We start from the raw sequence: 54,986 nt of genomic DNA, 5'->3' as shown, positions 1-54,986 counted from the left end.
CAGCCATTCTTCATGGGAGAGGTGTTCCAACCCTCTGAACATTTGATGGCCCTCCTCTGGACCTCCTCTAACAGATTCTACAGACTTTTCCCACAGTCAGTGAAGAGGCAGCAGCTCACACACAGGACTTATCCTGTCCCAAAGTAGATGTGCATGGGAAATGAGATGAATCATCTTTCTGGAGACACTGATCCTGCAATTGACCAGCCATGGCCTCTCAACTCCCCAGCAAGCACAAGCTCACAGCAGGGCCGGCATACCTGGTCACATGTGCAGGGCTTGCTTCATCATGCCAACAGAAGTGAAGCCACAGACTGAGCCACCAGAGCCTACAAGCACCTCCACCCCGTGGCTAAACCCCATATCCATGTCCATGGTACTGAGGGACAGACAGAGAGCGTGGAAAGGGCTTTTGTGTGGGTGAATGGGCTCAAGCCGGGCACGTTACAATCATCAGCTACACTTCCCAATCTGTCTGTGCACAGATATGTCTTCCCTCTGCAATCCTAAATCCCTGGACAATCACATGCAGACGATGACTCTGTCAAGTCCAACATCCGTGCAGTGGCCCTGGGCAACGTAGTCAGCCTCTGTTTGGCTGTCTTGAGTCTTCTCAATTAATTCTAGATGACTAGAGGTCTAGATTTTTGTGTGTGTTTTGTAAGCCAGCTCTTTAGTCTGTTTTGACTATCCTTCCCTGGACATCCTTTTCCAGCAGGTGAGATGAGTCCTCTGCCCATGCTGATGTGTTTTGCACCGGAAATGCTTGGGGCTGTCATCCTATAACACCAAAGATGCCTTCACTGGGGAATGTGCCTGGCATAAAGCGGGAAATGAAAAGGCAGCAATTCAGGAAGCCAAAACACAGCCCATGGCGTTAGCTGGGATGTTTTGCATTCAAGAGGAGCTTGTCAGAAAATCATCACCTCTCCAAGGGATGCCTCTGGCCGCCTGGGGCAGTAGAGGTCCATGATAAAAGCCAGCCCAGGTCCTCACTCTCTCATCCACTTCTCGTGCCTCCTTCTCCTTGGGAATCAGGTGTGTCTGAAGCCTCTTCTCCTTCTCTGCATTCTCTAAAAGGAGCTCTCACTTCAGTGGACCTCTCAGCTGACACTGGCTTTGTGCTCTGCCAGATCTTGGGGCTGCCTGTCACGGGAGAGGGAAGTGGGGAGAAGGTTTGTCATGGAGGGAAGCTGGGACTGTACTGAGGCGGCTTCTGGGTTTAAGGGCTCAGCAGCAGCCACATAGGAGCTGGTGGATCTTTCTGGGTCCTGACAGAATGAGGCCAAGAAGCCCACATAAATCTCTGCACATCCTTCACCTCCAGGCCCTGCATGTTCTTTGACTCCCTCCTGGTGTGGTGACAGGCTGCTCCTCATGCATCTCCATGTTTTGCTTCCTCCCTGCCCTCTCTCCCAGGTGCACCTCCAGACCCAGAGACATGTCCTGCTATGATCAGTGCCGTCCCTGCCAACCCTGTGGCCCCACCCCCCTGGCCAACAGCTGCAATGAGCCCTGCGTCAGGCAGTGCCAGAACTCCACCGTTGTCATCCAGCCCTCTCCTGTGGTGGTGACCCTGCCCGGCCCCATCCTCAGCTCCTTCCCACAGAACACCGCTGTGGGTTCCTCCACCTCTGCTGCTGTTGGCAGCATCCTCAGCAGTGATGGCGTTCCCATCAACTCTGGGTCGCTTGACCTCTCCTGCATCGCCAGCCGCTACTGTGGCAGCAGATGCCGACCCTGCTAAAGATGCTGACAACAGCTTTGAACAAGGACCCTCAGGAACTCCGAACATGGTGCTGGATAAAGGATCAAACCTCCTGCCAGTGTTTTAAGAGATGCTGATCATCTCTGGCTTGCCCTGCAAGGACAGACTGGAAGGGGTCAGCCTGTGCTCTCCGACAACATGGCCAATATCTGCCTTTCTTATATCCCACTCACCCTTTTTCTTGCTTTTCTTTGTGGTCTTGTTCTCCCCTCCAAGACTTCTGTGATGAGCCCAGAAACAATCCTGGAGTGACCTGCTCACCTGTCTGCTTTTGTGGGGAAGGTTGACTGGAAAAGGAGAAGAGATGTTCCTGCTCCTCTCCACACTGGGGACCTCCACCTCATTTCCTTCTTTAAACTCATTAAAAATTTTTTGCAACCCGGCCTGTGTCCCTTCGATGGTCTTTCCATCTGCATACTGACTGCTGATGAAGAAAGTCTTTGCTTTGGAGCGGAAATATGTTGGGGCACAGGGGCATTCTTCATCACTCCTGGAGGCATTGGTGGGTGGGACACACGGCAGTGAGTCCTCTTTCAGGCACTGCCTCTTGAAGCTGAGGAGGACAACCCTAGTTACTCCACAGCCAATGGTTTTCTGTCCTTACCTTGATTCCTTTCTGCTCACAAATTGCTGTTATGTCTCAGCAGAGCCCTACACCAGGGAAATATTTCTCGTCCCTTACCCCAGGGACTGGCTCCCTGTGGCCCATGTTTCCCCAAGACCAGTGAGTGTGGCGGTGAATACACAGCCTCATAACCAGCCTGGAGAACACCGGCTAGTGATTTTCTTAGCACATCAGAAATACGCAGAGTGTTTTGACTCATGTGGTTACCCTCCAAACTGTTCTCTCTTTCCTGAGAGCATCACAGCCTTTCTAAAACACAAGGCTATGGATATTGCTTTCCAGAGGAAGCAACTGCAGCACCCTCCCTCCGTGGCCTGTGGATACCAGTGCATTTTTTCCTACATCACCATAACAAGGGATTACCTTTTGAACAGATTTTTATACTGCATTTTAACAATCCAGTACAAAACGATCACCTGGTGATGTGTTTTGTAATAGGACTCCATGACCACAGCTCCTTAAAATATATTTCAGAAGATGCAGGCCAACATCTCTCTTAGCAATTTTCATAAATATAGTCTGTAAATAAAACTTGCAACTCAACTGCAAAACCAAGCGTATTTAAAAGTGTATTTAAAAGGCTAAGTATATTTAAAAAACTCAATCTTTTGTTTCAATAGACACGTACAGACAGCAAAGTTTAAAGATTGTACCAATTCCCCATGGTAGGGGAAGGATTGGACTAGATGACCTTTAAAGGTCTCTTTCCTACTAAAAACATGCTATGATTCCATGATACTATGAATGCTTTTGTTTCAACAGTAATCTTTACAAGGTGTGCCACTAAGTCTTAGGGAATCTTCCTCTTCCTTAGTGGTGTGTCTGATGCTTCTTGGCCATCCTCAGTCACTTCTTGCAGTTCCCAGAGACCACAGCTGTAGTATGACCCATGACAGAAGTCTGAACATTTGTTGCTGCCACAGCCTCTGTAAAACATTGAAACACTTCCTGAACAACAGGGCTGGAGTCCTCCAGAGTCTCCTGGGACTGTTCCACCTCTGCCTTCTTTTCTCCTGGAAAAGCAGGAATTATTTCCCCCTGTTCCTAATGGCTCTGCTCCTCGTATGCCAAGTACTTTTGAAGAGCAACAGTACCACCCTTAGCAATCTCATAGGCCTCCAAACGTGTTTTCTGGTGATTGTCCCTCGTTTCAGCAGCCAAAGAGAGAACTGTATGAGTCCTCACATCTTCCCCAGGTAATGGCAGCACCGGTAGCTGCTCCAGCTAACTTGCAAGTACTGGATATATTTTTTCCACATAGTCCATCTCTTACTTTACCAAAATCCCTGCCAATGAACAGAAAAGAAAATCTTAACTCCTCCACAAATTTGTTAAAAGGATATTTCCAGAGCACATCGTGATACAGCAGTTGCCAGCAAGAACTGGGTAGCCTAAGGTCTTTCAGCATTTGTAAAGACTTTAATAAAAAAAGCCTTGAATGCCTCTCCTATTTCTTCCTCCCTCTTAGTCATGTGACCACCTTTAACAATTATCCGTCTGAAGTTTTCCTTGGATTTCTTCGTGCCATTAACATACATGAAAAAGCCTTTCTTGTTGTCTGACACCACACTGGCCATGTTCCATTTGAACTGAGCTTTGGACTTTTGTATCTTCTCCCTGCTTATGCAAACCACAGCTCTATAATCTTCCTGCAAAGCCTGACCTTCCTTCCAGAGACTGTACAATTTCTTTTCTCTCGTGAGTTCCAAGAGGTCTTCTGCCTCACATGCCACCTCACAACAAACTGGAATTGCCTGCTCCTGTGCTTTTTAAAAGGTGGTACTTAAAAACTGACCACCACTTGTAGACTTCATGGCCGTACCAACCTCATGAAGTTTAACCAGGCCAAATGCAAGGTCCTACATCTGGGTCATGGCAATCCCAGCCACAAATACAGACTGGGTGGTGAATGGATCGAGAGCAGCCCTGGGGAGAAGGACTTGGGAGCACTGGTGGATGAGAAGCTCAATATGAGCCGGCAATGTACTCTTGCGGCCCAGAAGGCCAACTGTGTCCTGGGCTGCATCAAGAGGAGCGTGGCCAGCAGGTCGAAGGAGGTGATTCTCCCCCTCTACTCTGCCCTCGTGAGACCTCACTTGGAGTATTGTGTCCAGTTCTGGAGTCCCCAACATAAGAAGGACATGGACCAGTTGGAGAGGGTCCAGAGGAGGGCCACGAAGATGATGCGAGGGCTGGAGCACCTTTCCTATGAGGACAGGCTGAAAGAGTTGGGGCTGTTCAGCCTGGAGAAGAGGAGGCTCCGGGATGACCTTATAGCGGTCTTCCAGTACCTCAAGGGGGCCTACAAGAAAGATGGGGAGAGGCTGTTCAGGAGGGCCAGTTGGGATAGGAAAAGGAGTAATGATTTTAAAATAGAGGGAGGTAGATTCAGGTTGGATATTAGGAAAAAATTTTTTACCATAAGAGTTGTAGAACACTGGAACAGGTTGCCCAGAGAGGTGGTGGATGCTCCATCCCTGGAGACGTTCAAGGCCAGGTTGGACGAGGCCCTGAGCAATCTGATCTAGTTGGAGATATCCCTGTTCCTTGCAGGGGGGTTGGACTAGATGACCTTTGAAGGTCCCTTCCAGCCCTAACCATTCTATGATTCTATGAGTCTATGATTCTAAAAACGGAATACCAGGGCACAATCCCAGGGTGAAGACCACCTCCTCCAAGCTCAAGAGCAGTCCATGCCAATGAGCAGAAAGTCAGGCAAGCATACCAGGAGGCCTGCAGAGATGAACAAGGAGCTCCTGGCAAAACCAAACCACAAGAAGGAAGCATAGAGAAGGTGGAAGCAAGGACGGGTAACCTGGGAGGAATACACAGGCACTGTCCAAGCATGCAGGGGTGAAGTTCAGAAAGCCAAAGCCCAACTGGAACTGAATCTGGTCAGGCATGTCAAAGGCAAGAAGAAGGGCTTCTCTAAGGACACAGGGGACAAAAGGAAGCCTAGAGGAATTGTGGTACCACTGGTGAATGAGTGGGCCTTCTCTGGTGCTGCACAGCCTGGTTACACAGGACATGGAGAGGCTGAGGTGCTGAATGCCTTCCTTACCTCAGCCTTTACAAGCAAGATCAATCTTTAGGAATCCTACGTCCTTGAGACCAGCAGCAAGGGAGATGTATCCTTGGTGGAAGAGAATAAGTTCAGGGAATACTTAAGCAAACTGGAGGCTTCCCTTAGAACTCTTACATCTCGTAGGCAATGGTAATCCAGGTTTTCTGAAATACAAAAATCTTCTCCTCATCAGATGTGTGCCATGCCAAGAAGTGATTTTTTCCCTTCAAGCATTGTGCTGTCCACCCCATAATACTCCAATAGTAGAAGAGGGCCCACATAACTTTGATTTTCAGCAGCAATGCAAAAATGGGGAAATAACCTTTGCAGCCCTCCATACCCATAGCTTGGGGAAGGCTGCTCAGTTTCACGGGTAAAAGACTTAAAGAGTCAATGAAACCCCACAGTGCAGCCCACCTGCGCCCTGCAAATTGCCACTGGACTGAGGTGGGAGGGAGGGAAAGAGAAAGACATGGCAAGTCCTCACGCGAGGAAGCCCTTGAGCGACCAGCCAAGGATTGCAGGGCTGGGAGCAGCTGGGCCCCTTCCTGTCAATGCAGCCACTGGCAACCCCACCAGTGTGCCCCAGGACAGCATCCCTCACCTGCGCTGCAGCCATGCGGCACTTGAGCTGAGTCTCCTGCCAGAACTGTCACATTCCTGCCCCAGAAATCCTGAGGCCTGTTGTTCCCAACACTCAGAAGAAGCCTTCATGAGATAAGGGTATGGCATAAACCAGGAAATGAAAAGGCGGCATTAGGAAAACAAGCACTCAGCCCATGTCATTAGCTGGGATGTTTTCCGTTCATCATGAGCGCCTTAGACAATTGTCCCTTCTGTAGAAACTACCTCTGGGCCTGGGGCAGGTCAGGGCCACCATAAAAGCCAGTCGAACCCTTTGTTCTCTCATCCACTTCTCTCGCTTCCACTTCGGGAACCAGGTGAGTCTGTGTACATGCAGAGGCACACTCCTCCATCCTATGCTTGGTTGTAGTGCTACTTGCCAGGAGAGAGGAAAGAGGGTGAAGGTCTTCCTCAGAGATTGTGCTGGACTTGATTGAGGGAGCTTTTCTTTTAAGAGAGAGGCACCAGTCTCTTTGGCCCTAGTGACACTTTGCATTTCCTTGCAAAGAGGATCTGCAACTTGGTTGAGGTTGCCCTTCTCTGAAAAGTTTGGCAGCAGCCTCGCTGGGCCTGGGTGATCCTTGCAGTACTGTGTCTGTCTGGTAACTGTTTTGCCTCACTAAACAGTTTCTAACTCACGGCTCAGCAGATGCCTTTGACATGTTTGTGGTGGAGTGACAGACTCCTGGTAGACTGCTGCTCATGTGTTCCTGTGCTCTGCTTTCTCCCTGCCCTCTTTCCGAGGTGCTTCTGCAGCCCAGAGACATGTTCTGCTACGACCAGTGCCTGCCATGCCGACCCTGTGGCCCCACCCCCCTGGCCAACAGCTGCAACGAGCCCTGTGTCAGGCAGTGCCAGAACTCCACCGTTGTCATTGAGCCTCCTGCTGTAGTGGTGGCCCTTCCCGGCCCCATCCTCAGCTCTTTCCCACAGAACACCGTTGTGGGCTCCTCCACCTCTGCTGCTGTTGGCAGCATCCTCAGCTGTGATGGAGTGCCCATCAACTCTGGGTCGCTTGATCTCTCCTGCATTGCCAGCCTCTACTGTGGCAACAGATGTCAGCCCTGCTAAAGCTGCTGGCCACGTCCTTGGGCAAGAACCCAAGCCTGTCCGTCTTCCTTTTACAGGCAGGTCAACAGAAGCCCTATATTGCTTCTATTGCCACAGGAGAAGAGGAACAGCTACTTAGCTGCTCCTGCTGATCCCTCACTGGAGAACTCCACTGGAGTGACCACTTTTCCTTCTTTAAACTCATTAAAAAATTGTTGCAACCCTACCTGTGTTCCTTAGGTCGTCTTTTTATCTGCATACTTGGTTTTGATGAAGAAACCCATTGTTCTGGAGAGGAATTAGATGGGAGCACGGGGCATTCTTCATCACTGCTGGAGGCGTTGCAAGGTGGGACACACTGCAGTGAGTCCTCTTTCAGGCACTCCCTCTTGAAGCTGAGGAAGACAACCCTAGTTACTCCACAGTCAAAGGCCATCAATCCTTGCCTTATTGTGTCTCTGCTCAGAAATAGCCCCTTGGCCCTGAAGCATGTCATGTGAACAAGAATCTTGACAACTACTGTCCTCCAGAGAGGAACTGTGGGCCTCAGGAAGTCAGCAGTCCCACAGGCTCTTGGGGAAGTGTGCTGCTCTTGCTTTGGGTGGAGCTGTGCTGGGGAAGGAGACTCTGAAAACGATGTTCCCAAAGGATAGCAGGAATTGGGAATGGGTAAATAGCTTGGGGAACGGCTCACAGTCCCGACTCCACCTTCCCTTTCTCTCCATCAGCTGATCTAGAGCTATGGTCAGCACACCTGGGCACGGGCAGCAGGGACAGCTTCCCTGTGCAGCTCTATCACCCCTCAGCACAGCATCTGGCAATGCCCACCTGTTTCCAACACGTGTAGGGTTGGGATGTTTATGCGTTAGTGTTGGTGTCAGCTACAGCAGGCCACACACTGGAATCCCCTGTCCCTGGGAACCCAACACCCCCTTGGCTGAAGGCAAGGCCCAGGACACTGACTGGTGCCCGAACACACAGCACGACTCTGTGCTGCCTTGCCTTCCGCAAACACAGAGCAGCTTTCCTCAGGCACAGTAGCTCTACTGCCCCAGAAGTGCAACCCAACTCAGCTCTGGAAAGGCGCTGTGTGAGTAGATAACCACAGGTCCGCGGAGACATGACAGTGACAGTAGGACCTGATTCTGCACTTAGCTACATTGAGCTACCTGTTACTAGCAGATAGAGGGAGTTGATCCTTTCTCTCTGCTCAGCACTGGTGAGCTGACACCTGGAGTACTGGTTCCAGTTCTAAACTCCTTAACACAAGGGAGATATGGACATAGTGGAAAAAGTCCAATGAAGGATCACAAAGATAATTAAGGGACTGGAATATCTCTCCTATGAGCTAAGGCTGAGAGAACTGGAACTGGTTACCCTAGAGAGGAGAAGACTCAGAGAGGATCTCAGCAATGTGTGGTGGGTTGACCTTGGCTGACTGCAGGTGCCCACCAAGATGCTCTATTGCTTGTCCTCATCAGTTGGACAGTGGGAGAAAATATGATGAAAGGCTTATGGGTTAAGATGAGGACAGGGAATGCACTCATCACAGTCAGAACAGATTCGATTTGGGGAAATTAATTTATTTCCAAACAAAATCAGGATAATGAAAAATAAGAACAAATCTACAACCACATTCTCCCACCTCTCCCTTCCTCCCAGGCTCAAGTTCACTCCCGACTTATCTACCTCCTCTCCTCAAGTGGCAAAGGGGCACTGGGAATGGGAGTTGCAGCAGTTCATCATGTGTTGTCTCTGCTGTTCCTTCCTCCTCATGATCTTCACTTCTTCCATGTGGGGTTCCACCTGCAGGAGACAGTCCTTCACAAACTTACCCAATGTGAGTCCTACTCACAGGCTGCATTTCTTCACAAACTGCTCCAGCATGGGTCCTTTCCATGGAGTGCAGTCCTTCAGGAACAGAATGCTCCAACATGGGTCCCCCACAGGACCAGAGGTCCTACCACAAAATATGCTCCAGCATGAGCTCCTATCCATGGGACCACAGTGCCTACCAGAAACCTGTTCCAACTCTCCATGGAATTACAGCTTCTTCAGGGTACTTCTACCTGCTCCATTATGAAGTCCTTTATGGGCTGCAGTGCGCATATCTGCTCACTGTGGACCTCCATGGGCTGCAAGGAGGCAACCTGCATCACCATGGGCCTCAGGGGAATCTCTGCTCCAGTGCCTGGAGCTCCCACAACACTGTATCCTCCTTCTTCACTGATCAAACAAGACAGAATGTACAACGAAGACTCTTCTCAGGAGAGCCCAATGACAGGACTACAGGCAATGAACACAGACCGAAACACAGGAGGCTGTCCCCAAAATGTCAGGAAACACGTTTTTACTGTGAGGGTGACTAAGCACTGGAACAGGTTGCCCAGAGAGGTTGTGGAGTTTCTCTCCTTGGAGATATTCAAGAGCCACCAGGATATAGTTCTGGGAAATCTTCTCTAGGTGAGCCTGCTTCAGAAGGGTGGTTGGACAAGATCACTTCTAGTGGTCCCTTCCAACTTCAACCATTCTATGATTCTTCAAAAGACTTTTTACAAAATAACTTTTCCCACAGTTGCTATGCCCTTCTAGGATAGCAGAAAAGGTGTACTTCCAGTGCATGTCCATGATCAAAAACCATAAAGAAGGCTTTTAAATTTTCAGACAGTATTCTTGTCATAGATCACCTTCTGCATCTTCCAAAGGGGCCTTGATTTCTACTGCCCACTTCTGCTTGTTCCTGCTGGTGATACAGAACTGCTCTATCATGATCTTTTTAGGGTTGTCACTGTCTAGATTCACACTGTAATCCAACATGAGATCCCTCAGTGCCTCAAAATTGATCTTTCCTCTGTTTGTTGCATTTAGAGTGATGCCTTTAACCTCTGAATTACACTTTTCTCTAGACTGCAAGAAGCTGTAGGATTTAGGGCCTGATGACACAAACTCCATGATATGCACATCTGGCAGACACTTGCCCGTCAACTCAGTGAGCAGCTGGGTCCCAGCCTCCTGGATGACTCTGTGGTGGTGCAACACCCTACTCTGTTCCTGGGCTGTTCAGTGCTCGAGGCAATTCCCCCACTTCTTCTAGACCACACACTAATCTGATACCTGAAAAGGAAACTGAACTTTCCAAGACTTGTTTTAAAGTTTTAGAAAGCAGGTGTTCTTTATTGCAGTGCTGGGTGCACGGGGGATTTCTCCTCCTCGCGTGCACACCGGCTTCTGGACAGAAAATTAGTTATACACTACAATCATGCGTAATTCATAACATATTTACATATTCTTAAACAATTGGTTATTTTTCTCTCGCTTTTCATGTAAATTACTTCGCATGCTCAGTTTTCCTCCTCTGCCCCTTTCTTTTGGGTCTGGGGTGTAATTAGAGTAGGTGGTCCGTGAGTCGGTGGTCGTGATCTCCCCCTGCCAGAATTACCTTTTCCCCCAAGTCACTGCATGTTCACAGTTTAGAAAAACATGAGAACAAAGTTTATGCAGTTTCTGCAGTTTCTGGGATGTTCCCTCCAAGGGCAGACAGTTCTTGATAAAGAGTCTCTGTTTTAATCACTCCTGGCAGCTTCAAGGATGGACGTCTTGTTAGTTTCTTTAGGTATGTGTAAATCACCTACTGCCACTGAACCCTTCATGAAACTGTTACACAAAACTTTAACCCCTTTATTGTTGGGTAACATTTCCCCCCTTTTCTTTATCCTTGCGAATTCTTTCGCAAAAATTCTTATTGTTCATGTTTAAGAATTGTGAGTAGCACCCAAATTCTCCTAGTCAATTTGGTTAATTGGTGATAGGAGCTAAATAAGTAAAATCACATCCTGTGATAGTTACAAAATTACAGATACAAAGGTTAGAGCGATCATTCATATTTCTAGTAACATTATCTACCAAAATGGAATTACAGGAAGTTCTTACAGTTTTAGGTTTTTTGTCAGGATGTATCTCAAAATGACAAACATTCTGTTCAGTGTCAAGACAGATGTCTTGAGCTCTGATGGTATTGCTTTCACAAATGAATCCTTGTTGCCCTTGCACAACGCGTGTGCTAATGTCAATTGTTTGCCATTTATTCTCACTCTTTCGTGCCCACACTCTGTGTTCCAAGGGATATAGTGTCTTTTTTTTTTTTTCAAAATTATTTGCCTTATCCCATGTCACTTTATGAATCTCATTGGGTAAAGTGCCTTCTTCACCTTCGTTTATAATCATAGCTGTTGTGGATTGGATCCACAATTGAGCTTAGATGCAGCTAAAGATGGATGGATGAGATTGTTTTGGGCTGCACCAAGTGCATCTATAATAACGTGAAGGGCTAAACAATATCTGTTGACCCATATTCTGAAGGTCCAATTTCAAAAAACAGACTTATTGTCGTGTTAGGGCTGGGAGTGATTGTTGTCAACGGTTCAATAGTGTCCATTTTAAATTTAAATGTAAGTGCCATGTCACCTTTTGAGTATTCCAGAGACAGATTATAAAGACAGGCTGGGTTAATGTAAAATTGCTCCAGCATTCCAGTTTTTCATTTTTGAGGGCACAAAGATTCTTTGTGAGCACAGAATTATTGGTTCCTTCTACAGTAATTTGAGTTGCTTTCTCATGGATGGTTCCATTGATCATTCGGCAACCGATTGTTCCCATCGAGAAGGGTGCTTCATTGTCCCTGTCCCAGCCCCACTCATGTTCTGAACAAAACTTTAGTCACTTCTCGGGCTTTGTTAGTCTGACAGGGAAATGATTCAGGCCATCCAGAATAGGTATCTGTTAATACTAACAGATATCTATACCCCCCTTTTCTAGGCAATTCCAAGAAGTCTATTTGCCAATTTTGTCCTGGAACACATCCTTTGCCAATATTGCCAAACTTTACCTTGTTGTCTACCTCTGAGTTATTCTTTAAACAGGTTTCACATTTACTAACCACATTTTTTACAGTTTGAAATAAACTTTGTGCTATTATTTGCTTAGAGAGAGAATTCTGTAAAGCTTCTGTTCCCCAGTGAGTTTTGCCATGCTCAGTTTTTATCAACATCCACAGTATTCTAAAGGGAACTATTATTCGATTGTCCTCTACTGTTGCCCATCCTGATGGATTAACCTTAGCTTTTAGATCTTTGATAAGTTTTTTATCTTTTTCATCATATTCTACCTTTTCAGGTAGTGATAAGGATTTTTCCGGGATCAAACTTAATACCTCACCTTGTTCCGCTGCTTGCCTCACCTTGTGATCAGTCAATTCGTTACCCACCTCCTTGTCAGTGTTACCTTTTTGATGACCTTTACAATGCATGATGGCCACATTGGAAGTTGGAAGCTGGACTGCTTCTAAAAGTCGCAGTATCATATCGGCATGTTTAATACCTTTTCCTTGTGTGGTTAAAAGTCCTCGTTCTTTCCAGATCGCTCCATGAGCATCTACACCAAAGGCATACCTTGAATCTGTCCATATATTTACTCGCAGTCCTTCAGCGAGCTCCAGCGCTCTCACCAAGGCAATTGTCTTTGCCCTCTGTGCCCACGTACCTTTTGGGAGAGATCTTGCTTCTATTACCTGATCAGTTGTTGTCACCGCATACCCAGCCATTCAGACTCCATTTCTCACAAAGTTGCTCCTGTCTGTGTATCAGGTATGATCGGCCTCTTCCAGTGGTTCTTCTTTCAGGTCCGGTCTGCTCGCACAGGCAGGCTCAATTGTCTCTATGCAGTCATGTACGCTGGGGTCGGTTTCCTGTTTATCACTCAGGAAAGACGCAGGGTTAACTATTGTAGATGTAACGATTTCCACATCATCCTGCTCCATCAGGATTGCCTGATATTTTAAGAATCTTGACGGTGATAACCAATGTCCACCTTTCTGTTCTAAGACAGAAATTACTGCGTGGGAAGTATAAATGATCATTTTCTGCCCCAGGGTAAACTTGCGAGCCTCTTGAATGATTACGACGACAGCCGCCACTGCCCGGAGGCATCCTGGCCATCCTTTGCTGACTTCATCCAACTGTTTGGAAAAATATGCTACTGCTCGCTTGTAGGGTCCCAGCTTTTGGGCTAAAATTCCCAGGGCCCCTCCTCGTTTTTCATATGAGTCACATCTGGCAAGCCCAAAGCAGGGGCTCTCATCAGTTCTAATTTTAATTCTTTGAAGGCTCTTTTGGCCTCGTCAGTCCAGATTAATTGTTTCTGATTGTCTTTTAGTAGTTCATATAAAGATTTTACTAACAGTCCATAATTATGAATCCATAAACAACACCAACCTGTCATTCCCAGAAAAGTTCGAAGTTCCTTTACCGTAGTTGGTTCTGGAGTCTCGCAGATGGCCTCCTTTCTTTCATTTCTGAGTTGTCGTTGTCCCTTGGAAATCAGGTATCCCAAGAAGATCACTTCCCTCTGCAGGATTTGGGCTTTCTGTAATGACACTCGATAACCACTTAATCCAAGGAAGTTCAATAATTTCACAGTCCGTTCTTTACACTCTTCTCTCTTTTCTGTAGCTATCAAAATATCATCCACATATTGTAAAAGAATGCCATTGCCTGGAGGCCTTTCCCAAAGTTCCAATTCCCTTGCTAATTGGTTCCCAAAAATTGTAGGGCTGTTTTTAAATCCTTGAGGTAACACTGTCCAAGTGAGTTGAGTTTTACGTCCCGAATCGGGGTTTTCCCATTCAAAAGCAAATAAATTACGTCTTTCAGGGTCCAAGGTGAGGCACAAGAATGCATCCTTTAAATAGAACTGTGAACCATTCATATGTTTCTTTCAGGCTGATTAACAAAGTGTACGGGTTTGGTACTACTGGATACAGATCCTCCACAATTCTGTTTATTGCTCTTAAGTCTTGTACTATTCTGTATTTCCCATCTGTTTTCTTTACTGGTAAAATTGGGATATTATATTCTGATTCACATTCAATCAGTAACCTAAACTTCTGGAATTTTTCAATTGTTTCTTTTATGCCCTTTCAGTCTTCCAACTTTAAAGGATATTGTTTTATTCTAACTGCACCAGAACCAGGGTTTACTTCCACCTTTATCGGTACAGCGTTCTTTGCTTTATCTGGAATCTCAGAAGCCCATACCCCTGGATACACTTGATCTAAAATTTCTTCAATCTCTGAGGTACCTTCAGGTGGCTTTTCAATTTGGATCATAGCCAAACTTAAAACTTCAATTAATCGATCGTCTTTTACTTTCAATTCTACCTTACCCTTTTCAAAAATTATTTGTGCTTCCAATTGCTCTAATAGGTCCTCTCCAAGTAAAGGTTTTGGAGATACTGGTAAATAAAGGAATTGATGAATCCCTACTTGTTTTCCAATCTAAAATTTAATTGGCTGTAGAAAGAAAGCCTTTTCTGCTGGCCAGTGGCTCCTATTACAGTTACAAAATCATGATCTACAGGTGTTAGGTTTTGATTTAATACAGAATATGATGCACCCATATCTATTAAAAATTCTACTTCCTCATTCTGGTTCCCTAGCTTTAATTTAACCAGTGGATCTGCCAGGGTAGATTCCCCAGGTCCCTGTCATTTAGCTTCAGCAACCACCTCAGGCTTTAATTTAGGGCATTCCTTTTTCCAATGCCCTTGTTTTCCACAGTAAGCACACTGATCTGATCGTAATGTTGTTTGGAAACTCCCTCGAGATCCCCGGCGAGGCCCTCCTCTGCCTCTACCTCCACCTCCAGGGGATCCTTGGGGTCCTGCACTTTGTTGTTGTAATGCCGAGATTGTTGCTGTGGCTAATGCTCTACTTAATTTTCTCCTTTCATTGCTTTCTCTGTTCCTGTACACCCTCCATGCTTCTTCAATTAATTTTTTTAAATTCCGCACTTCAGGCTCTTTTAGTTTTTGGAGTTTTCTTCTAATATCGTCTGATGACTGGCCCAAAAACAACGATACCAATTGTTGCTGCCCTATTTCAGATGAGGGGTCTAAAGTAGTATATTTACTCATCGCGAATCGTAATCTAAGAATTCCGTGGGGGTTTCAGTTTGCCCTTGCTTTGCAGCATAAAGTGCTGACCAATTTACAGCCTTTGGGATCGCGTTTTCTAGTACAAATTTTATCCAATTTTGATATTGCCTTTAACCCCTTTATTGTTGGGTAACAAACCTAGGATGAGTCAGAGATGAATTGAAAAAGGCAGCAGATCAGAGCATTAAGGCACCCCCTTAACGTACCAGGCCACAACTTTCCCTATCACTTCACTTGGGTTCTGGCCCAGAAAGGGTGATGCCAGAAAACCCCAAACCAGCAAGTTTGGGGCCTGCGCATCTAGTGGAAAATACCAGAATATTTCACCATGCGAGCTGGGCTGAAATGGAAAAGTACCTGACGAAAGTCAATTAGCTCAGACTCTACAAAGCGTGATTCAAAGTGAAAATCTTTGAAGTATAGAATCATAGAACAGTTTGGAAGTATAGAATCATAGAACAGTTTGGGTGGGAAGAGACCTCTAGTTCTAAACCCTCTGCCATGGAAAGGGACAATTTCCACTAGATCAGGTTGCTTAAAACCTCATCCAATCTGGTCTTGAACACTTCCAGGGATGGAGCAGTCACAACTTCTCTGGGCAACCTGTTCCAGTGCCTCACCACCCTCAATGTAAAAAATTTTCTTCCTTATCTCTGATTTAAATCTCTCCTCTTTCAACTTAAAGCCATTGCCCCTTGTGCTGTCACTACATGTCTTGTAAAAAGCCCCTCTCCAGCTTTCTTGTAGGCTGCCTTTTGGTACTGGGAGGCTGCTGGAAGGTCTCACCGGAGCCTTCTCTTCTCCATGCTGAACAACGTCAACTCTCTCAGCCTGTCTTCATAGGAGAGGTGCTCCAGCCCATGGACCATCTCAAGTATTGCCCATTGATGAATGCCAATGCACATTATGAGTATTTTCTCTAAACTCAAGACGGAAATTTTACCTATAGGCTAATGTATCTATGTGTTTGAATATACGCATTTACCTTCACAAGTGTGAGTGAAGTCTATATTTTACTGGATCCAAATATTTCTATCTGTATGTGCACTTTATGTTTTATACGTATGCCCATATATGTATTTTGATTTAGGATACCTTACAGTAAGTTAGTGTGAATCTTGTCATTTTTGAATCTGCAATGAAGTTGCTGTTTTAATTATAACATATCCTACTGAATCATCTTGTTAATCTTTAAACTGGTTAATCATCAAGTGCTGTTAAAATTTAACCTTTGATCTACCTCATACCATTAAGAAACCTTGAATTGCTGCTAAATCATAACTGTGTTAAAACATTTAATCCACAACAGACTCACAGATATCACAGAGGCTGTGTCAGGACAAAGGCAATGTTCTGAGAGATGGCAAAGCTCTAGATGTGCATATGCTGTTATGAAACAAGCTACAGAAATGTTAGTATTGTACTCCAGAGTCATAGAATCATAGAATCATAGAATGGTTAGGGCTGGAAGGGACCTTCAAAGGTCATCTAGTCCAACCCCCCTGCAAGGAACAGGGATATCTCCAACTAGATCAGGTTGCTCAGGGCCTCGTCCAACCTGGCCTTGAACGTCTCCAGGGATGGAGCATCCACCACCTCTCTGGGCAACCTGTTCCAGTGTTCTACAACTCTTATGGTAAAAAATTTTTTCCTAATATCCAACCTGAATCTACCTCCCTCTATTTTAAAACCATTACCCCTTGTCCTATCCCAACTGGCCCTCCTGAACAGCCTCTCCCCATCTTTCTTGTAGGCCCCCTTGAGGTACTGGAAGACCGCTATCAGGTCACCCCGGAGCCTCCTCTTCATGTACCCTTTGGCATGGTTCCATGAGACAGTGGGCGCATCCTCATCAATAAAAGCACAAGAGGACATATCGTAAGCTGGAGAAAAGAGGCAACCATACAGCTCATCTGGTTGTCTTACAATGTTGATGTTGAATAGGTCAGATCTCTGTCTAGGTTTTCCCCATAGAGAATTTAAAACTATTTTTGTCATTTGGCATTTTTCAGGGTTTTCCTTACCGTGTTGGGGCTACAAAACAATATCTTCTTTCTGCCTGTCAAGTTTCAATGTTTCGTACAGTGAGTAATGCCTGATGTAAATTAATAACTCTGTATCCCTGTAGATATTGCCTAGCTCCAAACCTCTGGATCAGCCAGTGCCGCTTCCTGTTAAGCTCCATGGAAGCCATGAGGTGGAGTGCTGCTTCCTCTGCCCTTGCTATATTTAAAACAAGAGTTAAAAATGGGAATTGGGAGTGCAGATGACAGCTTCCAGAGGCAAAAATACTCATTGTGTTGGGAGGGAGGGAGGGAAAGAGAAAGACATAGATTATCCTAACTCAAGGAAAGCCCTCGGGTGACCAGTCAAAGATCGCAGGGCTGGGAGCAGCCGGGTCCCTTCCTGTCAACAAAGCCATAGGCAACTCCACCAGTGTGCCCCAGGACAACATCATTTGCCTACACTGCACTCACCTGGCACTTGAGCCAAGTCTTCTGCCAGCACTGTCACATTCCTGCCCCAGAAATCCTGAGGCCTGTTGTTCCCAACGCTCAGAAGAAGCCTTCATGAGGGAAGGGATATGGCATAAACCAGGAAATGAACAGGTAGTGTTGTGGAAAACAACTACCGAGCCCATGTCATTAACTGGGATGTTTTCCGTTCATCATGAACACCTTAGAATTTGCCACTTCCGTAGAAGCTACCTCTGGGCCTGGGGCAGGTCAGGGCCACCATAAAAGCCAGCCCAAGTCCTCACTTCCTCATCTACTTCTCTTGCCTTGTTTTCCTTGAAAACCAGGTGAGTCTGAAGCCCTTTCATCATGTCCTTTTTCTGATCATGCAAATGCATGCTCCTCCATTCTATACTGGGTTGTAGTGCTGCTTTTCACAGGAGAGAGAGGGAACACGAAGGTCTTCCTCAGAGAGTGTCTGAGAGTTGTTTGAGGGAGCTTTTTCTTTTAAGAGAGAGGCAGCAATCTCTTTGGCCCTAGTGACACTTTGCATTTCCTTGCAAAGAGGATCTGCAACTTGGTTGAGGTTGCCCTTCTCTGAAAAGTTTGGCAGCAGCCTCGCTGGGCCTGGGTGATCCTTGCAGTACTGTGTCTGTCTGGTAACTGTTTTGCCTCACTAAACAGTTTCTAACTCACGGCTCAGCAGATGCCTTTGACATGTTTGTGGTGGAGTGACAGACTCCTGGTAGACTGCTGCTCATGTGTTCCTGTGCTCTGCTTTCTCCCTGCCCTCTTTCCGAGGTGCTTCTGCAGCCCAGAGACATGTCCTGCTACGACCAGTGCCTGCCATGCCGACCCTGTGGCCCCACCCCCCTGGCCAACAGCTGCAACGAGCCCTGTGTCAGGCAGTGCCAGAACTCCACCGTTGTCATTGAGCCTCCTGCTGTAGTGGTGGCCCTTCCCGGCCCCATCCTCAGCTCCTTCCCACAGAACACCGTTGTGGGCTCCTCCACCTCTGCTGCTGTTGGCAGCATCCTCAGCTGTGATGGAGTGCCCATCGACTCTGGGTCGCTTGATCTCTCCTTCATTGCCAGCCGCTACTGCGGCAGAAGCATTTTCCCTTGCTAAAACCACTGGTGACAGCCCGGACAAGGACCCCCACGAACCTAGAAGGTGATGCTGGACTGAGGACAGAGCTCCTGGCCATCAGTTTCAGAGAGGCTGAGCATCCAGTTATGCCCTTCCAAAGAAGGGCAGCTGGGAGTCTCTGAAAACATGGCCAAAGTCTAACTCCCCAACCTTACACTCTCTCCCATCTCTTTCTTGTCTTTTGTTTTTCTGGGCAGGTAAGACACCCCAGCCAACCGAGGGGATCTGCTGACCCCGGTCCCTCCATGTGACAGCCAGACTTTGACAGCTCTTAGTGCTCTCCCTGCTCTGGCCCTCTCTTCTAGAACTGAACTTATTTCCCACTTCAGAGTCATTAAAGTTTACTGCTTTCCAGTCTCTTGCTTCCATGTAACCCTTTTTTGATGCCTTTGTCTCAAGTTGTCAAGGAAGAAAGGCATTGTCATGGGTGTTGGTGGGTAAAGTGGGGGCAGAAGCAGATTTTTCATCATTCTTAAAGGAAGGGGAGGGGCCAATGCAGGACAGTGGGTCCCTTCCGGTCACTGTACCTTGGAGTTAAAGAAGACATATACAGCTCCTCCTAAGTCAGTGGCTATTAGGCTCTGCATTCTGGCATAAGGTCTTCGACATGGTCCCCTACAACATCCTTCTCTCTAAATTCAAGAGATATGGATTTGGTGAGGTGACTGCTCAGTGGATGAGGAATTGTTTGTATGGTCACATCCAGACGGTAGCGGTCAACAGCAAAATGTCCAGATGGAGACTGGTGACAAGTGGTGTCAAGTATTGGCACTGGTATTGTTTAATGTCTTCATCAATGACATAGACAGTGGATCAAGTGCACCCTCAGCAACTGTGCAGAAGACACCAAGCTTAGTGGTGCAATTGACATGTCTGAGGGATGAGATGCCTTCCAGAGGGACCTTGACAAGCTCAAGACGTGGGCCCATGTGAAACTCATGAAGTTTCACAAGGTCAAGTGAAAAGCCCTGCACATGGGTCAGAGCAACCCTGGTATCTGGTATACAGGTTGGGGAATGAAGAGATTCAGAGTAGCCTTACAGAGAAGGACTTGGGTGTATTGATGAATGAAAAGCTGGACATGAGCTGGTAAGTATGAACTTGCAGCCCAGAAAGCCAACCATATCCTGGTCTGCATCCAAAGAAGTGTGGCCAGCAGTTCAAGGGAGGTAATTCTCCCCCTCTACTCTGCTCTTGTGAGACATCACCTGGAGTGCTGTGCTCAGCCCTGGAGCCCTCAACACAGGAAAGACATGGACCTGTTGAAGCAGGTCCACAGGAAGGCCACAAAAATGATCAGAAGGATGGACATCTGTGCTATGTGGAAAGGGGCAGAGAGTTTGGTGTCATTCAGCCTGGAGAAGAGAACGCTTCGGAGAAATCTTATTGCAGGCCTTCGGTATTCAAAGGATGCTTATAAGAAAGATGATGACAAACTTTTTGGCAGGATGTGTTACAATAGGACAAGGGTAATGGTTTTAAACTAAAAGAGGGTAGGTTCAGACTAATCTGTAGGGAAGAAAGTTTTTGCAATGAGGGTGGTGAGACACTTGAACAGGTTGCCCAGAGAGGTGATAGATGCTTCATCCCTGGAAACATTCAAGGTCAGGCTGGACAGAGTAACCTGATCTACTTGAAGATGTCCCTGCTCATTGGAGCAGGACTGAACTAGATTATCTTTAAAGGTCCTTTCCAACCCAAATTATTCCATGACTCAACGTTTCCACGATTCTATGATTGCTGTTCAGATGCAGCTCTGTGGCTTTACAGTACGTCCCACAGATGGGAAGTCCAACCACTGCTAACCCCTAGTGAGGAGCCTGGTGCTGCTGTAGGTTCTGAGTGGTCAGCAGCTTGCAAGCTTGTGCAGAAGGGAGCTCCTCATGTTCCAGATAGACCCGTGCCGGGAGAAAAAGCTCAGTCAGAAGATGGCCTCAAAGGATTCAGGAGTGGGGATGAAAACAGCTTCTACAACAGCCCCAAGCCTTCATCTCCTTATACTCCCACCTGTTCCCAGAAGGACAGGGGATGGTCTGCAACCCAAGGGCAAGGATAACAAAGGCAGTTCACCTATAAACCCTCCACTCCCCAAACAGTTCCCTGCATAGCCCAGTAGTTGCACAGATGTGCAGGGCTAAGGTGACTCACAGACTGAAGTAGAAATCAGCTTGGCCAGAACACACACTAGGGCCCTCAGTCCCCTTGAGTACTCTCAGCTTAATGACCACAAATTTGTGTTGATTGGCAGGAAATTAAATTGTATAAAATTCCTCAAGCTGAGACTGCTTTGCCCATGGAAGGTACTTGAGAATGTTTTTCCTGTTCCTCTGGGTAGTGAGAGGCTTTTATGCCTCCAGCTCTGACTCTGCAGCCACAGCTCCACTGGTCCACACCACCAAGACTTATGTGTGTTTATGGAGACAGAAGAGGAATGGTGTATCTTGAAAGAGTAAGTAAAATGGAGAAAGAGTTTTCTTGATCAGGGAGAGGTGACAGATGAGCGTGGTAGAGAACATGTTGGAGAAAGTGTGGGTGAACTTCAGTTCTGGCAGTCGAGTCATAGCTGATCCATACATCCATGCATCTTAGTCTGTGTATTTCTTGCATTTCTTTTTGACTCTGACTTTTGAATTCCCCCAGGCCTAAAGCACTATGTCAGGCCAGCAGATAACTGCCAATAACGATCTTGGACTGTTTTGTCTTTCACAGGGAGCACAGAAGTGTGCTCGACCTGCTTCACTCACAAACATTGGAAAGTGTCATGCTTAACTTTACATTTGCTGTGTCTTCCTTTATTTTATTGCTATACAGAAAAACACGAGACAGAGCAAGCATGACAGATTCCTCTTGGATTGGCTGCCCTGGGTGAAGTTACAGGAAATGGGAAGACAAGACACTGAAATTAATCCAATCTTGAAAGCACTTCCTCTCCAGACAAGAGCAACCCAGTTGGTACTGGTGAGACTTAATGTGCCAGCTATTATTAATTGCGATTATGATGAACACATTACAGACTAGTGCCCTGACCTCAGCATCAGCAGCTTGTGGGGAGCCTAGCTTGTCTCAGGTCCAGCAGTAGGAGCACGTCACTTCAACACTGCCACCTGCATAGGATCACAGCATTTCACTCCTAAGAAGATGACTAGATCACCAGGGAGTGGTAAGGTCTCATGTAGTTACTGCTCACCTTTCTGAGGACATCAGAGAAGACAACATAACTTCTCCTAAGGAGGACGGGTAGCCTCTGGCCGAGATTGGGCTGTTGGTACCAACCAGTGTGGCTGTAGACCTCATGCTATCCAGATCTTCTCCTTCTTATCATCAGTAGATTGCAGAAGCAGGAAAAGCTGGGGATACAGCAAGAGGAAGGGGAGACTGAAATGTCTCTAAGGGGGCTCAAGTCCAAGAAGCATCAGGACAAGTGCAAAAGGCAGTGCATGGGAAGCGTCTGGGGAAATGGGAAGGAGGGGCACAGAAGTAAAAAGCAGCCCCAGTAGACATGAGAGAAGGATCTTGCCCCTACACAGGCAGAACAGGGGAGGCAATTCCCTCCTGGTGATGTTCAAGGCTCCTGATCGTGACACTCCTCCACATATCTTCTGAACTGCCAACAAAATATCCCTGCCCAGCATATGCCCTGCTTGGCTGGCAGCTGTCTCTGTGTATAGAGGAGCTCCCCAAACAGTTCAGTGAAGCCTGATGCGTGCACACATGCATTCCTGATCATGCCAGGCTGAAAACATCAATGTCTGACAAACATTTGTCCTTTGCAGACCTGCAAGGATTCAGAAGGAGGATTGCAAGTTCAGCCAGAGCTCAGATCATCCCACGCTGCTGGATTCAGCCTCCACAATCACCTGAGCAAAAATATATCTGCTGCAAGCCAGATGTTGATGTGAATGCTCTCATGTGGTCAGCCTGAACTGAGCAGAGTGGGGGAAACTGACACAGGGGCTGTCAAATGTACTAGGAAGCCTCAGTTCATCGCTTGTGCTCCTCTCCATTCACGTATTTCCACTTTCTTGGTGTCATGGTTTAGGCCAATCCAGCAACTAAACTCCATACAGCTGTTCTCTCACTCCTTCCCCAGTGAAGCAGAGAAGAGAAATATATAATAAAAGGACTGAGGGTCGAGACAAGAACAGAGAAGGAGCACCCACCAGTCATGGCCCTGGGCAAAACAGACTCAGCTTTCTTAAAGCAAAACAATTTATTAACAGTTACTTGAAAGGATAAAAAAAAAAAAAAACCCAACACATTAACAGTTACTTGGAAAGAAACAAAAAAATAAAAACATAAAAATAAAAAAAACCCCAAAGCCAGATCTTAAAAACAACACCTTCCCTCCCCCCTTTTCCATTTCTTCCTGGCTTTACCTCCTCCCCCAGGAGCGCAGGGGGACAGGGAATGGGGGAGTGCAGGTCAGGTCATCCCATGTTGTTACTGACGCTCCTTTTCTTATAAGAGGAAGACTCTTTACACCCTTTTCCCTTGCTCCAGTGGATCCCCTACTCATGAGGCAATCCACAGACTTTTCCAGCATTAATCCTACCCTCAGGATGCAATCCTTCCCCATTGGATTGCTCCAGTGCGGGCTTTAACTACAACATAGGGAGTTGCCACTCACTCTGACACGGGTCGTCTCAGGGGCTTTAGATGTGTCTCTACTTTGTCACGCGTCCCATTCTTCACGACCTTCCTCAGGCACAGGCATCTCTGCTCCAGCATGGGCTTCTCCATGGGCTGCGAGTGGGTCTCTGCTCCACTGAGTCTGTCCCGGCTGCAGGGGAGCCACTGCCATCTCGCCACCAGTTGCAGGGGAAACTCAGCTCCAGCACACCTCGTCCTGTTCCATCTTCACTGACCTGGTGTCAGTGTGGCCGTTTCTCTCAGATCTCAGCCCTCTCTGGGTGAACTCGGCCCAGTGGGCACCCCGGGAGCGGGGCGCTCCCCGAGTTCCCCAGGCGGCTCCAACGTGGCCATCCTCAGTGGGTGGCGCTTGCACGGCATGGGCAGCTGCCCAGCCAGGAGCCGGGGAGAGGGGGAAGCACCCTCCTCCCTTCTCTCCTTACTCCTGGGCAAAACCACCTTTTCTGGTTCCTTTCTCCCAACTTAAATAGAGCAATTCGCAGAGGCGCTGATTGGCTCAGCCCTGAGGGGGATGGGAGTCCGATCTGGTGGCCAGAACTGGGTCTGACCTGGTTCCAAAACCAGGGAAGTCACAGGGAGCAAATCCCCTCTCCTGCCACCAGAACCCCTTTACATCAAACCCAGCACACTTGAGAACTGGGGGATCCAGTTCTTGCTGAAGCTATGTTATCCTGTCAAGAAATGCCTACACTGGTAAGGTCCGCTCTGATGGGGTTTTGAAGAAAACTCATTAAAAACAATGAAGTTTTTTTTTCTGATGAAAAAAAAAAAAGCTTTCTGCAAGGGACTGACTGCAAGGCTCATGTGAATCTCTGACTGTTTCCTTCCAGCCCTTGGTGCTGTGCAGAGCTCACAGATGAGAATGGAAAAGAGCTCTTTGCACAGCCCACAGCAAATATTCTCCTGTTCTAGGGTGTACAGGGAAACAAGTTCCAAGGTAGAGATACTTTCACTGCCTTCCCTGTCCTCTCAAGCTACAGAAGTTGTCCCCTCCTGGAAGAATATAATGGCTTGCAAGTCTCTGGGTGCACTGAGGAAATAGTGCTGCAAGAGAAAAATCTCCCTTCCCCAAGCTCAGCCTTGCACAGACACGTGCCCTCCCTCCCCTGCCTTGTTGCACAGCCAAGGAAGCTCCCTGCACCAGGGTGTCTTGCACAGCACAGAGGTACAGAGACCCCAACTTCCTCCAGCTGCAGGAAGCTCTATTTCCCTGTGGTGTTCAGCACTGCAGTGTGATGGTCACCATGCTTGGGGCCAGCCGATGCTTAATAAGAGACCAGCTGTGGGGCTTAATCTACAAGTAGCTACTGGTATCTACTGATACCAGAACAAGCCATAAAAGTTAGCAGTCTGGTAGGTGCAGGTGGACTGGAAGGTGCCTCTACTATGACTTGTCCTTCCTGCTGGTTGATGGTGGTCTGCCCCATGGTGCCTGGGAGAAAGCAACCATCAGTGGCTGTGCAGGGAAAAGTTCCGAGATGTAAACCAAGAGAGGATACAAAGTGTCAGAGAAGATTTCCTGTGCCTTTCTCTGCAGCAAGCGCCCCATGGATGGGAACAGCAAGGCGATGAGTGTCTTCGGGCAGGAGGTCAGAGACCTCAGGTCAGTGTGGATCCCACAGCACAATAATGCCAATTACCTCCCACAGGCATACCCCCAGAGAGAGAAAGGTCTTCCAGGACACTTCCAGCAGGGTAAGGGACAATGGGAACTCCTGCAAGATGTTTCATCCTGTTCCCTGTTCCCTGTCCTCTTGGAAGTATCTGAGGTCATGGGAGGGAAAAGGACTGCACTACGGACGTGCAGGAGGAATTAATAGCCATGACATGCTGCATGACATGTGCCAGTCACCTGAGACACCTTAAGAATATGGGTGGGATGAGGCAGCTTTCATGTCCCTTCATAAGCTTTCAAAATTCCTGTGCATTTGGGTTACCAGGTCAGAAAATTTGTACTGCTGTAATAGAAAAGGGCTTCTGCAATGATATGTCTATGAAACACTGGGCCCAGAAAGATCAGCTGAGAGAGGTGGGAAGAGATGGAGAATATGTTTCTTCTTGGTCTCATCTTTTCTTTCCTTTCCCATCAGTAAGAGCAGCTTGAGAAAACAGGTGCAAACCAACATGTGTTAACTGCTGTTTTCCATCATTTGCCCATAATTCAAGAGCAACTGTCTGCAGAGAACTGTTAAGCGAGAGGGAATCTCCTGGGGAGAAGAGGAATCATGCTTCCAATCAAAGCCCAATGGTTGCCTCAGGCAGACAGCAAGGATGAGATGCCTAAGGTGCATGCTGAGGATAGATCCTCCTGCATGAGAGCAGAGCTGCCAGAAGTGACTCCACAAGAGGAACAAAGAATGAAACAGAGAGGAGAAAATGCTTGTTCTTAGCATGACTGAAATACCTGTGCTGTGGTCCTCCCTCTTCCAGCAGTGACGTGTTACTCCTGCAGCCAAGACAGTGAGGCAACCTGATGGCTCTGGATTCCCCATGGTGGGAAGGGTCTCTTCCTGGTCCAATATCCCAGTAGAGTCCTGCCATCCACAGTGAGAAACACCTGCTTTTCTGCACATTCCTGATGGATGATTTAAGATTTTTGTTTTAGTCCCATTGAGTTTTTACACCATTTCCCTGGGGACGCTGCTATTTCTTCAGGAAATAGATGGGTCTTATGTTTCTACCACTTCTCTCTTTTCCTTTCTCTGCCACCTAGGAACAACATCTGTCCCCCGTATCTCCAGAAATACATGAGGAACCTGGTTGTGCAGCACTCCCGAGAATCTGGCTGTGTCCCCTATTCTGGCAGCATCACCTGCAACCCCAAAGAGGAACCAGGCTCCAATTACAACTTTAGACTCTGAAAAAGCCTTCACCAAATCTCTGCAATAATAATGTCATGCCTATAATCACATAAAAAACTCTCCCCTGAACTCCTTGCAGTAACAGAGTACTTTTGGCTCTTCAACCTTAATTGTGGCCAAAGAAACACAGAAATGGTGGGCATATAAACTAAAGAAGTTATTTGATGTCTTCTGCCTGCACTTCTCCATGACTACTCACAGGCCAGAACAGCAATGTTGAATATGTTAGAGGATAAGGAAGAAGAAAAGGAGGAAGTGCTTAGACTAATGGCTAGAAATGGTTATAAAATGTAGAGGCAAGAATGGATGATGGGACAGCACAGACCACACAGTCGTGGATCCTGGGCTCCCAGGAGTCATGAGCAGCATGTCTGCAGTCCTTCTACCATATTCTATATCTTTACGGGAAAGAGTACTCTGAACAGTAATGGAGTCTGACAACACGTAAACCAAATTTTATGGAGGCACTAAGACAGATAAGCAACAACATGCCCATATGGTGACTCACCGATCATTGATAACAAACACATAAGCAATGCCATGGCTCCGGCAGCCTGTCAAGGACACTGCATGTCCAGGTCATCTGACAGCACCAGCAAATCATGTATTTTTAGAATGTAGGTAAGAGTCCCACAGCCCCTTGGCTTCACCAATAGCAGTGTGACCATTGTGGTTTGCCCAACCAGTCACTAAACATCAAGCAGCTGCTCGCTCATGCTTCCAGACCGCTGGGGAATGGAGAAGAGAATTAAAGGAGAAAAGGGAAGGAGACTTGTGGGTTGAGATAAGCACAATACAATAGTAACAATAAAAGAAAACTAAAAGTAGTAATGACAATAATAATTAAAATTACAATATATAATGATAGTAATAAGTACAAACAAGTGATGCACAGTGTGATTACTCACCACCTCCTGACGAGTGTCCATTCCATCCCAGCTAGCGATCCTGAAACAGAGGAGTCCTGAAACCGCAATCCCAGTATAGCGAAAGCCCCAGAAAGTGGTTCAAAGAGAGAAAAAGAGAGAGAGAGAAACTTCTCGGTCAACCCTCATCTATATACTGGGCATGACGTTGCATGATATGGAATATTCCATTGGTCAGTTTGCACCTCAATCCTAAGTCTAAGATCAAATCATAAGCTAGGAGTTGTGGATCTTTTCTTCTGGCCACACCCCCCTAGCCTGCTGTGCACCTGCACACTGGCAAAACATGGGAAGCTGAAAAGTCCTTGATGTCTCAGCAACAACTATAAACATCAGTGTATTATCAACATTCTTCTCACAACAAATCTCATACTAAATCCAAAACATGGCACGATTCTAGCTACTAAAAAGAAAACTAACCCTGTCCCAGCCAAAACCAGGATAGTGACTTGAGAGAATCATACATGGATTCTGTGTGCTACATCCTGCCTATGCTGCCAATAGTGTTCGAGCACAGGGTGTCAGAAGGCACGATGGTAGTAAAATAGAATAGAACAGAACAGAACCGAATAGAACAGAACAGAAAAGAACGGAGTATTTTCAGCTGGAAGGGACCAACAACACATCTAGTCCAACTGTCTGACCACCTCAGGGCTGACCAGAAATTAAAGTATGTTATTAAGGACATTGTCCAAATGCCTCTTAAACACTGACAAGCATGGGGCATAGAACACCTCTCCAGGAAGCCTCTTGCAGTGTGTGACCGCTGTCTCCTTAAAGAAATGCTTCCTAATGTCCCGTCTAAACCTTCCCTGATGCAACTTTGAACCATTCCCACGAGCCTGTCACTGGATGCCAGGGAGAAAAGGTCAGCACCTCCCTTTCCACTTCCCCTCCTCAGGAAGCTGTAGAGAGCAATGAGGTCATCCCCCAGCCTCCTTTTCTCCAAACTAGATGACCCCAGAGTGCTTAGCTGATCCTCATAGGACATTCCTTCCAGCCCTTCACCAGCTTTGTTGACCTCCTCTGGATGTACTAAAGTACCTTAACTTCCTTCTTAAATTGTGAGGCCCAGCACTGCACACAGTGCCCAAGGTGAGGCCACAACAATGCTGAACGCAGCAGGATAGCCACCTCTTTCGACCGACCGGTTGTACTATGCTTGATGCATCCTGGGATGCAGTTTGCTCTCTTGGCTGCCAGGGCATGCTGCTGACTCCTGTTGAGCCTGCTGTCAACCAACACCTCCAAATCCCTTTGCACAAGGCTGCTCTCCAGCCACTCTCCTCCCAATTTATACTTGTGTCTGGTGTTACTTCATCCCAGGTGCAGAATCCAGAACTTAGACTTGTTAAATTTCATGCCATTAATTATTGCTCAATGCTCCAATGCTATCTTAGAGCATGGCATCCTGCACACAGAGAAGCATGAAGGAGTCCTCTGCAGACAGTGCAGAGAAGAACCTCCTTGAATCCACCCAAGTTCTGGCGTTGCCCACTAGCAGCAGCATCACAAAGGCTTGGGTACCTAGGGGACTGATAGCATATCAGAAGATGTAAGGATCAGAGCTGCTGGTGGAGAAATTGCATTGCAGCATTATGCTGTGTCACATCTAGATGGGTGTTTCTGATGGGAAATGCAGCTCAGAGACCTTCTGTGCATGACCTATGAAGCCAGAAATTCATTTTTACACTGTCAGACTACATATCCAGCTACCCATCACTTTAACAGCTTGCTCATTCTCCTCATTGTCAATGTCACTTTCTATCATCTAGAAAATGCTGATCCATGTATCTGTATAGTCTTATTTTGCAGGCTCACATCAATCCTAATGCTCAAGTCTGGCAGCTTGTACTGCTTTGAACAGTATCTCACAAGGGTTTGAGCCAATCAGGCTTTTTCTTTGTCACCTAATGACCTGTAGCAATAGTCACCTTCTCATTCAGAAGGAGGAGACATTAACTTTCTTGCTTCTCATTACGCTTGTGGTTCTTACCAAGTATTTTCTGCATAATTCACACCACATTGTCTGTCCATGCCTGGTACTTTAGCATTTCATCTCTTCTAGCATTGAACTATCTTTCCTTGCATGGCTTCAAGGACTTTGTTTGTTCCTACATAGGTAGGCCACATGTTCAGAGAATGACAAAATCATAGAATGTTTGGGTTGGAAGGAATCTTTAAAGATCACCTTGTCCAACCTCTCTGCAATGGGCAGGTCCTCAGATCAGTTGCTTAAAACCCCATCTGACTTGACTTTGTTTTATTAAACAATTATAGAAAAGAAGGTCTATATGCTCTCTTTTTCTTTCTTCTTCTAATCATCAATGTAGGAGCACTACATCACAAGGAACATGCAGACGTTAAAAAAAATGTGTGGAGTCTTAGTGCTCCTTTCATGTCCATTGATTCTTTCATGACAACGTCAAGTCTCAGCAGATCAAGTGAAGTTTGGAGGGCTGGGAGCATCGGAGGCCCTTCCTGTCAGCAGGATCATAAAATACTCACCAGGGTGCCCCAGGCCAGTATCACCTGGCTCCTTGGGATCCCTCTGGCTTTTAGTCCATCTCTTCTGCCCACACTGACACGTCCTTGCCCTGGAAATCCTGGGGCCACTCATCCCAGCATGCAAAAGAAGCATCCATGATGGAATGGCCATGACATAAAGCAGGAAAAGCAAAGACCATGTAGAGGGAAACAGCAACACATGCCATGTCATCACCTGGGATGTTTCTGTTCATCAGGAGCCTACAGGAAAATTGTTGCTGATGTGGTGCCTGCCTTTGGGCCTAAGGCTGTGTGAAGACAATATAAAAGCCAGTTCAACTGGTCGTTCTCTCAACCATTCCTGTCACCTCCTTCTCCTTGGGAACCAGGTGAGTTGGAACCCTCTTTTCTTCACCACCCTCTCCTATAGGACGAGGTCTTGCCTTCAAGGACAACTCAGCTGCTACCTGCTCTGAGATCGTGGTCATGGGAGAGGGCAGAGGAGAGACAGTCTGTCATGGAGAGAGGCTGAGGCTGGACTGAGTGGCTCTTTGCTACAGGCTAAGCAGGAGCATCCCTGGGCCTGGCTGCTGTCTGAAGGACTCCACTGGGCTCAGGCAATAAAGCCCTTGTTCCCCATCCTGTCCAGTTTCAACCTGCCCACACAGCATATGTCTTGACTTCCTTTTAGTGGTTTTGCAGACTCTTCCTGAGGTGTCCCTGTGCTCTGCTTCCTTCCTGCCCTCTCTCCCAGGTGCACCACCAGCCCTACGACGTGACCTGCTATGACAAGTGTCTGCCGTGTCAACCCTGCGGCCCGATCGCACTGGCCAACGGCTGCAACGAGCCCTGTCAGGCAGTGCCTGCTCTCCACCATTGTCCTTGAGCCTTCTTCCGTGGTGGTGATTCTTCCTGGACCCATCATCAGATCCTTCGTGCAGAACACCGTGGTGGGCTCTTCCACCTCCGCTGCCACTGGCAGTATCCTCAGCTCTCAGGGAGTGCCCATTAACTCTGGCTGCTGTGACCTCTCCTGTATCACCAGTCGCTACTGTGGCTTCTTCCCCCTTGCTGAAGCCACTGAGGACAACCTAGACAAGGAACCTCGGTTACACAGAAGATGATGCCCAACTGAACGACAGAGATCATGGACATTGTTTTGAGAGGGATTTGAGCACGCCGCGTTCCTTCTGCCAAGGGTGTCAGCCCTTTGGAAGGGGCCAGTCTGGGCTCTTTGAAGACACAGCCAATACCTCTCATTTCCTTCTGCCACTCTCTCCTTTCCTTCGTTTTCCGTTATTGTGTTCTGTTCCCTGGGCCATGAGGCTCACTAAATCCAGCTTGGGGGACCTGCTTGCCCCTCTCTCTCTGTGGGACACTGACTCGTGGCTACCTAGGGTGAACTTTTCACTGTGACTTCGTCTTGGAGACATCTTGTTTCCCTCTTTGCACTCATCAAACTCTGCTGCGTCCCAGCATCTGGCTCTGTGTGGTCCTTTCCTCTGCAGATGCTCCCTAAAGCTGTCCAGGGAGAAAGGAGAGATGCTGGGAGGGAAAAAAGGGGTGAAGAAGTGGACTCTTTCTCATTTCCAAAGGAATTGGAGGGCAGGACACACTGTCTGTGGGCCCTCTTCGGTCCTTGCCCCTTGAAATGAGGATAACATCTCTGGCTACTCCACAGTCAGTGATCATCAGCCCTTTCCTTGTGCATCTCTGCCTGGAAAGATTCTCCTTGGCCTCAGAGCATGACCTATGCATGGTCATCCCAACTTGTGCTGTATTCAAGAGAACCTTTGTGCTGCAGGAAGCCCTGGGAGGTCAGCAGCCCCACAAGCCCTCAAGGCAAGACATCAAGCTCTCTTGCTCTGGAGGAAGTTGTGCTGGGGAAGAAGGCTCAGGCAGAAGATGCCACGAGGATGAAAGGAGGGGAGAGTAAGAGAAAACATCTTGGCCAGAGCCCAGAGACTACTCTTCTTCACCTTCCCATCCATCTCCAGATGGAGGGGACATGGCATGTATCCAAGGTCAAGGGTAGGTAGAATCATAGAATGTGTTGGGTTGGAAGGGATCTTCAAGATCATTCTAGTTCTAACCCTCCTGCCATGGGCAGGAACACCTTCCACTACACCAGGTTGCTCAAAGCCTCATCCAATCTGGCCTTGAACACTTCCAAGGATGGGACAGCCACAACTTTTCTGGGCAACCTCTTCCAGTGCCTCACCAGACTGGAAGGGTAGAATTTCTTCCTTAGATCTAATCAAAATCTATCCTTTCTCATTTTAAAGTCATTACCCTTTGACTTATCACCATATACCCTTGTAAAAAGTTTCTCTCCAGCTTTCCTGTAGGCCCCGTTTAGGTACTGGAAGACTGCTATAAGATCACCCCACAGACTTCTACAGACTGAACAGCCCCAACTCTCTCAACCTGTCTACACAGAAAAGGTGCTCCAGCCCTCGGATAATCTTCATGGCCTCCTCTGGACTTACTCCAACAACTCCATGTCCTTCTTGTGTTGGGGACTCCAGAGCTGAACGTAGTACTGCAGATGAGGTCTTAATGAGAGCAGAGTAGAGGGGCAGAATCCCCTCCCTCAACCTGCTGGACACGCTTCTTTTGATGCAGCCCAGGATGTGGTTGGCTTTCTGGGCTGAAAGCGCATGCTGGCTCATGTTGAGCTTCTCATCCACCAGCACTCCCAAGTCCTTGTCCTCAGGGCTGCTCTCAATCCATTCTCTGCCCAGCCTCCACTTATGCTTGGAATTGCCCCGACCCATGTGCAGGACCTTGCACTTGGCCTTGTTGAACTTCATGAGGTTCTCACGGGCCCACCTCTCCAGCCTGTCAAGGTCCCTCTGGATGGCATCCCTTCCCTCCAGCGTGTTGACCACACCACACAGCTTGGTGTCATCTGCAAACTTGCTGAGGATGCACTCAATTCCATTGTCTGTGTTGCCAACAAAGATGTTAAACAGGATTGACCCCAGTACCAAGCCCTGAGGAACACTACTCGTCACTGGCCTCCACTTGGACATTGAGCCGTTGACCACAACTCTTTGAGTGCAACTATCCAGTCATTCCTTATCCACCTGGTGGTCCATTCCTCAAATCCATGTCTCTGCAACTTAGAGACAAGGATGTTGTGTGGGACAGTATCAAATGCTTTGAACAAGTCCTGGTAGATGATGTCGGTTGCTTGTCCCTTATCCACCAATGCTGTAACCCCATTGTAGAAGGCCACCAAATTTGTCAGGCACAATTTCCCCTTAGTGAAACCATGTTTGCTGTCATCAATCACTCCCTTATTTTTCATGTGTCTTAGCATAGTTGTCAGGATGATCCGCTCCATGATCTTGCTGGGCACAGAGGTGAGACTGACTGGTCTGTAATTCCCTGGGTCTTATTTTTTTCCCTTTTTCAAGATGAGGGCTATGTTTCCCCTTTTCCAGTCAGTGGGAACTATACCAGACTGCCACGACTTCTGAAATAAGATGAATAGCGGCTTAGCAACTTCATCTGTCAGTTCCCATGGATCTGTGGATGCACCTGATTGCCACAGGCAAGTCCTCTGTTCTTCCATCACACCCATAAAGTGCCCCATGCAGTACACAGATTTGCAGGGCTGAGGTGTCTCTCAGGCTGCACATCCCCAACTCCCATCAGACCAAACAGCTCCAGGACAAAAAGGTTATTTGCATGGGCCTGCAAGATGACACAGGTGAGTGACTGACAGTTCCTCTCCTGGTACTGCAGGGACAGCATCAATCAGAACAGCCCATGCTCTCTCTTGGCAGCTCATGGCAAGAGCAATCCTGTCCTGGGGTGCAAGCAAAGAACAGTTCCACAGCAGAAGCTGTCTCATCACCTTCTCCTTTTCTTTGAGGCTACTAACCCCAGACCGTACTAAGGAAGACGACCTCCACCTGCAGATCTCTGGGTGCACAGTGGAAATAAGGCTGCCAAGGGAGAACTGAGGGCCCTTTCCTCAGAGCTCAGGCTTGCACAAAAGGGCCTCTTGCCAGGATGCCAAGAGAGGAGAACTGTACTGTGCCTCTCCTCCTAGCTCCCAGCTCTCCTGAAGCCTACAGCTCCTGGGGAACAGCCTTTGGTGCTTGGTAACTCATAAATTTGGGACTAGAATACTGTAAACTTTGGGACTGTAAACCTGCCACTAATTGCTAGTTACACAAACACAAAGGCCAATTGATGCCATTGCCCACATCTGTCTGTGTCCATGTGTGCTGGCGATGGAGCCTACATTGCATAATGGAAGGGAGAAGGCAGAGATGAAGATGTGGGCTGTCCTCAGACATTATTGTCTCCCCATCCCCAATCCTGCCACCTTTTGGCACCATCCTCTTACTGATGGCCATTTGCTGTGGAATGGGCACGGATGTCTCCCACAGCTCCAAAAGGAACAACAAAAATATCCATTGCAGTCAGTCCCACCATCTTCTTCCTCCACCTTTTTCCCCCAGCAAACTGGAAGAGTTGACACAGAAGGAAGGAGGACTCAGAGACTCTGGCTTCAATGCAGCACAAGTTTAATGAGTCTAAAAGAAGAAAAGGAAGTGGCTCACAGGGAGGACCAGTGTCAGCCACTAAGATGTGCAGGAGCTCCTGCAGAGTGTCTCTCTGCCTGAGGGAGGAAGACCAACAGGTCCTCGCTAGGCTGGTGTTAAAAGTTGTTTACAGGGAAGGTAACGAAGAGTGAGAAGAGAGTAGAAGAAGACAACAGTGGCCTGAAACTCTTCTGTTCAACACAATGCTCTGAGGTCTTGGAGGTTCTTGCCCAAGGATGTGGCCATCATCTTTAGCAGGGCTGACATCTGCTACCACAATAGCGACTGGCAATGCAGGAGAGATCGAGTGACCCAGAGTTGATGGGCACTCCATCACAGCTGAGGATGCTACCAACAGCAGCAGAGGTGGAAGAGCCCACAACAGTGTTCTGTGGGAAGGAGCTGAGGATGGGGCCAGGCAGGGTCACCACCACAGGAGAGGGCTGGATGACAACGGTGGAGTTCTGGCACTGCCTGACACAGGGCTCATTGCAGCTGTTGGCCAGGGGGGTCGGGCCACAGGGCTGGCAGGGACAGCACTGATCGTAGCAGGACATGTCTCTGGGGCTGTGGTATACCTGGGAGAGAGAGCATTGGAAGCAGAAAATAAGGACACATGACGAGCAGCACTTCATCCAAACACAGTGGTACCAAGGCACCTCCACGCCCAGCATATACTGCCCATGAGCCATCTCAACTAAGTCTGAGACGTTCTCTCTGGAAGATCACCTCTCCCCTTCCCTCTCCCATGAGAAGCAGCTCCCAGCCCTGGGCTAGGACAGCCTGTACCAGCTGAGACATACAGCAAGGAAAGACCTGATCTTGAAGGAGGAGGAAGAGAAGAGGCTTCACACTCACCTGATTCCCAAAGAGGAGACGAGAAAAGTGGATGAGAGAGCAGAGAGTTGGGCCGCCTTTTATAGTAGTGCTGCACTGCCTCAGGCCCAGAGACACGCTTTGTGGAAGTCCTAATTTTCTGACAAGCTCCTGTCAAATGCAAACCATCCCAGCTAATGGTATGAGCTGTCCTCTGGTTTCCTGCACTGCTGCCTTTTCATTTCCTGGCTTATGCCACGTGCTTTCCCACCTGAGGGTTTCTGGAAGTGCTGGGATGAGAGGCTTGAGTATTTGTGGGGCAGAAACACATCAGTGCGGGTAGAAGGCTCAGCTCAAGTGCTGATGATTTCCCGTGCAGGCAGGTGATGTGCACCTGGGTCATTCCTGTGGGCTTGTTTGTGACAAAGTTGTCAGGAAATGGGCAACACTCTTGTGCTTTTTGTCCTGATGCCCAAGGACTCCCATGTGAGAGGAGATGCCACATCATTTTCTCTTGCTCCCCCTTCTCTCTCTGTTGGTTGCTCATTGTTGCACGCAGGTGGGCTTTTCTCCTGGGAGGGCTTGACAGTAAAGCAACTCGAACCGTGCTGGAAACAAAGGAAAATGTTGCTGGGGTCATTTGCCTCATTCCTTCTCCGTGCAGGCTCTGCTGGTCCTCAGGCAACACCAGGAGCATGTCTGGGGCCCGATCCTTGTCCAGAGTACTTGAGTCCTGTTCAGCTGGTGTAGTCCCCAGCGTCTTCTCTCCCACATTTGTTGCTGGGGCTTTATGTGAGCATATAGATTTTTGCATGTTTCCATTATCCTTGTTTTGGTTGGGACAGCGTTAGTTCTTCTTTTTAGCAGCTTGAAGTCATCTTTGCATTTGCTTTAGTCTGGGATTTGTTATGAGAAGAATGTTGAGAGTGCACTGATATTTAAAGTTGGCACTGAGACCTCAAGGCCTTTTCCTATTGCCCTGCTTTTGCCAGTGTGCAGGAGCACAACTGGCTGTAGAGGGAGTGTAGCTGGGTGAAAGGGTTCACAACTCCCCTTAGATTTAAATTAGATTTAGGATTGAGGGCTAAATTTGCCAGTTAAGTATTCCATGTCATGCAACGTCATGCCTAGTACATAGATGAGGACAGAAGGGCTCTGGTCTTCTGGGGGCTCTCATTCTCAGTCTCCCAGTGTTCTCTCTCTCCCCTTCCCCCCCCTGCCCCGGCTCTCTCTCTCGGCCTCTCAGTGCTCGCCATCTCCCCACCCCCCGGCTCTCTGGGCCACTAGCTCATCCAGGGTCAAGGTGTCAAGACTCATCTGTTTTGGGATCATTAGCCAGGATAGAATAGGTCTTGGTTTCTGGCTGGTGAGCAATTATACTGTGCATCTCTTGCTTTTATGCATTACTATTGTTATATATATTATTAGTATTAATAATGTTTGTTTCTTGCCTCAAAGCACAGGTGTCCTTCCCTTTTCCCCTTTAATTCTCTTCCTCATCCCCTGGGGGTGTGGAAGAGTGAGTGAGCAGCTGTGTGGGGTTTAATTGCCAGCTTAGTTAAACCACAACCATCCTTCATGGCCTCCAACACGAGGCTTGAAGCATTGAGATAACAACAGTTTTGACTGGAGTGTTTTAAAACAAACTTGATATAAATGTTTGTTGTGTTTCTTTGGATGTCCCTCACTGAATGTTGTTTTCTGTGCTCTCAGAGTTGCTTTTGGAGTTGTATTATTCAGCACATCATCTACCATATATGCTGTTTTTTCAGTGTTTATTTGCGGTTTACTGTCTCTAGGTGTTGGATTGGGATGAAAGGCATTTTTTCACTATTTAAGAGTATTGCTGTGCTGTGCTGTGTGGTATTGATAAAAATGTGGGTGTTGGGACCAGTTCTGTACCTGTATTCAGAGGGGCAGAGAGGGGTGATGTGGACTTCATTTATGAATTTTAAGCACCTCTTGGCCAGTATCATTGCCAGTTACATCAGTAGCTAGCTTTTCTTTTAGAGAGCTAATACATGAGGAACATGTCTCACTTCACTTTCTCCTACCCCTCCAGACCATTTACAAAAGTTTTTGAGAATTCTGAGAATATTGAATATCATTGGATAGTCTAAACAGGATAATCTTGTTACAAGGTCTCCTGATTACACTTCTAATTACATATTAGGGTTAATCGACCATTTTAAAATTTCTACCATGCATTATCAGTATTACTTTACTTGTAATCTCAGCCCCCACTACACACACTGTGACTACTCAAACCTCGGCTTCTGGTGCTTGGCACGAACGCAGGAGCTGTACTCAAGCCCCTGTGACAAGAACTGTGTCTACTCAGACCATGGCACCTGCTACACCTACTCAAACCTTGAGCATGAGTACTACAGCTACTCAGACCACAATGTTATCAGTTGTCCCCATACGAAAGAGGAAATGTACACGAATGTTGACATGTATAGTAAAGGATGAAGAAGAAAAAGAAGAGAAAGTAGGGTCTTCAAAACAACTGGAAGCAGAGGATGCAGGCATGCATGAGCACACGTGTGTAAGTCTTTCCTTGTGTAACCCTAATCACGATGGCATGGACAGGTCATAGCAGGGGGGACTCTCTCCTGGAGGGTCTGCGAGCACCGCAGAGTAGCAGGTTGTCCTTGCCAGAAGGAGCCCATCTACAGCTGAATGGTGGTGCCTTTGGCCTGGAGGAGAGGTGCTCAGAGAACTGAAACGCAGTCTTGTGTCTCCTGTGCCCTCTGTTTCTTGCTTTATGTACAGGGAGAATGTCCTGTGTTTGACTGGGATAGAGTTAACCTTTCACAGGAAAACTAGGAGGGTGCACAGCGTGGGCAGCTGACCCACATTAGTCAGAGGGCTACTCAATACCATATGATGTGATGCCCAGAAAATATATATTGAGGGAGTCATCAGATGGAGGGGCTTTTTTTTTGCATCCCCGCAATCAGGCTGGGCTTTCGGAGTGTCACATTTCAGGTTCCATGTGGTGAGCATTTGTACTGCTTGTTTTGTACTTGCTCTTTTCATTAATATTATCGTTGTTATTACTTCTTTTTCTTTTTCTTTTTTTTTTTTTCTGTTGTACTAATCTGTCTTTATCCCAATCCATGAGTTTTACGCTTTTCTTCGGATTTTCTCCTCCCTTCCCACCAAGAGAGAGGAGTGAGCGAGCGGCTTCATGGTTATTTAGCTACTGGCTGGGCTAAACAATGACAGTCGTCTTTTTTCGCCCAATCTGAGCTGAGGAATTCGAGATAAGGAATAGTGATTGGAAGGACCATGGGCAAAACATGGACTCCACAGTGCTGGAGAGCAGAACCATTCTGGGGAACTTTGACTGTTGTAACAGTGGTGAAGGGACAAGGGGTGGATTATTTGTAAATTGTCCATTCTCGTTCAATAATGTGATGATGCCAGCGTGAGGATACCATTGCGATGCTGATGTGACTGAAGTTTGTGCCTAAGTATGGAATTGTAGAGGTGAGGGGGAAGTGGGGGGGGGGGGAAGTGGGGGCGGTTGGTGGGAGGGTGAGTAGAATGTGCTGGGTTTATGGGAGGGACTGCAGAAATGGCCCCTGTAAGTACCTGTGAAAAAGTTTAATGTGCTGGCTTTATGTGATGGGGTTTGGTAGCACTGGAGGGGTTGTGGAAATAGCCCCTGTAAGTAGCTGTGAAAAGCTTCCCCACCTCCAAAACTGGTCAGACCAGCCTCTGTCCAGGGTAGATTCCCCATCCTCTCAGGCCAGGGCTGAGGCAATCACCTCCTCTGGGAATTCACTATTTTAGACAGGAACAAAGGAGCCCGATCTGAGGCTGGACCTATACCGAAGAGAGGGGGATGCAGGGAACCGGCCTGCCGGCCTCCCAGACAGGCAGCTGCCCATGCTGGGCCACCAAGACCCAACTGGAGATGGCTGCAGCAGCACAGCCTGGAGAGTTCTGATGTGGCTTGTTCCCTGGTGTGCTGGGTTTGTGTGAAGAGGTTCTGGTGGCGGGAAAGGGTATTTGCTCCCTGTGATTTCCCTGGTTTCAGAACCAGATCAGACCCATCTCTGGCCACCAGATAAGACCTCCATCCCCCTAAGGCCAGGACTGAGCCAGTCAGTGCTCCTGCAAATTGCCCTATTTAAGTTGGGACAAAGGAACCGGAAAAGGTGCTTTGCCCGGCAGTGAGGAGAAAAGGACAGAGGGCACTGCTCCTGCTCCCCTGCCTCCCGGCCAGATGGCTGCCCACACCCAGCTGGTGCCACCCGCTGAGGATGGCGGTGGAGGAGCTGCCTAGGGAAGTCGAAGAGCACCCCGCTCCCGGGGTGCCCACTGGGCTGAGTTCACCCAGAGAGGACTAAGATCTGAGAGAAACGGCCACACATACACCAGGTCAGTGAAGATGGAATGGGACAAGGTGTGCTGGAGCTGAGTTTCCCCTGCAACCAGTGGCGAGATGGCAGGCGCCCCCCTCTGCAGCCAGGACAGACTCGGTGGAGCAAAGACCCACTCACAGCCCGTGGAGAAGCCTGCGCTGGACCAGAGATGCCTGTGCCTGAGGAAGGTTGTGGAGAATGGGACGCGTGACAAAGAAGAGACACATCTAAAGCCAGTGAGACGACCTGTGTCGGAGCAAGTGGCAGCTCCCTAAGAATCCGTGACTGTGGTAAAAGCCCACACTGGAGCAATCCGGTGGGAAAGGATTGCACCCTGTGGGTAGGACTCATGCTGGAAAAGTCTGTGGATTGCCTCATGAGTAGGGATCCACTGGAGTAAAGGGAAAAGGGTGTAAAGAGTCTTCCTCTTTTAAGAAAAGGAGCATCAGTAACAACATGGGATGAACTGACCTGCACTCCCCCATTCCCTGTCCCCTGCGCCGCTGGGGCAGGAGGTAAAGCCGGGAAGAAAAGGAAAGGGGGGTGTGTAGGGGGAAGGTGTTGGTTTTTAGATCTGGCTTTGTTTCTCTTTATCTTCTCAAGTAACTGTTAATACATTGAATTGTTTTCTTCCCAAGCTGAGTCTGTTTTGCCCGGGACCATGGTCAGTGGATGCTCCCTCTCTGTTCTTGTCTCAACCCTCAGTCCTTTTATTACATTTTTCTCCTCTCCACTTCACTGAGAGGAGAAGGGAGTGAGCAGCTGTGTGGAGTTTAGTTGCCGGAGCGACCTAAACCACAACACCAGAGCACTCTCTTGTCAGGACAGCTGAGGTTCATCGAGAGGACTGAGACATGAGAGAAACAGCCACGCAGACACCAAGGACAGTAAAGATGGAACAGGAGGATGTGTGCTGGAGCTGAGATACCCCTGCAACTTGTGGTGAGACGGCAGGTGGCCCCTCTGCCGCCCGTGGAGGTTAATGGTGGTGCAGAGACTCACCGGCAGCTCTTGGAGAAACTCAGAATGGAGCAGAGATGTCTGTGCCTGAAGGAAGTCATAGAGAATGGTCTCCATGAGCTGCTGGAGGCTGACAATGAAGCAGAGAGGCACCTGAAGCCCGTGGAGAACCCCATGCCAGAGCAGGTGGCAGTGTTACCCAACAATAAAGGGGTTAAAGTTTTGTGTAACAGTTTCATGAAGGGTTCAGTCGGCAGTAGGTGATTTACACATACCTAAAGAAACTAACAAGAAGTCCATCCTTGAAGCTGTCAGCAGTTATTAAAACAGAGACTCTTTATCAAGAACTGTCTGCCCTTGGAGGGAACATCCCAGAAACTGCAGAAACTGCATAAACTTTGTTCTCATGTTTTTCTAAACTGTGAACATGCAGTGACTTGGGGGAAAAGGTAATTCCGGCAGGGGGAGATCGCGACCACTGACTCACGGACCACCTACCCTAATTACACCCCAGACCCAAAAGAAAGGGGCGGAGGAGGAAAACTGAGCATGCGAAGTAATTTACATGAAAAGCGAGAGAAAATTAACCAATTGTTTAAGAATATGTAAATATGTTATGAATTATGCATGATTGTAGTGTATAACTAATTTTCTGTCCAGAAGCTGGTGTGCACGCTAGGAGGAGAAATCCCCCATGCACCCAGCGCTGCAATAAAGAATACCTGCTTTCTAAAACTTTAAAACGAGTCTTGGAAAGTTCAGTTTCCTTTTCAGGTATCAGATTCGGCGACCCAGATGGGACACTCTCTGTTCAGCTGCAGGACCCGCTGAGAACAGGACTCCCTTGGGCGCCCCCGGGGATTTCGCCGGAGCGACTCCTCGCCTCAATCGGATCACTGCGGGAACAGACAAGGACCATCTTCCATCTTAGAGAAGGTATTCTTTTTGATTCTTTTGGTTTGGGGACTGGTCCATTAAGGTAGCTTTCTGTAAGCCGTACACAAGATAGCGTATACCAGGCAGCTAGCGCCTCAAAGTTATACTTTGGTTACGGGAGCAATTACAATTGTGGGTTCCAGTCCCACTCGGGGTAGCTCTCCGTAAGCCGTAAGCTGAGACTTGCACAGGACAGCGTATACCGGGCAGCCAGTGCCTTAAAGGTGTGCTTTGGTTACAGTTGTGGGTTCCAGTCCCACCGGAAACCATCTGGAAGCTGAAATATTAATGATTGAATTCTATGTGTTTGTTCGTGTGATTCTAAGAGTTGTATTAATTGTATGGTTGGATTTTTTTGTGGTTATAGTTGTAAAACTTGTTTTTGTTCTGTGTGTGTGACTGAGACATACTTTTAATACAAAGAGAGTGCGGAGTCTTGATCCGTGGTTCTGTCCTCCCGCGAGGGAAACAGACGGAGATAGACGAAGCAATAGAAAATAAGAGTGAATGTGTTATTTTAATGATAATTGGTTATATCTAGGAGGCGTAATTTTAATTCTAGTTGTTTGTTTGGTAACAACAGGATTGGGATAATAATAATCCAGCAAATAATGGGTAACCAACAGAGCGGGGAAATTTTAAAAAAGAGTCCATTAGGATGCGTCTTAGCACATTGGAAAGGTATTGGGGGTCCCCCAGGAAGAAATGTAAATAAGAAAACTTTAGTTAAATACTGTAACCAGTGGTGGCCGTTATATAAATTGGAAGAGGGGGAAAAATGTCCAAATAATGGAACTTTGAATTATAATACTCTATTGCAATTGATGCTGTTTCTCAGAAGAAATGAAAAATGGGATGAGGTGTTATATGCTGATATGTTTTTCACTTTAAGAGATCATCCTGAGTGGCAAAAGGAATGTGGTATAAATTTAGCCCCTAAAGACCCCTTTGTCTTGGCACTAGAGAAAGATAAAAAGAAGGAACAAGGAAAGCTGAAACGATGTTGTTCAGCAGGTAGTATTGGAGAAAGGTGTTTGAAAACAAAAGATCGGGAAAGTGAGGAAAGGGTTGAAGATTATATATCACCACCTCCTGCATTACCCATGGGGTTTCCTGATGGGAACAATGGGAACAGTAACTCAGGAGGGGGAGCAGTGGGGGGATCACCACCAACATCACCTCCTGCATCAACACCAACATCACCCCCTGCATCAACCCCACCAACATCACCCCCTGCAGCAGTGGGGGAATCAACCCCGATTACTGCCCAAACGCGTAGTAAAACAGGACCAATTCTCCAGGCACCACTTAGAGAAGCTATGGGGCCGGCAGGACCAAAGACAATTAAGGTCCCTTTTTATATGGGAGATTTGGACACCTGGAGGGAAGAGGTTAAAAATTATAGAGATGATCCATTAAGAATTACCAAAAGACTTGAATTCATAGTTAAAAATCAAAACCCAGACTGGAAAGATATAGATATACTGTTAGATGCAATGACTGAAACTGAGAAACAGTTAATTCTAAAACCAGCCCGAACTCAAGTGCAGGCTCAAATTACAGCCGGAACGCTGGCAGGGGGAGTTGATCAGTATGTTCCCCTGATTGACCCACACTGGGATCCAAATGACAGTACAGACCAGCGCACATTAAGGCTACTTTCCAGAGCCCAGGGCCTGCCAGACACAGGAGGGCAGAGTCGGCTGGGAGGCAGAGTCTCTCACGGCCATGGCCAATACAGAGGCAAGTACTGGGGTGCCATGGTTCCTGGAATCTCTCAGGTCCTGTATGGTCATGAAGATGATGTCTGCCCTCTCAAAGGCGGAAATTTATTTTCCAAACATCTTTGGGAGAAAGGAAGGAAGAAGCACTCTCAGTGCACCCTCGAGAGTGCTTTATTAAGTGAGAGCAGCTCTGGAGAGACATGTTGGACAGTGCTGGACAGTGTCTCTCAAAGGGCTGTTCACAGGGGTTATGCTGGACTGCAGTATGGCCCTGGGGAAGATCTGGTCAGAAGGCCATTGGAGTAATGGAGGAAAACAGAGTTCAGAGTTCCTCTGTGCTGACTCTGAAGAAACCTCAAATTTGCTGGTGGCCAGGGGCTGCTGTTGCTGCTGTACCCTGAGGCAAGCATTTCACAGGATCATAGAATTCCTGAGGTCAGAAGGCACCTCTGGAGATCACCTAGTGCAATGTCTCTGCTCAAGCAGGGTCAGCTAGAGCATGTTGTCTAGAGCTATGTCCAGACAAGTTTTGACTCTCTCAACAGATGAAGACTACACAACCTCTCTGAGCAACCTGTTCCAGTGTTTGACTGTCCTCACAGTGAAGAGGTTTTCATTTGGGGTTGGGGATGCACACCTGGAAAGGGACACAACAGGTGCCAGCACTCATTATGGACTCTGCTGCACTTGCAGAGCCCATTTCCCATTTCCAGCAGTGGTCTTTCACTACACAGCTCTCAGCTCACAGTGTGTCTCAGTGGAATCTCAGATCTGACAAAGGGAGAGGTCTATTCCCACAATCATCTGATGGGACCTAAGTGTGAAGCATGGCATGCTCAAGACCCACAGTCCAGCCAGTCCAGTCCAGATGCCCTTTTACAGTGAATGGGCCATCTGGCAGGCCACTCTGAGGATCCTGAGGGATGTCTCTCTGTCATCCTGTAGAGAAGAGGAAAGCCTATGTGGAGTGAGCCAGACAGTTTCCAGGCAGTCTTTCATCTGAAGCTTGGAGGGGAAGCTTATGCCACAGCTGGATTCCTACAGAACTGCTAGTGGTGGGGAACCTCTGCCCTTTCTATAGTTGGTGCTGTTTTATGGTGCCATCGGCTTCCACCTTGATGTTCTCCCACCTTCCTTCTCCCACACCCCAAGGTTTTTGTTCCTTTTCCAATAGCTCCTACCTCTAGACAAGAGACAGTCACAGCAGAAGACTCCTCCATCCCCACAGTGCCAGTAGAACCTTGTAACCTCAAAGGTTTTACATGAGTCAGGAGCAAAGACCCTGGAAGAAGCTCAGCCCCTCGAGACTGCCTGGAGGCAGCATGAAAAGAGTTGTCCTGAGTTCAAGGGTGTCCCCAGTGAGACCTGAGTGCTGTGGCCCTGTCTGTGTCCCCTCAGACAATGAGGGCCTGAGACTGTATCAGTGTCTGGCATGTGCTAACACACACAAGTGTGCACCGAGATACACACAGACACAAGCGAACAGTCAAAAGGGCACAAGCGTTCGTGGTTGCAGAGAAGTGCTCAGAACGGTGCAAGAAAATACACATCTACACAGAAACCTAATCTCACCAGAGGTGCACAGGTGTGTGCACACAAAGCATAAAAGCACATAGACGTGTGTGCGGATAATTGCATGGACTGGTACAACCACGCTCCCACACACATTATTGCAGATGAGCACATAGGAAAGGATTTGACTGAGGAGCTGCTGGTGACGTCTCTGCCCGAGCAGGGACAGGGCATTCTAAGCAGGACAGATGCAGCATTGCAAGAGGAGTTTCAGGGACTGTCCAGAGAGAGGAGAAGACCGACAGGTTGGCAAATTCCACTGGAGGCCAGCTTAAGGTGAAAAAGTGTTGAAAACTTGAAGTGCAGCCTGCTTGCCTGGGCAGACAACAGCCACTGATGGTTGGAGGGAGCCGGGAGGGAAGGAAAGAGGAGGACAGGGCACAGAGTCACAGGAGCCCTTGGGGCACAAGCCAAGGATTGCAGGGCTGGGAGCAGCTGGGGCCCTTCCTGTCAGCAGGATCATAAAACACTCACCAGGGTGCCCCAGGCTGATATCACCTGCCTCATCAGGATCCCTCTGGCTCTTAGTCCATGTCTTCTGCCCACACTGACACATCCTTGCCCTGGAAATCCTGGGGCCGCTCATCCCAGCATGCAAAAGAAGCATCCATGATGGAATGGCCATGACATAAAGCAGGAAATGCAAAGCCATGTAGAGGGAAACAGCAACACATGTCATGTCATCACCTGGGATGTTTCTGTTCATCAGGAGCCTACAGGAAAATTGTTGCTGATGTGGTGCCTGCCTTTGGGCCTAAGGCTGTGTGAAGACAATATAAAAGCCAGTTCAACTGGTCGTTCTCTCAACCATTCCTGTCACCTCCTTCTCCTTGGGAACCAGGTGAGTTGGAACCCTCTTTTCTTCACCACCCTCTCCTATAGGACGAGGTCTTGCCTTCAAGGACAACTCAGCTGCTACCTGCTCTGAGATCGTGGTCATGGGAGAGGGCAGAGGAGAGACGGTCTGTCATGGAGAGAGGCTGAGGCTGGACTGAGTGGCTCTTTGCTACAGGCTAAGCAGGAGCATCCCTGGGCCTGGCTGCTGTCTGAAGGACTCCACTGGGCTCAGGCAATAAAGCCCTTGTTCCCCATCCTGTCCAGTTTCAACCTGCCCACACAGCATATGTCTTGACTTCCTTTTAGTGGTTTTGCAGACTCTTCCTGAGGTGTCCCTGTGCTCTGCTTCCTTCTTGCCCTCTCTCCCAGGTGCACCTCCAGCCCTAAGACATGTCCTGCTACAACCAGTGCCAGCCCTGCCAGGCCTGCAGCCCCACCCTGCTGGCCAGCAGCTGCAACAAGCCCTGTGTCAGGCAGTGCCAGCCTTCCACCGTTGTCATCGAGCCTTCCTCTATGATGGTGATTCTTCCTGGACCCATCATCAGCTCCTTCACTCAGAACACTGTGGTGGGCTCCTCCACCTCCGCTGCCGTTGGCAGCATCCTCAGCTCTCAGGGAGTGCCCATCAACTCTGGCTGTTGTGACCTCTCCTGTATCACCAGCTGCTACTGTGGCAGCAGCAGATGTCCCCCTTGCTGAAGCCACTGAGGACAATGCAGACAAGGAGCCTCGGTTACACAGAAGATGATGCCCAACTGAATGACAGAGATCATGGACATTGTTTTGAGAGGAGTTGAGCACGCCGTGTTCCTCCTGCCAAGGGTGTCAGCCCTTTGGAAGGGGACAGCCTGGGCTCTCTGAAGACATGGACAATGCCTCTCATTCCCTTTTGACACCCTCTTCTTTCCTTCTTTTTCCTTTATTGTGTTCTGTTCCCTGGGCCATGAGGCTCACTAAATCCAGCTTGGGGGACTTGCCTGCTCTCTCTCTCTCTGTGGGACACTGACTCATGGCTGCCTAGGGTGAACCTTTCACTGTGGCCCCCTCTTGGAGACATCTTGTTTCCCTCTTTGCACTCATTAAACTCTGCTGCATAGCAGCATCTGGCTCTGTGTGGTTCTTTCCTCTGCAGATGCTCTCTAAAGCTGTCAAGGGAGAAAGGAGAGATGCTGGGAGGGAAAAAAGGGGTGAAGAAGTGGACTCTTTCTCATTTCCAAAGGAATTGGAGGGCAGGACACACTGTCTGCGGGCCTCCTTCGGTCGCCATCCCTTGGAGATGAGGACGACATCTCTGGCTACTCCACAGTCAGGGACCATCATCCCTTCCCTTGCATGTTGTCGTGGGTAAGGCCGACCTGGCAATTAAACCCCACACAGCCGCTCTCTCACTCCTTCTCCAGTGAAATGGAGAGGAGAAAAATATAATAAAAGGACTGAGGGTCGAGACAAGAACAGAGGGAGCACCCACCAGTCATGGTCCCAAGCAAAACAGACTCAGCTTTCTTAAGGCAGAACAATTTATTAACAGTTACTTAAAAGAATAAAGACAAGCAAAACCAGTTACTTAAGAGGAAAAAAAGAAAACAAGACCAGATCTTAAAAACAACACCTCTCCACCCCCCTTTCCTTTTCTTCCCGGCTCTACCTCCTCCCCCAGCGGTGCAGGGGGACAGGGAATGGGGGAGTGCAAGTCAGCTCATACATGTTGTTACTGCCGCTCCTTTCTTAAAGGAGGAGGAGTCCTTACATCCTTTTCCCTTGCTCCAGTGGATCCCCTACTCACGCGGAAAATCCACAAACTTCTCCAGCGTGAGTCCTACCCACAAGATGCAATCCTTCCCCATTGGATTGCTCCGGTGCAGGCTTTACCACAGTCTCAGATTCTGAGGGAGTTGTTGCCACTCGCTCTGGCGTGGGTCGTCATATAGACTCTAAATGTGTCTCTACCTGTGCCCATGCTTCACGACTGTCCTCAGGCTCAGGCATCTCCTCTAAACAAAATACGTCCCCACCAACGGGGGTCGTCCCACGGACTCTAGATGCATACCGTCCTCCCGTAGAACAGAAGAAGGGAATTCCAGCTGCTCCAGCCAGGAAGTCAGATTCATCTGGGGCTCAACTTAAATGCCTTTATGTCAACGCGCGCAGCGTGGGGAATAAGCAAGAGGAGTTAGAAGTGTGTGCGCGCCTGTTGGGATATGATATTATTGACATCACGGAGATGTGCTGGGATGAATCCTATGACTGGAGTGTCAGAATAGAAGGGTACAGGTTCTCTAGGAAGGATAGGCAGGAGAGAAGAGGAGGAGGAGTTGCCCTCTATGTCAAGGACCAGCTAGAGTGCATGGAGCTACACCTGGGGACGAATGAGGTCCTGACTGAGAGCTTATGGGTTAGGATTAAAGGCAGAGCAGGGACAGGGGACATAGTAGTAGGGGTCTGCTACAGACCACCTGACCAGGAGGACTGGGTGGATGAGGCCCTCTACAGACAAATAGGAGCTGCCTCATGTTCATGAGCCCTGGTCCTCATGGGGGACTTCAACCACCCTGGTATCTGTTGGAAGGACAACACAGCAGGGCATAGGCAATCCAGGAGGTTCCTGGAATGCATGGATGATAACTTCCTTCTCCAAGTGGTAGAGGAACCACCGAGGAGAGGTGCTTTGCTGGACCTTGTTCTCACCAACAATGAAGGGCTGGTGGGGAACATGACACTCAAGGACAGCCTTGGCTGCAGCGATCATGAAATGGTAGAATTCAAGATACTTAGAAAAGCAAGGAGGGTGCATAGCAAGCTCACTACCCTGGATTTCAGGAGAGCAGACTTCGGCCTCTTCAGGGATCTCCTTGCTAGAGTACAATGGGACGAGGCCCTGGAGGGAAGAGGGGCCCAAGAAAGCTGGTTAATATTCAAGGATCACCTCCTCCAAGCTCAGGAGCGGTGCATCCCAACAAAGAGAAAGTCAGGTAGGAACACCAGGAGGCCTGCATGGATGAACAAGGAGCTCCTGGACCAACTCGGACACAAAAAGGAGGCCTATAGGGGGTGGAAGCAAGGACAGGTAGCCCGGGAAGAATATAGAGCGATTGTCTGAGCAACCAGAGATCAGGTTAGGAAAGCTAAAGCCCTGATAGAGTTAAATCTGGCCAGGGACATTAAGGGTGACAAGAAAAACTTCTATAGCTATGTCAGTGATAAAAAGAGATCTAGGGAAGATGTAGGCCTTTTCCGGAAGGAAACGGGGGACCTGGCTACCCGGGATATGGAGAAGGCTGAGGTTCTCAATGACTTCTTTGCCTCAGTCTTCACTGGCAAGAGCTACAGTGGCACAGCCCAAGTCACAGAAGGCATAGGCAGGTACTTTGAGAATGAAGAACATCCCACTGTAGGAGAAGATCAGGTCCGAGACCATCTTAAGAACCTGAAGGTGGACAAGTCCATGGGACCAGACAAGGTGCATCCGCGGGTCCTGAGGGAACTGGCAGATGAAGTTGCTAAGCCACTATCCATCATATTTCAGAAGTCGTGGCAAGCTGGTGAAGTTCCCACTGACTGGAAAAGGGGAAACATAGCCCCCATTTTTAAAAAGGGGAAAAAAGAAGACCCAGGGAATTACAGGCCAGTCAGTCTCACCTCTGTGCCCAGCAAGATCATGGAGCAGATCCTCCTGGCAACTCTTCTAAGGCACATAGAAAATAAGGAGGTGATTGGTGACAGTCAACATGGCTTCACTAAGGGCAAATCCTGCCTGACTAATTTGGTGTCCTTCTATGATGAGGTTACAGCATTGATGGATAGGGAAAGAGCAACTGACATCATCTACCTGGACTTATCCAAAGCGTTTCATACTGTACCACACAACATCCTTGTCTCTAAACTGGAAAGACATGGTTTTGATGGATGGACCACTTGGTGGATAAGGAATTGGCTGGATGGTCACACTCAAAGAGTTGTGGTCAAAGGTTCAATGTCCACGTGGAGGCCTGTGATGAGTGGTGTTCCTGAGGGGTCAATACTGGGACCAGTGCTGTTTAACATCTTTGTTGGAGACATGGACAGTGGGATTGAGTGTACCCTCAGCAAGTTTGCAGATGACACCAAGTTGTGTGGTGTGGTGGACATGTTGGAGGGAAGGGATGCCATCCAGAGGGACCTTGACAGGCTGGAGAGGTGGGCCTGTGAGAACCTCATGAAGTTCAACAAGGCCAAGTGCAAGGTCCTGCACGTGGGTCGGGGCAATCCCAAGCACAAGTACAGGCTGGGTGGAGAATGGATTGAGAGCAGCCCTGAGGAAAAGGACTTGGGAGTGCAGGTGGATGAGAAGCTCAACATGAGCTGGCAATGTGCACTGGCAGCCCAGAAAGCAAATCGTATCCTGGGCTGTATCAAAAGAAGCGTGGCCAGCAGGTCGAGGGAAGTGATTCTGCCCCTCTACTCAGCTCTCGTGAGACCCCACCTAGAATACTGTGTTCAGCTGTGGAGTCCCCAGCATAAGAAGGACATGGAGCTACTGGAACGAGTCCAGAGGAGGGCCACAAAGATGATTCGAGGACTGGAGCACCTCTGCTGTGAAGACAGACTGAGAGAGTTGGGGCTGTTCAGCCCGGAGAAGAGAAGGCTGTGCGGTGATCTTATAGTAGCCTTCCAGTACCTAAAGGGGGCCTACAGGAAAGCTGGAGAGGGACTTTTTACAAGGGCGTGTAGTGATAGGACAAGGAGCAATGGATTTAAACTGAAAGAGGGGAGATTTAGATTAGATATAAGGAAGAAATTTTTTACATTAAGGGTGGTGAGGCACTGGAGCAGGTTGCCCAGAGAAGTTGTGGATGCCCCATTCCTGGAAGTGTTCAAGGCCAGGTTAGATGAGGCTTTGGGCAACCTGGTGTAGTGAAGGATTTCTCTGCCCATGGCAGGGGGCTTGGAACTACATGATCTTTAAGGTCCCTTCCAACCCTAACCATTCTATGATTCTATGATTCTATGATCTCTTCTCCTACGTGGGCTTCTCCACGGGCTGCGAGTGGGTCTCTGCTCCACTGGGACCGCCTTGACTGCAGGGGAGCCACCTGCCATCTTGCCACCGGTTGCAGGGGAAACTCAGCTTCGGCACACCTCATCCTGTTCCATCTTCATTGACCTGGTGTTGGTGTGGCCTTTTCTCTCATATCTCAGTCCTCTCTGGGTGAACTCAGCCCAGTGGGCACCCCAGGAGCGGGGCGCTCCCCAAGTTCCCCAAGCGGCTCCACCACTGACATGCTCAGCAGGTGGTGCCGGCCCAGTGCGGGCAGCCGCCCTGCCGGGCGCCTGGGAGCAGGGGCAGCGCCCCCCTCCCCTCTCCTCGCTCCTGGGAAAAGGCACACTTTTCCAGTTCCTTTGTCCCAGCTTAAATAGGGCAATTCGCAGAGGCGCTGATTGGCTCAAACCTCTAGGGGGATGGGAGTCCAATCTGGTGGCCATCTCCTGCCACCAGAACCTCCCCACCGACACCAAACCATCAGAGAAAGATTTCCAGAAAGATTCCCCTTGGCCTCAGAGCATGCCCTATGCATGGTCATCTCAACTTGTGCTGTCTTCATGGGAGCACCTTAGTGCTGCAGGAATCCCTGGGAGGTAAGCAGCCCCACAAGCCCTCAAGCCAGTTCCACTTGCTCTGGAGGCAGCTGTGCTGGGGGAGAAGGCTCAGGAAGGAGATGGCTGTGAGGATGTGTTATGGTTTGAAGTGGGGGGGGAGGTCCGGGTGGGAGAAGCTGCCCATCAGACCGGACTCCCGTCCCCCTCGGGGCTTGAGCCAATCAGCGCCTCTGCGAATTGCCCTATTTACGTCGGACAAAAGAACCGGAAAGGTGTGCCGGTGCCCAGGAGCAAGGAGACGGGAGGGGGGCACGGCCCCCGCTCCCGGCTCCCGGCCGGGCCGGTGGCCTGGGCCGGGCCGGGCCCGCTCCGTTGAGGATGGCGGCGGCGGAGCCGCTTGGGGAACTCGGGGAGAGCCCCGCTGCCGGGGCGCCCACCGGGCCGAGTTCACCCAGACAGGGCTGAGATCTAAGAGAAACGTCCACACAGATAAGAGGTCAGTGAAGATGGAACGGAACAACGTGTGCTGAGGCTGAGTCCCCCTTGCCAGCAGCCCCTTTCTAACAGTCCTCGGTGGAGCAAGCAGAGACCCACTCACAACCAGTGGATGACCCACGTCGGGAAGAGATGCCTAAGCCTGAGACTATTGTGAATCATGGGCACAGATAGAGACACATTTACGCATTTTATGCATTCAGAGTCTGTACGGAGACGCATTTAAGGTCGACATGACGACCCACGCCGGAGCACATTTAAAGTTTATTGATGACCCATGCCAGAGTGAGTGGCTGCGGTTCCTTAAAAGCCCAGGACTGGTAAAGCCCACACTTGGGGCAAATCCGATGGGGTAAGGATTTGCTCCCCCAGCAGGCAGGATTCACACTTTCGCCGTGAGTAGGGAGCAAGGGACAATGGTGTAAGGACTCCTTTTCCTTTAAGAGAAGCGGCAGTAACAACTTGGAATGAACTGAGCTGCACTCCCCCATTCCCTGCCCCCCTGCGCCGCTGGGGGGAGGAGGTAGAGCCGGGAAGAAGAGGCAAAGGGGGGGGGGAGTGGTGTTGTTTTTAAGACCTGGCCTTGTTTTCTCGTTATTCTCTTAAGTAACCGTTTTTGTGTGCTTTTCTCTTTCTAGGTAGCTGTTAATAAATAGTTTTGCATTAAGGAAAAAAAGCCTCTTTTGCCCGGGACCGTGGTTGGTGGGTGCTCCTCTGTTCCTGTCTCGATCCTCAGCTCTTTTATTACATTTTTTTTCTCTCCTCTCCATTTTACTGGACTGGGAGAGCTGCGTGGGTTTGGTTGCCGGACTCAGCCTAACCCACGACAGGATGGAAGGAGGGGATGGTAGGAGAAATCATCTTGGACAGAACCCAGAGCCTCCTTCCCCTTACCTTCCTACCCATCTCCAGAAGGAAGGTGTATGGCATGCATCCAAGGGCAAGGATAGGTAGGACAAGTCCACTGTTCTTCCACAACTCCCATACAATGCCCCGAGCAGCTCCTGAAGCTCAGTACACAAATTTAGCAGGGTTGAGTTGTCTCGCAGGCTGCACATCCCCAACTCCCATCAGACCAAACAGCTCCAGGATAAAAAGGTTATTTGCATGGGCCTGCAAGATGACACAGGTGAGCGACTGACAGTTCCTCTCCTGGTACTGCAGGGACAGCATCTATCAGAACAGCCCATGCTCTCTCTTGGCAGCTCATGGCAAGTGCAATCCTGTCCTGGGGTGCAAGCGAAGAACAGTTCCACAGCAGAAGCTGTCTCACCACCTTCTCCTTTTCTGTGAGGCCACTAACCCCAGACCGTACTAAGGAAGACGACCTCCACCTGCAGATCTCTGGGTGCACAGTGGAAATAGGGCTGCCAAGGGAGAACTGAGGGCCCTTTCCTCAGAGCTCAGGCTTGCACAAAAGGGCCTCTTGCACTTCACAGGATGCCAAGAGAGGAGAACTGTACTGTGCCTCTCCTCCTAGCTCCCAGCTCTCCTGAAGCCTACAGCTCCTGGGGAACAGCCTTTGGTGCTTGGAACTCATAAATTTGGGACTAGAAAACTGTAAACTTTGGGACTGTGAACCTGCCACTAATTGCTAGTTACACAAACACAAAGGCCAATTGACGCCATTGCCCACCGTCAACTGCGTGGAACAATAGTGGAAGAAAGAGACTGCTCCTGATGGCACAGATAGAAAGCAGAAAAAGCATGTAAATGACAAACACTCACAGCACTTCTAACCTCCATAGTTGTTGCAAACAAAAAGACATTGGCTGACTTCTAGACACCCATCCATTTACATGCTGGTTGTTCTCCTTCCTCAACAGAAGAAAAGAAGAAAGTAAGGTGAAAAAGATTGTTGGTCAAGATAGAGACAAGGGGATTACTTACAATATATGTTCACAGGCAGAACAAAGGCGATTCAGGGAAGGATCATTTAACTTATTGCCAATTAAAAGTCGATCAGCATGGTGAGAAATAACAAAAACCCTAAAATACCTTCACTCTATCCTCACCTCTTTTTCTCAGCTTCCCTCCTTCATTCATGCCTTTTCTAATTCCTCCACCCCCAAGCAGCACAGATGGGATGCAGAACAGAGATGGTGTATCTGCTCTAGTACCGCCTTTCCCATAGGCTGCCCGGAATTCTCTGCACCATCACCTGGAGAACCTCCTCCAAGTCTTTCTACTCTGGCCACGGTGTTTGCAGGATTGTTTCTCAGACTTTTTTTTTTTTTAATAGTTCATTTCTCACTTTCTGTGCAATGTTTTAATCTTTCTCAAATATGTTTCCTTGGAGTTGCCACCAGCATTTCTGTGAGTCCATTTTGGAGTCAGCTGGATTTGATTCTATCATATACTGGGGCAGCCCACGGATTCTTCTCACAGAGATCACATGTGCAACCTTCCTCCTGCCTGCCCTGCCAGATGCTGAAAGATTGTATGAGGTACCTATCACATCTGTCTGTGTCCATGTGTGCTGGCGATGGAGCCTACATTGCGTAATGGAAGGGAGAAGGCAGAGATGAAGATGTGGGCTGTCCTCAGACATTATTGTCTCCCCATCCCCAATCCTGCCACCTTTTGGCACCATCCTCTTACTGTTGGCCATTTGCTGTGGAATGGGCACGGATGTCTCCCACAGCTCCAAAAGGAACAACAAAAATATCCATTGCAGTCAGTCCCACCATCTTCTTCCTCCACCTTTTTCCCCCAGCAAACTGGAAGAGTTGACACAGAAGGAAGGAGGACTCAGAGACTCTGGCTTCAATGCAGCACAAGTTTAATGAGTCTAAAAGAAGAAAAGGAAGTGGCTCACAGGGAGGACCAGTGTCAGCCACTAAGATGTGCAGGAGCTCCTGCAGAGTGTCTCTCTGCCTGCTCTGCAGAGGGAGGGAGGCCAACAGGTCCTCTCTAGGCTGGTCTTGGAAGGTGGTGACAGGAAAGGTAAGGAAGAGAGATAAGAGAGTAGAAGAAGAAAACAATGGCCTGAAACTCTTCTGTTCAACACAATGCTCTGAGGTTGTGGAGGATCTTGCCCAAGGATGTGGCCATCATCTTTAGCAGGGCTGACATCTGCTGCCACAGTAGCGACTGGCAATGCAGGAGAGATCAAGCGACCCAGAGTTGATGGGCACTCCATCACAGCTGAGGATGCTGCCAACAGCAGCAGAGGTGGAGGAGCCCACAACAGTGTTCTGTGGGAAGGAGCTGAGGATGGGGCCGGGCAGGGTCACCACCACAGGAGAGGGCTGGATGACAACGGTGGAGTTCTGGCACTGCCTGACACAGGGCTCATTGCAGCTGTTGGCCAGGGGGGTCGGGCCACAGGGCTGGCAGGGGCGGCACTGATCGTAGCAGGACATGTCTCTGGGCCAGAGGTGTACCTGGGAGAGAGAGCAGGGGGACGCAGAATATAAGGAAACATGAGGAGCAACACTTCATCTAACCACAGTGGAACCAAGACAGCTCTTGGCCCAGCATAC

General features: G+C 48.5%; 3 protein-coding genes and 3 pseudogenes across 3 annotated transcripts; 4 read left to right on the top strand and 2 right to left on the bottom strand.

Annotated features, from left to right (window-relative positions):
- The first annotated feature begins 1,441 nt into the window (after window positions 1–1,441).
- On the top strand, window positions 1,442–1,747 carry LOC147527001 (feather keratin Cos1-1/Cos1-3/Cos2-1 pseudogene; annotated as a pseudogene).
- A 5,099-nt stretch (window positions 1,748–6,846) lies between these two features.
- Window positions 6,847–7,152, top strand: LOC147527000 (feather keratin Cos2-3 pseudogene; annotated as a pseudogene).
- An 11,246-nt stretch (window positions 7,153–18,398) lies between these two features.
- LOC104379471 (feather keratin Cos2-3) lies at window positions 18,399–18,704 on the top strand. The gene has a single exon (XM_009986753.2). The coding sequence runs from the start codon at window positions 18,399–18,401 to the stop codon at window positions 18,702–18,704; it is 306 nt and encodes a 101-aa protein (XP_009985055.2).
- A 15,758-nt stretch (window positions 18,705–34,462) lies between these two features.
- On the bottom strand, window positions 34,463–35,108 carry LOC147526999 (feather keratin Cos1-1/Cos1-3/Cos2-1 pseudogene; annotated as a pseudogene).
- A 10,714-nt stretch (window positions 35,109–45,822) lies between these two features.
- LOC104371492 (feather keratin Cos2-3) lies at window positions 45,823–46,131 on the top strand. The gene has a single exon (XM_009982056.2). The coding sequence runs from the start codon at window positions 45,823–45,825 to the stop codon at window positions 46,129–46,131; it is 309 nt and encodes a 102-aa protein (XP_009980358.1).
- Window positions 46,132–54,560: 8,429 nt separating this feature from the next.
- LOC104379441 (feather keratin Cos1-1/Cos1-3/Cos2-1) lies at window positions 54,561–54,866 on the bottom strand. The gene has a single exon (XM_009986718.1). The coding sequence runs from the start codon at window positions 54,864–54,866 to the stop codon at window positions 54,561–54,563; it is 306 nt and encodes a 101-aa protein (XP_009985020.1).
- Between the last annotated feature and the right edge of the window lie 120 nt (window positions 54,867–54,986).

The sequence above is a fragment of the Tauraco erythrolophus genome, chromosome 25 (genome assembly GCF_009769465.1).
Source record: "Tauraco erythrolophus isolate bTauEry1 chromosome 25, bTauEry1.pri, whole genome shotgun sequence".
Taxonomy (NCBI): Eukaryota; Metazoa; Chordata; class Aves; order Musophagiformes; family Musophagidae; genus Tauraco; species Tauraco erythrolophus.
The sequence above is the reverse complement of the archived record's forward strand: the minus strand, read 5'-3'. Positions and strand labels throughout refer to the sequence as shown.

Bases quoted from the DNA above. Each gene is read 5' to 3' on its own strand.
- LOC104379441 (XM_009986718.1), bottom strand. From the start codon at position 54,866: ATGTCCTGCTACGATCAGTGCCGCCCCTGCCAGCCCTGTGGCCCGACC.
- LOC104379471 (XM_009986753.2), top strand. From the start codon at position 18,399: ATGTCCTGCTACGACCAGTGCCTGCCATGCCGACCCTGTGGCCCCACC.
- LOC104371492 (XM_009982056.2), top strand. From the start codon at position 45,823: ATGTCCTGCTACAACCAGTGCCAGCCCTGCCAGGCCTGCAGCCCCACC.